This window comes from Sciurus vulgaris (assembly GCF_902686455.1).
Source record: "Sciurus vulgaris genome assembly, chromosome: 6".
NCBI classification, from domain to species: domain Eukaryota; kingdom Metazoa; phylum Chordata; class Mammalia; order Rodentia; family Sciuridae; genus Sciurus; species Sciurus vulgaris.
In genome coordinates, this window is record NC_136466.1 from 18,212,441 (window position 1) to 18,284,529 (window position 72,089).

The window sequence follows — 72,089 nt, forward strand, 5'->3', positions numbered from 1 at the left end:
ATCAATTGAAGGGCATCTAGGTTGGTTCCACAGTCTGGCTATTGTGAATTGAGCAGCTATGAACATTGATGTGGCTGTATTTCTGTAGTATGCAGATTTTAAGTCCTTTGGATATAGGCCAAGGAGTGGGATAGCTGGGTCAAATGGTGGTTCCATTCCAAGTTTTCTAAGGAATCTCCACACTGCTTTCCATAGTGGCTGCACTAATTTGCAGTCCCACCAGCAGTGTATGAGTGTACCTTTCTCCCCACATCCTCGCCAACACCTGTTGTTGCTCGTATTCTTGATAATCGCCATTCTAATTGGGGTGAGATGGAATCTTAGGGTGGTTTTGATTTGCATTTCTCTTATTACTAGAGATGTTGAACATTTTTCCATATGTTTGTTGATTGCTTGTAGATCTTCTTCTGTGAAGTGTCTATTCATTTCCTTAGCCCATTTGTTGACTGGACTGTTTGAATTCTTGGAGTAGAGTTTTTTGACTTCTTTATAGATTCTGGAGATTAGTGCTCTATCTGAAGTATGATTGGCAAAGATATTCTCCCACTCTGTAGGCTCTTTCTTCGCATTGCTGATAGTTTCCTTTGCTGAGAGAAAGCTTTTTAGTTTGAATCTATCCCAGTGGTTGATTCTAGCTTTTATTTCTTGTGCTATGGGAGTCCTGTTAAGGAAGTCTGGTCCTAGACCAACAAGGTGAAGATTTGGACCTACTTTTTCTTCTATAATCTGCAGGGTCTCTGGTCTGATTCCGAGGTCCTTAATCCATTTTGAGTTTAGTTTCGTGCATGGTGAGAGATATGGGTTTAGTTTCATTCTGTTGCATATGGATTTCCAATTCTCCCAGCACCATTTGTTGAAGAGGCTATCTTTTCTCCATTGCATATTTTTGGCCCCTTTGTCTAGTATGAGAAAATTGTATTTATTTGGGTTTGTGTCTGTGTCCTCTATTCTGTACCATTGATCTACCTTTCTATTTTGGTACCAATACCATGCCGTTTTTGTTACTATTGCTTTGTAGTAGAGTTGAAGATCTGGTATTGCAATACCCCCTGTTTCACTCTTCCTGCTAAGGATTGCTTTAGCTATTCTGGGTTTCTTATTCTTCCAGATGAATTTCATAATTGCCTGCTCTATTTCTGTAAGGTACGTCATTGGGATTTTAATTGGAATTGCATTGAATTTGTATAGCACTTTAGGTAGTATGGCCATTTTGACAATATTAATTCTTCCTATCCAAGAACATGGAAGATCTTTCCATCTTCTAAGGTGTTCTTTAATTTCTTTCTTTAGTGTTGTATAGTTCTCATTGTAGAGGTCTTTCACCTCTTTTGTGAGATTGATTCCCAAGTATTTTATTTTTTTCGAGGCTATTGTGAATGGGGTAGTTTTCCTAATTTCTCTTTCTGAAGATTCATCACTTATGTATAAAAATGCGTTGGATTTATGGGCATTGATCTTGTAACCTGCTACTTTACTGAAATCACTTATGAGTTCTAAGAGTTTTCTGGTGGAATTTCCAGGTTCCTCTAAATATATAATCATGTCATCAGCGAACAGGGATAGTTTGAGTTCTTCTTTTCCAATTCGTATCCCTTTAATTTCTTTGGTTTGTCTAATTGCTCTGGCCAGAGTCTCAAGAACGATGTTGAATAGAAGTGGTGAAAGAGGGCATCCCTGCCTTGTTCCAGTTTTTAGGGGGAATGCTTTCAGTTTTTCACCATTTAGAATGATATTAGCCATGGGCTTAGCATAAATGGCCTTTACAATATTAAGGAATGTTCCCACTATCCCTATTTTTTCTAGTGTTTTGAGCATGAAGGGGTGCTGTATTTTATCAAATGCTTTTTCTGCATCTATTGAAATAATCATGTGATTCTTGACTTTAAGTCTATTAATATGGTGAATTACGTTTATTGATTTCCTGATGTTGAACCAACCTTGCATCCCTGGGATGAAACCCACTTGATCATGGTGCACTATCTTTTTAATATGTTTTTGTATGCGATTTGCTAAAATTTTGTTGAGAATTTTTGCGTCGATGTTCATTAAGGATATTGGTCTGAAATTTTCTTTCCTTGATGAGTCTCTGTCTGGTTTAGGTATCAGTGTGATATTGGCTTCATAGAATGAGTTTGGGAGGGTTCCCTCCTCTTCTATTTTATGGAATACTTTGAGAAGTATTGGAATGAGCTCTTCCTTAAAGGTTTTGTAGAACTCGGCTGAGAACCCATCTGGTCCCGGACTTTTCTTTGTTGGTAGGCTTTTGATGACTTCTTCTATTTCAGTACTTGAAATTGGTCTATTTAAATTGTTTATGTCCTCCTCATTCAGTTTAGGCAATTCATATGTCTCTAGAAACCTGTTGATGTCTTCGAAATTTTCTATTTTGTTGGAGTATAGATTTTCAAAATAGCTTCTAATTATGTTTTGTATTTCCATCCTGTCTGTTGTGATATTTCCTTGTTCATTCCGAATTTTAGTGATTTGGGTTTTCTCTCGTCTTCTCTTTGTTAGTGTGGCTAAAGGTTTATCAATTTTGTTTATTTTTTCGAAGAACCAACTATTTATTTTGTCAATTTTTTGTATTGTTTCTTTTGTTTCAATTTCATTGATTTCAGCTCTGAGTTTAACTATTTCCTGTCTTCTACTACTTTTGGTGCTGTTCTGTTCTTCTTTTTCTAAGGCTTTGAGCTGTAGTGTTAGGTTGTTTATTTGTTGAGTTTTACTTCTTTTATTAAATGCGCTCCATGAAATAAATTTCCCTCTAAGTACTGCTTTCATAGTGTCCCAGAGATTTTGATATGATGTTTCTTTGTTCTCATTTACCTCTAAGAATTTTTTAATTTCCTTCCTAATATCTTCTGTTATCCATTCATCATATAATAGCATATTGTTTAATCTCCAGATGTTGGAATAGTTTCTGTGTTTTACTCTTTCATTTATTTCTAACTTCAATCCATTATGATCTGATGGAATACATGCTAGTGTCTCTATCTTCTTGTATTTGCTAACATTAGCTTTGTGGCATAATATATGGTCTATTTTAGAGAAGGATCCATGTGCTGCTGAGAAGAAAGTGTATTCACTCTTGGTTGGATGGAATATTCTATAAATGTCCGTTAAGTCTAAATTATTGATTGTGTTGTTGAGATCTATGGTTTCTTTGCTCAATTTTTGTCTGGAAGATCTGTCCAGTGGTGAGAGAGGCGTGTTAAAATCACCTAGTATTATTGTGTTATGGTCTATTTGGTTTCTGAAATTGAGAAGGATTTGTTTGACATACATAGATGAGCCACTGTTTGGGGCATAGATGTTTATGATTGTTATATCTTGCTGATTTATGCTTCCCTTAAGCAGTATGAAATGACCTTCTTTATCCCTTCTGACTAACTTTGGCTTGAAGTCCACATTATCGGAAATGAGGATGGATACTCCAGCTTTTTTGCTGAGTCCATGTGTGTGGTATGTTTTTCCCCATCCTTTCACCTTTAATCTATGGGTATCTTTTTCTATGAGGTGAGTCTCTTGCAGGCAACATTTTGTTGGATCTTTCTTTTTAATCCAGTCTGCCAGTCTATGTCTTTTGATTGATGAATTCAGGCCATTAACATTCAGGGTTATTATAGAGAAATGATTTGGTTTCACGGTCATTTGGTTCATTTTTAAAATTTTGTTTATTTATTTGTTTGACACAACTTGTTTCCTCCTTTATTTGACAATTCCTTTAGGATAATTCCTCCCTTTGCTGATTTGCTTCTTTGTTTTTCATCTCTTCCTCATGGAATATTTTGTTGAGAATGTTCTGTAATGCTGGCTTTCTTTTTGTAAATTCTTTTAGCTTTTGTTTATCATGGAAGGATTTTATTTCATCGTCAAATTTGAAGGTAAGTTTTGCTGGGTATAAGATTCTTGGTTGGCATCCATTTTCTTTCAGGGCTTGAAAAATGTTGTTCCAGGACCTTCTAGCTTTTAGGGTCTGGATTGAAAAATCTGCTGATATGCGTATTGGTTTCCCCCTGAATGTAATTTGGTTCTTTTCTCTCACAGCCTTTAAAATTCTGTCTTTATTTTGTATGTTAGGTATTTTCATTATAATGTGCCTTGGTGTGGGTCTGTTGTAATTTTGTGTATTTGGAGTCCTGTAAGCCTCTTGAACTTGATTTTCCATTTCATTCTTCAGATTTGGGAAATTTTCTGATATTATTTCATTGAATAGGTTGTTCATTCCTTTGGCTTGTTTCTCTAGGCCTTCCTCAATCCCAATAATTCTTAAATTTGGCCTTTTCATGATATCCCATAGTTCTTGTAGATTCTGTTCATGATTTCTTACCATCTTCTCTGTTTGTTCAGCTTTGTTTTCAAGGTTAAATATTTTGTCTTCAATGTCTGAGGTTCTGTCTTCCAGGTGTTCTATCCTATTGGATATGCTTTCTATGGAGTTCTTAATTTGGTTTATTGTTTCCTTCATGTCAAGGATTTCTGTTTGGTTTTTTTTCAATATCTCTAACTGTTTATTGAAATGATCTTTTGCTTCCTGTATTTGCTCTTTTAACTGTCGATTGGTGCGATCAATCAATGCTTGCATTTGCTCTTTCATCTCATCATTCAATGCTTGCATTTGCTCTTTCATCTCCTCGTTTGCTTCTCTGATCATTTTAATTATGTACATTCTGAACTCCTTTTCTGTCATTTCTTCTGCCATGCTGTCATTGGGTTTTATTGATGTAACATCTAGATTTGTTTGCAGCATTTTCTTTCCTTGTTTTCTCATGTTGTTCAGATATCAGTGGACCGCTGAGATATTGCAGATTTCCTCTGTTGATTTACAATGACCCTGAAGATTTCTATATATATCCCCTCTTAGCCTTCAGTAGGCTGAAGTCTTGGAGGAGGTTGATAATGCGGTGCTCCACAAGGAAGCTGCCTCTCTAGGAGTGGTGGCCTTCAGGTGGGGTATATTCCCTGCTAGTGGGCAGAGGTGCCTCCACTTGTTGACCAATGGTCATCCAAAGGGGACCTAGGCTGTGGGCTGAGGCAAGGCCTGTTTGGGCCTGAGTCTCTGGTTTTACCGTCCTTGTGGGAAACCTCACCCAGCAGGGAAGACTCACCCGGTGGGGAGGTCTCGCTGGTCAGTTTCCTCCTAGAGGTTCCCCTCAATTTACAGCTACTGCCTGGGCTGGGCTGCCTTCCTCTGCAAAGTTTCCAGGGGCCCGGCCCTACCTCCTGGGCCTGGGAGCCTCACCCTTCACAGATGAATCTCCTTAGGCTGCCCCTCCTCAGAGAATTTGCCCATAGGCCTGGAACCTTCGCTCTGCCCTAAGCCTGTCTCTGTGCGGCTCTTCCACCCAGAAGCCTCCTAGATCCTGGGACCCTGTTCTGCACCTAATCGCCTGGCTGCGTGGCCCCTCCTCTGAGCAGCCACCTGTGGCCCCGAACAACCGCTCTGAGTCCCAGAGACCCGCCACAGGCCTCTTCCTCCAGACAGCCGCCCAGTATGCCGGTGCGGTCACTAGGAGTCCAAGAAACTCACTTCGTGCCTCCTCCTCCCACCAACCACCCGTAGCCCGGGGCAATCAATCACTCCGAGTCGAAGTGACCCTGCCCGTTCCTCCTCCTTCTCCAGATAACCCCCCGGGTGTTCAGGAGCAGTCCCTCTGAGTGGCTCTGAATTCACGTGACCCGCTGCACGGGTCCTCTGGGCACCGCCCGGAGCTCTGGTGTGGTCCCTCAAGACCAAGCGTCCCACCACGCTTCTCCTCCAGGCAGCCCCCCTGTGTTCAGGAGCTGTCACTTTAAGACCAAACAACTCACCACTCGCCTTCTCCTCTGAGCAGCTGCCTGGAGCGCTAATGCAGTCACTGCGAGTCCAAAGGACCCGCCGCGCTCCTTCTCCTCCTTCTCCTACTCCTCCGGGCAGGCCCCGGGGTTCAGAAGTGGTCAGAGTCCAAACAGCTCGCCACGCAGCCCCTTCTCTGGCAACCGCCTGTAGTTCCCGTATAGTCACCCGAATCCAAGCGGCCGCTCCTCTTCCTCCTCGTCCTCAGGGCAGGCCCCGGGGTTCAGAAGCGTCGTTCTGATTCCAAACAGCTCGCCGCGCGGCTTCTCCTCTGGCAACCGCCTGCAGCTCTGGCGCAGTCTCTCCGAATCCAAGTGGCCACGCTCCTCTCCTCCTCCTCAGGGCAGGCCCCGGTGTCCTGAGTCCACACAGTTCTCCCCGCCACTCCTCCCCCGGGCAGCCGCCGGAGCCCCAGTGGCTGCTCCGAGTCCCAGCGCTGTGCCGAGCGGCCTCCTCTATGGCGCTCCAGCGGGGGGAGGGGCGTCTCGCCGGCAGTTCTACTTCACAAAGTTTCCTGCGTTCCGGGACCCCCGTCCCATCCGGGATGCCCCCCCAGGGGGTGAGAGTCACCCGGCTACTTTGAGTTGGTCCCAAGCGTCTCAATATCTCCTCTCTTGAATCCTGAGTTCTGGAGCAACACGTAATGCAGCCACCCTCTAGGCCGCCATCTTGAAAACCAAGAAGTCATTTTTTAACCAATGCTGCTGGAATAATTTTTTTAAATGAGGAAAAATAACCTTGATCCCCATTTCATACTACAAACAAAAGTAATCCAATTTGAACTGAAGAAATGCATGTGAAAACTCCTGTTATAAAAATTCTAGAACAAAGGGAAGAGAATATCTTTATTACTTTGAGAATACAATGATTGTTTTGTTACATAGCTTTACAAAAATAACTACACAAAGTAAGAGAACAAAATGGCAAACCACTTATTGCCAGGAAAGATTAAAACTTAAAACCAAAATCTAATTAATTTTTTGGAAAACATTATGTTTAAAAAGTCAGTGAAGATTCAAAGAGATTATCAACTCAAGATCCTCAACTGTCCAACAACAGCAACAACAATAACACCAAAAAATGTCAGCGACATTGTTATTGATCACCAGAAAAATACAAATCATTGACATAATGCCCTAGAACTCTACACCCAAAAGAACTGTGGTAGAGCAAAATGGAAATTTTAGCAGTTTAAGGGCTGACAGGCTGTGGTTTTGCATGCTAACATGCAGCCACTATGCTTAAGGACATTTAACCATAGACGCTTGCAGTAGGTACCTGAAACAAGGGCAGTAGCAGAAGCAGGAAACAAAGTAGCAGGAACAGAACCACCCACTTTAGGCTTAGTGCACTAAAAGTCTTGTCTGAGCCAAGAGTCCCAAGGCTGTAGACAAACTTGTATCCAAATAAGGAATATGGAACACATCCTCCAACAGAATTGCATCAAGTCTTTTGCCTTGATGTACCCAAAACTTGCTTGTGTATAAAAGCAAAAACCCAGGGCTCAGACTTTGGGAATTATCACCCTGGGCTCTGGTGCCAATAATTAAGTATTGCTTCTATGTCTTGGTGTCCTGACCTTCATTTCCTGCTACAGAATGACTAATATTAACGAGATGGACAATGCCTAGTGTTGCCAATGTGCTGCTGATTACACTGCTAGTAAATTAATATTACCACTTTGGGAAATAATTTGGCACTTTCTAAGAAAGCTGAACATGTGCAGACTCTATGTCCCAGCAGTACTAGTCAGTATAAATCCAACAGAAGTTGTTTGTAAATCCACTAAAACACATATACAACATTTTCAAGGACTGGACTGTAGCTCAATGATAGAGTGATTTCTTAGCATGTGTGAGGCACTGGGTTAGATCCTCAGCACTACATAAAAATAAATCAATAGAAATAAATGTATTGTGCCCATCTATAACTAAAAAAAATTAAACAAAACAAAAAAAAAACATTTTCAAGAAGGCATTATTTTCTACAGAAAATTAGATATCTATTAAATTGGAAATAGACCCAATACAATGACAGTAGAATGGGTATATACACTGTTTTTTATTTATTAAACAAGTTGAAAAAATCTTATTAGAAACATAAATTAGTTTAATAAACATTACCTATAGCAAAAGAAGCAAGACACAAAGGTGATCATACTACTCCATTCCATAAATACAGATTTATAAAGAGCTGAAACAAGCTATTTCAGTAGATATCAGAGCAATGTTTTCCCTTCAGCAGGGATACTGATTAAAAGAGGAATAATCCATTCTACTGGTGTCCTGAAAGGTGTTTGAAATCTCTATCAGTACGGTAATTAAGGGGTCTATTCATATGTGTCAATTCTAGAGCTAAATAGATCTAATTTGTATGTCCATTTTATGTTATACATTAATGTGAAGACAATAAAGAAAGCAGGTATAATATCTATTGCAATATAGGTAAGCAATGTAATAATGATAAATATTCAAATGGAAATAAATATATATGTGTGTGCATATATATATATGTATGTATATCAATATATGTAAGTGAGTTGGCAATGATTCTTTATGTAGATCTTTACTTTCTTTTCTGATAATTATTTTACTACAGACACCAAGAAGGAGAATTAGCAGGACAAATTATAAGCATGCAACTTCTTATTTTGAGCTCTGAAGTGAAAACATCAGAATTCTAACTCCAGTGCTGTTTAACCTTGGGTGAGTGCCTTTTCTAAGTTGAAATCTTCCACTGTGTGTTAAATGGAGACAACAGAGTTCTTTCTTCATAAGGACCATTGGAAAAATTCATTTAATTAAGGCATTTGAAGTATTTACCACATAAAAAAGTTCCAATGCACATTAGTTCAAATTATAACTTGCTAAATAAAGATCATAATTATCAAACTTCTGATGTGGTGAAAAAACTGTTAATTGAATGATTGTTCATTTCTTTGTACAAAGTTAATATAAAACTATGTGTCTGGGCTGGGGATATAGCTCAGCTGGTTGAGTGCTTGCCTTGCAAGGACAAGGCCCTGGGTTCAAATCCCCAGTACTGCAAAAAAAACTGAATAAGTTTTCTACATTTTTGGCTTATAGAATATGCAGAAAAGGGACATTTTTTTCCTAACACCAAATCCACCTTTCTTTGAAGAATTATTTTCTTTTTATTTGATGAATGTTGATAAAATTTTCATTATGAATTGTTGTTTTGCTAACTTATATGCTATTTTATTTCTTCATTTTTGGTAAAAAAAAATGGCAAATCTGCAATATCAAAATTGCATGTCTTGTATGACAGCAATCCCTCTTATAGCTAATCATCATGTAACTATTGGTTAATAGAGATTTAGGCAAATAATTACATACAAATCAAAATTGGAGGGAAATTTTATAACAGAAAGATAACATGCAATAGTATGGAATTAGTGAAGCATCATTCCTATGCAACAAAATAATGTGGCTGATATAACTCAGCGGATCAAACTATTTACTATTCTTTAAACCAACTTGACACATGTAAGTAAGAAGTACAAAAAGTTTCTGCAATTAGCATGTATGTCTTTTTAAAATTCGAAACATGCCTATGACCCACAAGATGCTCTTAAAAACAAACATCACCAGTGAAGTGAAGCTTTCCTCAGAAGATACTTGTGATCAGTTTTCAGACAATTTCAGGAAATATAAATGACAACCAGAAATTTCAAGCTTCACCTATTAACACAAACCTTTGCCATTTCACTTAGGGCAAAATAAAAGACTGGGAAGAGTTTTACTTCATGTTGTTCATCTCCTTGACGACAGTCTCAAACCTATTGAACCTTGAGGCATTGACATCAGGACATAGTCACCCTGTGTTAACTTAGACCCATTTCAATCGATGACTACTAAAATTAGACTTTTTCCTTTGGAAATGGCAAAACAATGACAGCCTAAATGACGTTTGATCCCTCTTGAGAATATTCTAGGCACAAGATGCCATCTGGTAGGTGTTTGTACACATTTTGGTGCATAAAAAAACATTATGTCCTTTGCAGAATTACAAGTTCAAGTTTTGCACAATGTGTTGCACCTGACTATTGAATTTGCATCAAATGCTCTTCCTAATATTTTCTGGAATAGAGGGCAGTAAGATACAGAATGTATTCTACAACATTCTAATCAATTATGTGGTAAATGTGAGTGAAGTTTGCATACAGCTAAATGGTAAATGGAGCCTCTTAGGAAGGGTGTCTGCTGCACAATCTCCCCAAATATGTTTAATTGACACTCTTTACAAGAATAATGATGAATAGTGAGTGGTGATTGACTTCTTAAAAAAAACACTTTTTTTACTTGTTCTAATTAGTTATACATGACAGTAGAATGCATTTGTGCATTTTGATAAATCAGACATAAATGGAGTATAATTTCTCATTTTTCTGGTTGTACATGTTTTAGGATCACGTTGATCATGCAGTCATATATGTACATGAGGTAATAATGTGGTGACTGACTTCATAAAACATTTTTGTATAGAAAAACAATTTTAACAATATTACCTTCTTTTTTTCCTTTTCCCCTGCTCTAATGGAGATTGAACTCAGGAGTGTTCTGTTGCTGAGTTACATCCCCAGTTCTTTTTATTATTTTTATAAGTTTTGAGACAGGGTTTTGCTAAATTGCCCAGCTGGCTTCAAACTTGCAATCCTCCTGCCTCAGTCCCTCAAATAACTGGGATTACAGCTGTGTACCACTGCAGCTGGCCACCTGCCTGTCTTCTTTGTACTTGGTCTCTAAAATACTCATTAAAAAATTGCTGTTATTATGCTTTTGCCTTTTAAAGCAGGATATCTGGGATTGCTCTTCAGAATTTCTTTTAGGAAGTATTTAGAAAAGATAAATGAAGGAGGATACAGCCTGCTTGATGCTTATGAAAAATTTTTAGAGTGAGGCCTCTAATTACTGAAACATGTCAAAAGTTTCCATAGACAATTCTGTAGAAAAGGCTATAGAATATCAGCTTGATAAAAAAAAATAAAAAAACAAATATAATTGAAAATTCATAAATGAATTGAAAATAATTATCTCCTGTCAAATTAAATTTTATTTTTTCTTATTCCTTCCTGTTATCATTATTATTATTATTAACATCTTAGATAAAATACATTATGTATATTAAGATATTGACAATAATATTTATCTATGTGTATATGTAAATATATATTATATACATATTTACTTGGAAAATTGATACTGCTAATAGAAAGGAAAAAAGTGAAATATTGCATAACATGTTTTTTTAAACTCTGGAGATCTGAAAATAATAGTAAAGTTTTATAATTCCTCATAGTCTGATGACACTTGCTTATCTTAATATTTGTTTTTCTTGGCTCCGCAGTTTTGAAAAAGAAACAATGGACTGACAGGCAGCCTCTAAGATGGCTCTGGTGTTTTGTCTCCTGGTAGGTACTCTCTTTCTCTCCTGGGTGGACTGGACTTTGGAATTCGCTTATAATAAATGACTATGGCAATAACAGTGGGTGTACTAACCAACACTGAGCTCTGAAGATACCTGTAGCTCACACAGTTGCTTAATGACAGACTTACCTCATTGTCATGGGCTAGAGCCAGTCTCCAGTCTGCCTCTCTTCTATATTTTCTTCTTCTTTTTTTTTTTTTTTAATGTTTTTAAAAAATTTTTACTTGTTCTAATTAGTTATGCATGAGAATGCTTTTCAACTCATTGTACAGAAATGGAGCACAACTTCTCTTTTCTCTGGCTGTACACCATGCAGAGTCTCACTTTGTACAATCATACACGTACATGGGGTAATAATGTCCGACTCATGCCACCATCCTTCCCACCTCCACACCCCTCTGCTCCCCTCCCCTCACCCCCCTCCACTCAATCCAAAGTTCTTCCATTCTTACCTACTCACCACCCCCATGATGAATCAGCATCCACATATCAGAAAATATTTAGCCTTTGGTTTTTGAGAACTGGCTTACTTCACTTAGCATGATATTCGCCAACTCCATCCATTTACCAACAAATGCCATAATTTCATTCTTCTTTAAAGTTGAGTAATACTCCATTGCTTATACATACCACATTTTCTTTATCCATTCATCTGTTGAAGGGCATCTAGGTTGGTTCCGTATTTTAGCTATGGTCAATTGAGCTGCTATAAACATTGATGTAGCTGCATCACTGTAGTATGCTGATTTTAAGTCCTTTGGGTATAATCCTAAGAGTGGGTTTGTTGGGTCAAATGGTGGTTCCATTCCAAGCTTTCTAAGGAATCTCCACACTGCTTTCCAGAGTAGTTGCAACAATTTGCAGGCCCACCCATAATGTTTGAGTGTACCTTTGCCCCCATATCCCCACCAACACTTATTGTTGCTTGTATTCTTGATAATTGTGATTCTAACTGGAGTGAGATAAAATCTTAGAGCAGTTTTGATTTGCATTTCTTTAATACCTAGAGATATTGAACATTTTTTCAAGTATTTGTTGATTGATTGTATATTTTCTTCTGTGAAGTATCTGTTCAGTTCCTTAGTCCATTTTATTGATTGGGATATATATACATATACATAGATAGTTGTTAAGTTTTTTGAGTTCTTTATATATACTGGAGAATAGTGCTCTATCTGAAGTGCCTGTGGAAAATTTTCTTCCATCTGTAGGCTCTTTCCACATTATTGATGGTTTTCTTGGCTGAGAAGAAGTTTTTTTAGTTTGAATTCATACCATTTATTGATTCTTGCTTTTATTCCTTTGGGAGTCTTGTTAAGGAAGTCAGGTTCTATGCCAACATGATGAAGATGTGGGCCTACTTTTTCTTCTATTAGGTGCAGGGTATCTGGTCTAATTCCTAGGATCTTGATCGATTTTGAGTTGATTTTTTGTGCAAGTTGAGAGATAGGGGTTGAATTTCATTTTGTTGCATGTTAATTTCCAATTTTCTCAGCACTATTTGTTGAAGAGGCTATCTTTCCTCCAATGTATGTTTTTGGCGCCTTTGTCTAGTATGAGATAACCATATTTATGCGGATTTGTCTCTGTCTTCCATTCTGTACCATTGATCTACATGTCTATTTTGGTGCCAATATCATGCTATTTTTTTTGTTACTATAGCTCTGTAGCTTTGTTTAAGATCTGATATTGTGATGTCTCCTGCTTTACTCTTCTTGCTAAGGATTGCTTTGGCTATTCGGGGTCTCATATTTTTCCAAATCAATTTCACGATTACTTTTTCTCTTTCCATGAAGAATGCCATTGGGATTTTAAGAGGAATTACAGTAAATCTGTATGATACTTTTGGTAGTATGACCATTTTTTACAATACTAATTCTGCCTATCCAGAAACATGAGAGATCTTTCTATCTTCTAAGGTCTTCTTCAATTTCTTTCTTTAGTGTCTTATAGTTTTCATTGTGGAGGTCTTTCACCTCTTTCATTAGGTTGATTCTCAAGTAATTTTTTTTTTTGAGGCTATTGCAAATGGGGTATTTTTCCTAATTTCTCTTTCAGTGGATTCATCACTGATGTCTAGAAATGCATTTGATTTATGGCTGTCAATTTTATATCCTGCTACTTTGCTGAATTCATTTATTAGATCTAGACGTTTTCTGGTAGAATTTTTTGGATCTTCTTAATATAGAATGATGTCATACACAAATAGTGACAGTTTGAGTTCTTTTTTCCTATTTGTGTCCCCTTAATTTCTTTTGTCTGTCTAATTGCTCTGACTAGAGTTTCCAGAACTATGTTGAACAGAAGTGGTGAAACAGGCATCCCTGTCTTGTTCCACTTTTTAAAGAAAATGCTTTCAATTTTTCTCCATTCAGAATGATGTTGACCTTGAGCTTAGCATAGATAGCTTTTTCAAATGTTGTGGTATGTTACTACTATCTGTAGTTTTTCTAGTGTTATGAATGTGAAGAGATGCTATATAGTGTCAAATGCTTTTTCTGCATCTATTTAGATAATCATATGATTCTTATCTATTGATAAGTCTATTGATGTGATGAATTATGTTTATTGATTACCATATGTTGAACAAACCTTGCATCCCTGGGATGAACCCCACTTGCTCATGATGCACTATATTTTTAATAAGTTTTTGTATATGATTTGCCAGAATTTTATTGAGAATCTTTGCATCTATGTTCATCAGAGATATTGGTTTCATGTTTTCCTTCCTTCATGTATTTTTATCTGGTTTTTATATCAGGGTGATACTAGTCTCAGAATGAGTTTGAAAGGGTTCCTTCATTTTCTATTTCATTGAATAATTTGAGGAGTATTGATGTTAGTTCTTCTTTGAAGGTCTTGTAGAACTTAGCTGAGAATCTGTCTGGTCCTTGGCTTTTCTTTGTTGGTAGGCTTCTGATGGTGTCTTCTATTTCATTGCTTGAAATTGTTTATGTTTTCCTGATTCAGTTTGGGAAGATCATATTTCTCTAGAAATTAAAGTTAGTCAGAAGAGAAAAATCAGGACATTTTATATTGCTTAAGGGAATCACAAATCAACAAGACATAACAATCATAAGTATTTATGCCCCAGACAATGGGGTGTGAAGAATCAAATAGACCACAACACAATAATTCTGGGTGACTTTAACATACCTCTCTCACCACTGGATAGATCTCCAAACAAACATTAAACAAAGAACCTATTGAACTCAATAAGGTAATCAGTAATTTAGACTTTATAGACATATATAGAATATTTCATCCATCAGCAAGTGAATACACTTTTTTCTCAGCAGCACATGCACCCTTCTCTAAATTAGACCATATCTTATGCACAATAACTCTAAACAAATACAAAAAAATAGAGATACTACTCTGCATTCTATCAGATCACAGTGCAATAAAATTAGAAATCATCAATATAATTGTAAAAAGAAGCTACTTCAACACCTGGAGACTAAATAATATGTTATTGAATGATGAGTGGACAGTAGACAAAATCAGGAAGGAAATAAAAAAGTCTTAGAGGTAAATAAGAACACTGACACAACATATCAAAATCTCTGAGATACTATGAAGGCAATGCCAATAGGAAAGTTTATTGCATTGAGTTCATTCATTAAAAGAATAAAAAGTCAACAAGTATATGACCTAAAACTACATCTCAAAACTCTAGAAAAAGAAAAAGGAATCAGTACTAAAAGTAGTAGAAGACAGGAAATAATTAAAATCAGAGTTGAAATCAATGAAATTGAAAAAAAGAAATAATTCAATAAAATGACAAAATGAAAAGTTGATTCTCGGAAAAAATAAATAAAATTGATTAATCCTTAGCTACACTAATGAAGAGAAAGAGAGAGAAAAGTTGAATTACTAAAATTTGTGATGAAGAGGGAAATATCACAAGGGACACTACTGAAATACAGAAGATAATTAGAAACTATTTTGAAAATTTATACTCCATTTCCTTTTGAAAATCTTCCTAGCACTTCTCCAACAGCTGGGCAAAATGTGTTTCCATAGGAAAGGGGTTGGCTTCTTCTTCAGGACACTGACTTGAATGCAGTTGAATGCAGCAAGGCTGGAGAGATCACAGTGTGGCTCACCTTCTCCTCGTGGGTCCACCTGGTTGTGTGGTCTCCTAGTTCTCTAACCACACATCCATCTTACCTTGCTGACTTACCACTCTGCAAATCTGAAGCTCCAGAGCAAGACACACAGACACCATCCATAGACTGTCTAACCCATTCACACCCTTACACATCAATCACACACACACACACACACACACACACACACACACACACACACAGCCAATAACTTCAAATAGATTATAAATAAGTTACAGGAATCTTAGGAAGGACATGGAGGTAGTTTAACCTTAGAATTTATCTATGTCTAAACTAGTTATTTTTAGTGTTCTGCTTCTGTGAATGAACTCTCATACAAATGGATTAAAAAATAATCTCTGGTTAATTTCATAATGTACATGAGAAAGAAAAGTGTGTGAGAAAAAATAGAAGCTCAAATAATAATGTGAATAAAAAATTAGGCAAAACTGAAGAAATCGTAACTATTAAATGTTAGTAATGATAGAATTATTACTAACATTTAATAAATTATAAATAATTTGATAGGCATAAATTTTGAACTTAAAAGATGGGCAAAATATTTTAAATACCAGTTAGCAAGCAAACTTTATTCAAGAAGAAATAGGTTGCCTAAATTGTTATGCAAACCCGACTAAATTGATAATGAAGTGTAACACCTTTCCAGAATGAAAATTATTGGCTCAAATAGCTTCACTGGTAACTTCCATGAAGTTTAAAAAAAGAAATATTTTCTGACTAAAGACAAACATTTCCAGATATATCACTGAATGAAATTCCTTTTGCACATTTTGAATCTAGTATATTCCTGTTATAAAACCCCAAAATAGGACAGCATGAAAAAGGAAAAATACTTATATGATAGATACACAAACATACATATGTATAACTATATATGTATATATAATCTTTTTTTTTTCTTTTTATGAGGTGTTATTTTGGGATTTTGTATCAACAACATGTATGTGTATATATTCATCCCTAGTTCCTTTATGATTTTGTTAGTTTTCCTTCACTGTGACAAAATACCTGAGAACATTAATTTATAATTAGAACAGGTTTATTTTGACTCATGGTTTCAAAGATCTTGATTAGAGTCACTTGCCCCATAGCTTTGAACTTATAGTAACACAATACACCTTGGCAGGAGCATGTAGGAGAGAAGACCTATTTACCACATGGTGGCCAGGAGGCAAAGAGAGAGTTATCCCAATGTCCCTTTCAAGGGTACATACCAGGTGACCTAACTTCCTTATTCTAGGCCTCCCCCTCTAAATACTCCACCCACTACAGAGAGCACCAGAGGCTGGCAATGGCAGCACATGAGTCTTTGGGAGATACTTCAGATCTAAATTATAACAACGTAACATAGTAATATTCTAACAAATAGACATCAAACAAAAGCTAGCTTAAAATAAATAATAAGGAAATTATAGTCATCACAGAAAGCAAGGGAAGTGATTTGACAGTAGAAAAGTAATTTGGGTAATCTACCAAATTAAGACATTAAAATAGATAATCTCCTTATGTCAATAGATTTAGAAAAGCAAGTTGACAAAATACAGTATATATCATAATTTAAAAATAACAAAAATCCCCCAAACTAGGAAAGTTCTGATATAACCTGTTTACAAAATTTCCATCAAATATTGCTTCCAAAGAGAATGTAGTTTCTACAGCATAAGCACTTGTTCTATCAAGAAGTAAAGCCAAATGCGTAATAAATATTACATATTTCAAGGTATTAGAGGACTCACGCAACTCAATAAGACTGGTAAGTCAATGAAGACACATGAATAATCAATTGTTAAAAACTAAAATTAAAACAAGTAATATGGGATATGGTAAAAATCATAAATATGACCAAATTCAAATAACTCAAACAATAATATCAGCTAACTTGTAAATAGCATAATATGATGGTCAAAATTTATGGAAATTCTTTGAATTTTATAAAAATAATTTCAAATTTTTCATTTTGTCATTTTGAAATATTCTGGTTGGCATTATTTTTCAAAATGACTTTCAAAGAAAATTACAAAAAGACTATTATAGTACCACTAACAATAAATATTAGGTAATCATCCTGAAGACCACTTTCTCATCTATACCAACACCATCATGCCCTGTATGAGCAGTCTAAGGTTACTAGCGTTTAGCAAGTGTATTTAGCATGTCAGGCTGCTACAACCAAATACCAAAGTTGGACATCTTAAATAACAGAAATTCATTTTCTCACAACTGGGAAGACTGGAAGCCCTAGGAAAGATAGTGGAAGGAATTGGACACAACTTTCCTATGTATATATATATGAATACACCACAATGAATCTCCACATTATGTATACCCATATCATGTTCTTAGAATAAGAAATTCTCCATGTTTGTATAAATATGGTAAGTCTGGCAAGTTTGATGTATGCTAAGGGTCATCTCCTTCACTTGAAGACTGCTGATTAGTTGTCATATGGTTAGAGAGTTCTCCAATGTCTTTATTTTAGGGATTCTAATTCTATCAGATTGGACTCCACTTTATAAAATTTGTGATTTTTAAATATACATGACAATAGAGTGTATTTTGACATATCTTGTATGACCTTATTATGCCCTGATTACTTTTTAAAGTCACATCTCCAAACACAGCCACAATAGAGGTCAGGTCCTTAACATATGAATGCCAGGCAGATATGAACTTTAGTCCAGAACAACAAGATTTGTTTTTCTTTTAAAAATTATTATACAAATAAGAGATGAATTAAATCCCTAAACCAAGTTATTGATCTACCTCTTATAAACAATTGTTATGTGCTTGGCCTGAGGAAAAGTGAGCAAGAGTTGTTCTTCTCTTGGTTATAGTTCCCTTATTTTTTGGTCTAAGATTATTCTTTTCTTGCTCTTTTGATAAGTACTACTCCATCAATATACTATAGAGAAACTGTCTTCATTATTAAATATATTTTTAAAAAGCCTATCTTTAACTGGACCTCACTATGAACCTGTGATTGAAACAATGGAATCACAAGATAGTAGAACGTGCCAGAATCATGGATGTGAGACTTGAATAATCCATTCTTCTCTTCCCTCAGGGAAGTGCAGTGCCAGCTGTGAAGTTTTAGACCCTCATGAAGATAAGAGATGTCCACATTCAAGTAGAGGTTTGAAAGTTATGACCAAGGCACAAACCGAAAGCAGACGTTACAACTGATAATGCCTAGGGCACGTGAAGCATTGAATCCACCTTCTGTCACAAGGAGTTCTGAAATTTCTGCTCCACAGTCATTACATGAACCAAAGTCTAACCTAGAGCAGAAAGGCTTCCTCACTATTGAAACACTCCAATACAAGTGTATATTCTGAATGATTGTCACTTTCTTTTTCTTAATTTCCTTTTTTTTTCATTGTTCAAGATGAATCACAAATATAAATTTTACACTTCAGTCATGTGGTTTTATTTCATATCCTGTGGTTTTGCTTGAAATGAAAGAAGAGTAAGAGGGGAAGACTGTGATTCCACCATACAGTGAAAAGTCAACTCAGTTTAAAAAAATTATTTTTCTTCCCAAATCTTAAACTATTTTGGAATTTTCAATTTTTAAACTATACAAAATGCCTTAGGTAATTTGGTTTGAGTCAACCAAAACACTGACATTTTCAAATGATGTTTAGAAGGTTCCATAGCTGGAAATTTTAAAAATGAACCCATCAATTTTAGTCTTGCTGTTGTTTCAGAGCTGCAATTAAACATGCCATATGTTGGCTAATCTGCAAATAATACATCTGTGATCTTTTGTGGAAATTCCCTCCTCCAGACTTCTATTCCAGGCTCCATGTAGTTAAGAAGCATCTTGTGAGTTATACTTCCCTTCCCTTCTATGGGCTGAAGATTTTGAAGGCTTCCACGTGACAACATGTGATTCACATTTTGCACAAGAGGAATTAGGTCATGCAGGAGAAGGAAGACCAGAGAAATTTTTATCACCTTTGCACCAAAAGGCAAGAAATAGTTTTGCTTATGTGTCTACAATTCACTAAATTGCTCTCAGAATGATCAGTGTAATACATTAATATTCATAAAGGTATTAAACAATTGAAGATAACAGAATAACCCCAGAAATTATTATATCAAAATTCCAGTCCATTATAAATTTAAATTGATTATTTCATGTACTATAAAAAGTATAATGTTCTATTGTTAAATGTTCAAGAAACTAGGATCACATTTCTATTAAGTATAGCCCATATAATTCAGTCTTTCAGGACTGTTGCTATTTTGCAACATGATTTAGAACTGAATAGTAATTAGAGGGGAATCTGTTCTTTCATGTGTTCTGGAAACCATTACAGATGGTCCAATTTTTGGCCATACTCACAGACTCCATACACATTCACAAATTGTATGACATAATAGATGGAAGAGGAAGGGGGTGTGTATCTCTATGCTAGGAAATGAAAGGCACGTTTTGGAAAATTTGCTGGGCCACAATCAGTTGGACCATCTGTATTGGCCTCCAGAACATGCAAAGAAAGAATATAATTCTGTTTTAATTACTATTCAGTTGTAAATCATGCTACAAAATAGCAACAGTCCTTAGAGACTGAATCATATGGATCATGGCTTCCTAAAAATGTGATCCCGGATTCATGGACAAAAAACATGTGGACATAATACTTTTCAGAATATACCAAAATAACGTATTTAAATTTATAGTGTGGCAGTACTTTGACACTCCTGAGAATATCTTTCCCTATCAGCTACCCTACTTTTTTTTACACAGCTATTCACATTAAAACAGATCAGAGTGATGAGTCACACGAACTGAACAAAAATTATAAACAAAAGCAAAACCGAAAAAAACCCTCTTGAAACAGTTTGGAGAGAGTTTTAACTATGAAAGCAAATCGGTTTGATTGGTATGAAGTTGCTAATTTAGAATTCAATAGGCTAAACCCTGAAAGGAGATGTTTATAGCATAAGATATATATTTGAAAGAAAATAAAGACAGAAGAGTCTGACTGCAGCCCCACAGCAAGGATCAGTACAAGATACGCCTAGAAAACGTCATAGGACGCTGATCACAGACAACATGAGCTCTCCAGGGGGATCAGCAGTGACTGATCTCCTCAAGGAGTCTATTGGAGCTTTAACATACCCACAGACACATCAGTGAGGGCTACCCATGTAGACGTTACTGTCTATCTCAGAATGACTGGCTGACATTAACAGGTCCTGCAGAAAAGATGGACTGTCCACCAAGAACATTGCTCAGCTTTATGGCAAACCAGTTCCCAACTCTTACCCAAAGTCCAGAGCACCAAAGTGTCCATGCAAACAAAGAAAGCACCAGCAAAAAAAAAAAAAAAAAAAAAAAAAAAAAGATACAACAACAAAAATCTTCCTGACCCAGGTAGAACTCCAGATGCCCAAGAAGACAGTCAGTGGTTTAAGAGTAGAAACCACAATTTGTGCACAAAATTGAGACTATAAATCTCTTCCTAGATGAGAAGTCCACAACCAGGAGCAATTTTTTCTGGTCCTCCTGGAGATATTTTGGGTTCTTACACCTTGCACAGAGGGATGCTGTTAACTTCCAGTGTGCAGACTCCAGCAATGCTGAGTGACAACTTAAAGAACTCTCCATTTACCTGCCCCCAAAACCTCCATAATGCTGAGATCAAAAGCCCAGGTCTAGAACATGGCTATAGTGAAATGGCTTTTGTCAGGTTTATTCTGTTCATTCATGATACTAGAGAATGAATAAGACATTTTATTTCTCCACATCTAGAAATTGATAAGTAGAAAGGGAAGAGTATGCAATTGGAAGGGAAACTTCAAAAAAACTCTCTAAATTCTTTAAAATAAAAATAACCATCAGACTATTTTTTAATCAAAAGAGAAATTATCTATGAGGAGATGCTCTTATCTCTATGTTTTACAATAACATTATTTTTGACAAATAACAAATAACACAAAAACATGATGCCTGAAAACAAGAAAGATTCATTTTATCACACTTTCTGCAGGTCAGGAAGCTGGGTCTCTGTGACTCGAGGTCTTTCATAAGATTGCAAATAAGCTGTCAGCAGAGTTGCAGACATATCAAGGCTTAACTGAGTGTAAAGGACCCACTTCCAAGTTCACTCCCATAATTATCAAGCTTATTTTTTTTTACTGACAGTTGAACTGACACCCTCAGATCTAACCACGCAATAAGGAACTCTCCACAGGGATACTCACAATAAGGCAGCTAGTTTTCTTAGCACAAGTAAACAGAGGGAGGAAGGCAGGAAAGAAGTGAGGGAATGGGAGAGGGAGAGGGAGAGAGAAAGAAAGAAACAAAGAAAGAAAGAGAGAGAGAGAGAAAGAGAGAGAGAGAGCAAGAGAGAGAAGGAAGCTGTGGTTTTTTATAAACGAGTATCTGAAGTTTCATTGTGTCAGTTCTGCAGAGCACTAATTAAAATAGAATGAAAATAATATTTCAGTCTCTATGGAAAGGGATACACAAGGGAATGGTGTCTAAGAAGGAAAGATCGCTGGAAAGATAGGGATGGTACACCCTCTTTTATTGATTAGGGTGCTGAGATTCAGTAACAAGTCAGAGCAGGAAGAGGTTCCACACTGATTCAGGATCCAGTCTCCCTTTGTTTTGCTCCCTCGTTCTAGAACATGGCTCCAATTTTCAGTTCGTTATGTGGTCCAAACTCTCTGTGGCAATTCCAGAAATCCATTGCACAACAGGAAGATGGAAGATGGAAAGAAGAGGGGTCTTTTTCTGGCTCAGTTGAGTTCCAAATGAGCCAACTTTCTGGAATATTTTCTCTGACATTTTGTTGGCGATAGCTAACTCACATGGCCATACCTAATTGTAAAGCAGATGGAAAATATAGTCCTTCATTCTGTGCAGCAACATGTTCAGATTTTAAGAAATTCTGATATGAAAATGGAAGAGAGGAGTGGATACGCCCAGTAAAAAAATGGTTGTCTTTGCTTCCCTGATTATAAAGGTGATGCTTTCTCATTCAGAGATGTGTGGACAGTAGAGGAAAGTAGAAAATGATACCAAATGACATCTGTCATTCAATTTCTCCCAAGATAAGCACGTCAACAGTATTATGTTCTTTCGTCCCTTGCTTTCCTCAATATATAGTTTGTGGGCTGTTTCTTTTTAAAGGTAATATGAGGGCATTCAAAAATTTGCAAAAATGAGAATAAGAAGAATGTTTTGAGAGTGGAGGCAGAAAAACTGACTAGCACTAAGAGTTTATGTGGAAAAGAAAATTGGTTAATGATACCCCACAATAAAAGGCCTTCACAGAAAATAGGATTGTTTGACACAGTCAGAAGGATTGTTTGATGCAGTTTTGGGGGGGCAGGGGGACTGGGGATTGAACCTAGGGGCATTTAACCTCTGAGCCACATCCCCAGTCCTTTTTTATAATTTATTTAGAGACAGAGTCTTGCTGAGTTGCTTAGGACCTTGCTAAGTTTGCTGAGGTTGGCTTTGAACTCGCAATCCTCCTGTCTCAGCCTCCTGAGCCACTGGGATTACAGGCAAGTGCTATTGTGTGCAGCCAGAAGAATCCTTTATGAACTTTCCCACAATGTACATTTGAGTATCTAGTTTAGGAATTTCAATTGAAAATTTGGAATAGTCTAAGGAATATAAAGACAAAACTAAAAAAATTTGATGAGAGCCAGTGGTAATAAACCAAACATGAGATGAGAGATCCTAGAGAATTATATGTAGGGTGATTTGGATCAGGGAAAGTCTCTTTTCAAAAGCAGGTAATGAATTTTACCCAAATATGTGTGTATGTGGTGTGTATGTATATATATATCACATATGTATATATATATCACTATTTCACCATTTTAAAAAAACCACTGAGAATAAGTAGAAGGAAGTCCAGTAGAGGAAAGGGAGGTGGGGCAGGAAAGGAGAAGTACTAGGGACTGAAGTGGAACAAATTATATTCCATGCTTGTGTGATTATGTTAAAATGAACCCCAATGGTATATATAGTTTTAATGCACTTATAAAATAAAAACAAAAGTAGGGAATAATGGGATGTTGCATCATCTGAATAAACTATTGATTTTAAGATTTCTTACCCTTATATTTGTGTGTGGACACGATAAGATAATAGGTAAAAAAAAAAAAAAGTGAGACCAAAAAAGAAGAGATAGATAAGCCATAAATACTATTTAAGGCGATTTAAGGGTCATAGGGTTGAAACAGATCTGAGGCAGGATCCTCATTGGAGGTACACATGCCAGGGTTAGAAGTCAGGGAGGAAGCTTGTTAGTAGCTATGGGATGATGTCACCAGAGACTGGCAGTTTCCCGAAAGTCACAGTGAGAGACAGGAAGAACCAGCAACCATGGCCACAGACATCCCAGGTATGCAGACCCCAAACCTGGGGTAGCTGTGAGTCAATGTGATTTGGAGAATGTGAAGAACCTTGTGGTGGTGAGGGGTCAGGCAAGGCACCAGTCATGTTTAGTTGACTCGGAGGATCTGCTTTTGCTTTTGCTTTGTGTTGCTTTAATATTCTCTGTGAAAGAGCTAGTGTCATGATGCAGATCGCTCTTGGAAGGTGAGAGCAACATTGTGGATAGAGAGACACTGGGTTTCATAACCTGATAGACTGAGCAAATAGAGTGAATCTAAATATTCTTTCATCTTCACAAAACATTGGCTTCATCTTTTGAAATGTTTTTTGAAGTCCCAGCATTTCCCAATAGTTATGAGAATAAACTTTTCTTTTGTCAAATGCCAGATGGCCAGGGTCTCATTCACGAAATTTAAAGTAACCAAGACCCTTGCACTGTGATTGTTTTGCCATCTCATCTTCTAGGCTTTCTATGTCTTTTTTCCAACAACAGATTTTTTTTTTAATTGCTCAAGTTTTGCATGTCCTTGTTTAAAATTTGGACCTCAATTCATTGTGAAATCAGAATTTGAGCCCAAGATTTCCAAGAAAGTCACTCAACAACTTTCATAATCCTGGCTTTTAAGCTTGTTGGGGAAGTAATGGGCAAGAATATGATTATTGCACACTCAGTGAGCAACTTCTTCTGAGTTTAATATACTGAACATCTTAAAACTAAATTTGGGTCCCAAGTATGAGTAATAAAAATATTTGTTATAACCTTCATAGATTTGGAGGGGCAGGGATTAAATGAAAAACGTGCATAAAAACTTATATCACAGGTAACTATACTTGCACATGGTTAAGGCTCAACTCAAGAGATCATAGTTACAGTACAAGTTAGGCATCTTTTATTTGTTTTATGTCAATCATAGAATAGTGCTTTAAAATAGGCTATGAAAACTCCAATCTGAAAATTAGAAACTAATGCATAGTGTAATGAAGTTCTCATAATAACATAACCAATGAAGGGAGAATTGAGATTCAAACTCACAACGGGAGAGTCTCAAAGTAAGTGCTCTTTTCAACATAAAAATTTTATTAGTTTCATCTTATAATCTTCCCTACTAATAGCATTAACTACTAATAGTGGTATAAATATAAAGTCTTAACTTCAAGTAATTGCTTAACTTCTCAGGAAAAAGATACCAATTACATAACACTTTATTTTTATATCTATTATTAGCAAACTAGCAAATAGGTAGGAGTTGTTAAGTATTTATTAAGAACTGAATATGTGTTAGGTGCTACACTAGTTTAGAAGTAGAGCAGTAATTAAGACAAAATTCCCAAATTTTCAAAGTTTCAAGGAATGATTTATTGTTAGAGTTAGAACACAAAGGGTAATCTAATTCAAAAGTGCTGGGATTATGAATTGGCAAATTAGCTTTGGACAGCAATTAGGTGTCACCTACTATAATGGAAAATAATGAATACTTGATTCTGAGTTGGCTCCTAATCCAGTTGTTCATTTGTACATAATTGTCCATGTGGTAGGAGATACCTGAAAGGATATTTATTGCAGTGTCATCTGCAATACAAAAAAATGGGAATACTTTGATGTTCAAAAAAATGTGGATAATAATTATGGTATATCTATGCTCTGGAATAGTTTGGAGCAGTTACAAAGAGGGACATTTATACAACTTCTGCAGGAAGAAGGCTAACTTGTTGAGAGAAGAAACTTTCAGAAAATTGTATTCACATTTATTTTAAAAACAGAATTTGCGAGAGAGATGCACACCCTTGATTTCAGATGGATACATCTGAAAACTACAGATCATGCTACACCAGGGAGAAACGGGGTTATTAGACATGGAAAGAATATCATAGATTCTTTCAATCCCTAGTTTGTCCCACCAACCTAAGGGACTGAGAGGGGGTAAGGCTTCTTAAGAGGGACTCCTGGCCTTCATTCTTCCCACTTTTGCCTTGTTCTACTTCTACTCTGGGAGTTGTAAATTTGTATTACTTTTTATTAAGAGTTGATGGGATTGTTTTAAAAATGTTTTTACTATTAACACCCATGAGACTCCATACACCTCAAATTAAAAAATAAGGATGCTGAAGTCCAGAGGGGGACACTTGGTTTCACAGAATCACAAAGCAAAGAACTAGACATTGGAACTCTTTCTTCCAAAGCCAGGGTGCCTTCCAGTATGCCAAGCTGCCTGTACACATTGTCAGATCATAACCTCACTCCTCCCTAGATGAGAAGTCGCTGCTGAAAAAGTGACAGGGGGATCATCTTAGGGAGACACCAAACACCAACATGGGCAAGCTGGGTCCCTGGGGGCAACCACTGAAAACCGCAGCTAGGAAGATAGACAGGCCGCACAGACTTGCCTCCGAATATTCTTGCTTTCAACATACATTTTCAGAGGTTCTGGTTTCTCTTGAAGCTGGGATACATTTTCAAAGGAAACTAATTACACTCTCTTAGGGGGAAAAAAAGTAATTGCTTTGCAGTTTAATTGAATGAGGATAGATTAGTTTCCGCCCTTGGTTTATTTGTCTTCTTTTAGTAATGGAGATGCGCTAAAAATGAGCAGCCACAGAGCAGAGGGAACCAGCTCTTAGGCCCAGACTGATGGGGGCCTGAAATGGAAACACGGGTCCGATTTTCCCTGCTGCAATTTCAAAGCATATCTGTCGTCTTTCAAGTACCCTTTCTCATTAGTTCCTGTGACCTTCGAAGGTCACCAGTAAGTCCCAGGTTCTGAAATACTTTTTATAATGGTGTATGAAAACACTGGATTAGGAAGTAGGATACCTGCTTTAAAACGACCTGGGGAAATCCCTTTGAAGCCCACCGTATCTCCACTGTGTCATCTAGGAGAGAGTGACTCTGTTCAAAGATGATGTATTGATTAATGTCTAGGGGTTATTGCTTCTTTTCACTCTAGTTTATCATTCCATATAAAAGGAGGTCAGTTAATGGACCTTTTGGCTTCTCTGTCTCTTTACATACAGATCCTCTGGAAGGGCAGGTTCACCTTATCTGAGCAGAATAATTGAGATAAATCAACAGACCAGTCTCAGAGTAGCAGTTTGTTTTTCCAGTGCGTGGAAGGAATTCTCACCTGAGGCTCCAAAGATATATATTTTTGTGCATTAGTCCTGATGACGTCTGGTATTTTCTGAGGCGGGGAGAAAGAACCACCCTAATTCTTGAATGGGGTAGTTAACCCATTTGGTTCTCACACTGTCATGTGGCCACTCAGGTAGGCAAGGGTTTGGTCTTTGTCTGCCACTCTTTTTCTGCCCCCTTTCTCTGTCTTTTTCTGGAACACTCATGGAGGTGTGAAGCTGTGGTCTCCAGAGACCTTGACACTTTTAAAATGTCAGGCAAGCTTTTGGATTTGGGGATGCAGTAGGGACATTGACAGAAAGGTCTCTTCAAATGGAACTTACCTTCTAGTAGAAGAGACAAACACAAAGAAACAATAGAATCTCTAAAATGACTGTTTCATAGGATAATGTTATGAGACAGATGAAATGACTGAAGGAGCTTATTTCAGATTGCATAGTAATGGACAAGGTCTTAATAGGTGGAAATAATCATACCTACAAAACAGTATAGAAGAACATTCCAAGTAGGAGGAAGAACAAATACAAACGATCTTGTCATGTGCGAAGAACACATGAACCAAAAAGTTAATAAGACCAAAGACAGTAATAGGTGGCAGAAAATGTAAGGACCTTTTAATAGAATGATAGTCAAAATCTACTTGATCAAATTGTAAAAAAAAAAAAAAAAAAAAGGAAAGACATTATTAATAAAATATTATAGGCATGCTACTTTTTTCTTACATGATCATAGGGATATAGACAGGTATTCAGATGAGATAATAAAGTACATTTTGAAAGTTTGGATGAATAAAAGTTTTAATTATTTATGAAAAATGGATATATTCGGGTTTTTTTCATTTATTTTCATGCCCAATATCCATTCTCCATTTTAATGTATTGATACGATCTCACAAAAAAATAGTTTATCTCTAATATTTTATCACCCCACTGTGTTATACACACAGAAAGAGAGAGAGAGAGAGAGAAAGCTTCGTTCAAATTAAAAAAGGATAACTGGAAGTCACAACCTCTAGGTAGATTTAGGCCCATTTCTATCATCAATCAAGGCTTTGAAAAAGTCATATCAATCTTAATTTTTTTCATAAGGTGAAACTCAAGAGTATACCAACTCTTCCTTTCTCTCGCTCCAAAGAATTTAGGCCTTTTTTTTTTTTTTTAGTTCATTCTCTGAAACATTTCTCAAGTCATTGTCCTCCTTTTATCTCCATTTTATCTTGAAGGAATCTCTGCTCTTTCCTCCTATTTTGCTCTACATTACCTTTTCCCCCCTCCCTTCACAAATTTTGGATAATTAATAACAATGCAAAAAAAAGTCAAGAGCAAAGAGAAATAACGAAGAGCCAGACGAAAGGATGCCACTCATGTATCTAACAAATGGCACGATGTTCCTGTGAATTTATTCATTCTAGGAACAGCAGGTTGAGAAAGGTGGCACCGTCATATTTAACTCTGCAGTGCTGACATGTGTGGGAGCCAGGGCACTGAGTGTTTAAAATAGCAGACCATGCACGCAGGGCGTGAGAAATACTTTGCCCCAAACAAGTCTGTTTTGTTTACTCAATAAATCAGATTTCAGTATTTAAGTCTGAGGAAATTTCACATGAAATTCATATAACCTTTTTTTAAAAAATTAAGCAATTTAGGTATACATGGCCTAGTTTTCTGGCATGGAAATAGTCATCTGAGTAGAAACTGTCCCCTTTGGAGAAGAGTCACACACTTGTGACTTCGTTCATCTCTACCCTGCTCACTCCATGAATTTATATTACTTCTCTCACTCTTATAGGCCATGGAATTTATGACTCGTGCCTTAAGCCAAGAGAATGCCGGACGTCCTTTAAAATATCAAGGTAATTTGATTAGGTAGACATGGCCTGATGTTCTTGTTCTTCACCTTACATCCCCTGTAACCTTGCCCAAATCATAAATGTGCTTGTTACCTTATGTGCAATATGAATATTATAATATGTACCTAAGTGATTTTGAGCACTTGAAAGCACAATGTAAAGCAATTTAGAGTTTCCTGATTAAATAGTTCTTGCTGAGGGAGATCTGACCAGAATTGTAGGCAGAGTGTTGAGAATTCTATCATAAAAAAAAATTGTCATCTCAAATCAATCCTGACTTTAGCAGTAAAATGGTCATTTCTTTTGGACAATTCCAGGCACCTACGAAACTGTTTTTTTTTTTTTTTTTTGTTCTTGTTGTTTTGTTTTTTGATTCTTTTTTTTTGTTAACAAATGGGATACATCTTGTTTCTCTGTCTGTAGATGAAGTAGAGTCATACCATTTGTGTAATCATACGTTTACCTAGGGTAATAGTTTTTTATTCATTCTGTTATTTTTTTCTCCCCCTCACTCCTCCCACCCCACTTATCCCTCTATAGTGTCCCTCCTTCTTCCATTCCTGCCCCCTTCCCACCCCCTATATGTGTCATCATCCGCTTATCAGTGAGATCATTTGTCCTTTGGTTTTTTCAGATTGGCTTACTTCACTTAGCATGATATTCTCCAACTGCATCCATTTGCCTGCAAATGCCATAATTTTACTATTCTTTATGGCTGTGTAATATTCCATGGTATATATATATATATATATATATATATATATATATATATATATACCAGAGTTTCTTTACCCATTCATCAATTGAGGGGCATCTAGGTTGGTTCCACAATCTGGCTATTGTGAATTGAGCATCTATGAACATTGATGTGGCTGTATCTCTGTAGTATGCTGATTTTAAGTCCCTTGGGTATAGGCCAAGGAGTGCAATAGCTGGGTCAAATGGTGGTTCCATTCCAAGTTTTCTAAGGAATCTCCACACTGCTTTCCAGAGTGGCTGCACTAATTTGCAGACCAACTAGCAATGTATGAGTGTACCTTTTTCTCCACAACCTCTCCAACACCTATTGTTGCTTATATTCTTGTTAATCATCATTCTAATTGGGGTGAGATGGAATCTTAGTGTAGTTTTGATTTGCATTTCTCTTATTACTAAAGATATTGAACATTTTTTCATATGTTTCTTGATTGCTTGTAGATCTTCTTCTGTGAATGTCTGTTCATATCCTTAGCCCATTTATTGATTGGGTTACTAGTATTCTTGGTGTAGAGTTTTTTGAGTTCTTTATATATTCTGGAAATTAGTGCTCTATCTGAAGTAAGAGTGGCAAAGATATTTTCCCACTCTGTAGGCTTTCTCTTCACATTGCTGATAGTTTCCATTGCTGAGAGAAAGCTATTTAGTTTGAATCTGTCCCAGTTATTGATTCTTCCTTTTATTTCTTGAGCTATGGGAGTCCTCTTAAGGAAGTCTGATCCTAAGCCAATAAGTTGAAGATTTGGACCTACTTTTTCTTCTATAAGATGCAGGGTCTTTGGCCTGATTTCAAGGTACTTGATCCATTGTGAGTTGATTTTTGTGCAGGGTGAGAGACAGGGGTTTAGTTTCATTCTGTTGCATATGGATTTCCAGTTTTCTCAGCACCATTTGTTGAAGAGCTATCTTTTCTCCATTGCAAATTTTTGGCACCTATGTCTAGGATGAGAAAATTGTATTTATTTGGGTTTGTGTCCATGTCCTCTATTCTGTACCATTGATCTACTGTCTATTTTGGTGCCAATACCATGCCGTTTTTGTTACTATTGCTTTTTTGAAGGTCTCATATTGCAATACCCACTGCTTCACTCTTCCTGCTAAGGATTGCTTTAGCTATTCTGGGTTTCTCATTCTTCCAGATGAATTTCATGATTGCTTGCTCTATTTCTGTAAGGTACACCATTGGGATTTTAATTGGAATTGCATTGAATCTGTATAGCACTTTTGATAGTATAACCATTTTGACAATATTAATTCTGCCTATCCAAGAACATGGGAGATCTTTCCACCTTCTAAGGTTTTCTTTAATTTCTTTCTGTGGTGTTCTGCAGTTCTCATTGTAGAGGTCTTTCACCTCTTTTGTTAGATTGATTCCTAAGTATATTATTTTTTTCGAAGCTGTTGTGAATGGGGTAGTTTTTCCTAACTTCTCTTTCTGAAGATTCATCACTTATGTATAAAAATGCATTGGATTGATGAGCATTAATCTTATATCCTGCTACTTTACTGAATTCACTTATGAGTTCTAAACTTTTCTGGTGGAATTTTCTGGTTCCTCTAATATATAATCATGTCATCAGGAAATAGGGATAGTTCAAGTTCTTCTTTTCCTATTCGTATCCCTTTAATTTCCTTGGTCTGTCTAATTGCTCTGGCTAGAGTTTCAAGGACAATGTTGAATAGAAGTGGTGAAAGAGGGCATCCCTGTCTTGTTCCAGATTTTAGGGGGAATGCTTTCAGTTTTTCACCATTTAGAATAATATTGGCCATGGTCTTAGCATAGATGGCCTTTACAATGTTAAGGAATGTTCCCATTATCTCTATTTTTTCTAGTGTTTTGAGCATGAAGGGATGCTGTATTTTATCAAATGCTCTTTCTGCATCTATCGCAATAATCATGTGATTCTTGACTTTAAGTCCATTGATATGGTGAATTACATTTATTGATTTCTGGATGTTGAAACAACCTTGCATCCCTGGGATAAAACCCACTTGATCATGGTGCACTATCTTTTTAATATATTTTTGTATGCGATTTGCTAAGATTTTGTTGAGAATTTTTGCGTCGATGTTCATTACACATATTGGTCTGAAATTTTTTTCCTCAATGTGTTTCTGTCTGGTTTAGGTATCAGGGTGATATTGGCTTCATAGAATGAGTTTGGGAGGGTTTCCTCCTTTTCTATTTCATGAAATACTTTGAGAAGTATTGGAATGAGCTCTTCTTTAAAGGTTTTGTTGAACTCGGCTGAGAACCCATCTGATCCTGGACTTTTCTTTGTTGGTAGGCTTTTGATGACTTCTTCTATTGCATTAGTTGAAATTGATTTATTTAAATTGTGTATGTCCTCCTGGTTCAGTTTAGGTAATTCATATGTCTCTAGAAACCTGTTGATGTCTTCAAGATTTTCTATTTTGTTGGAGTATAGATTTTCAAAATAACTTCTAATTATATTTTGTATTTCTATCATGTCTGTTGTGATATTTCCTTGTTCATTCCTAATTTTTATAATTTGGGTTTTTTTTCTATTCTTCTCTTTGTTAGTGTGGCTAAGGGTTTATCAATTTTGTTTATTTTTTCAAAGAACCAACTATTTATTTTGTCAATTTTTTCTATTGTTTCTTTTGTTTCCATTTCATTGCTTTCAGCTCTGATTTTAACTATTTCCAGTCTTATACTACTTTTGATGTTGCTCTGTTCTTCTTTTTCTAGGGCTTTGAGCTGTAGTGTTAGGTCGTTTATTTGTTGATTTTTTTCTTCTTTTATTGAATGCGCTCCATGAAATAAATTTTCCTCTAAGAACTGCTTTCATAGTGTCCCAAAGATTTTGATATGTTGTTTCTTAGTTCTTATTTATCTCTAAGAATTTTTTAATTTCCTTCCTGATATCTTCTATTATCCATTCATCATACAATAGTGTATTATTTACTCTCCAGGTGTTGGAGTAGTTTCTGTTTTTTACTCTGTCATTTATTTCTAATTCCAATTCTTTATGATCTGATAGAATACAAGGTAATATATCTTCTTGTATTTGCTAACAGTAGCTTTGTGGCATAATATGTTGTCTGTTTTAGAGAAGGATCCACATGCTGCTGAGAAGAAAGTGTATTCACTCTTTGTTGGATGGCGTATTCTATAAATGTCCGTTAAGTCTAAATTATTGATTGTGTTTTTGAGATCTATGGTTTCTTTCTGCAATTTTTGTTTGGAGGATCTGTCCAGTGGTAAGAGAGGCATGTTAAAATCACCTAGTATTATTGTGTCGTGGTCTATTTGATTTCTGGAATTGAGAAGGATTTGTTTGACATACATGGATGAGCCACTGTTTAGGGCATAGATATTTATGATTGTTATATCTTGCTGATTTATGCTTCCCTTAAGCAGTATGAAATGTCCTTCTTTATCCCTTCTGGTTACCTTTGGCTTGAAGTCCACATTATCTAATATGTGGATGGATACTCTGGCTTTTTTGCTGTGTCTATGTGCATGGTATGTTTTTCCCCATCCTTTCACCTTTAGTCTGTGGGAATCTCTTTCTATGAAATGAGTCCCTTGCAGGCAGCAAATTGTTGGATCTTTCTTCTTAATCCAATATACCAGCCTGTGTCTTTTGACTGATGAGTTGATGAGTTCAGGCCATCAACATTCAGGGTTATTATTGAGATATGATTTGTATTCCCGGTCATTTGGCTCACTTTTGTTATTTTATTTATTTATTTATTTTTTGACACGACTTAATTTCTCCTTTATTTGGTTGTTCCTTTAGGGTACTTCCTCCCTTTGCTGATTTATATCGTTGTTTTTCATCTCTTCCTCATGGAATATTTTGCTGAGAATGTTCTGTAATGCTGGCTTTCTTTTTGTAAATTCTTTTAGATTTTGTTTATCATGGACGGATTTTATTTCATTGTCAAATCTGAAAGTAAGTTTTGCTGGGTATAAGATTCTTCGTTGGCATTCATTTTCTTTCAGAGCTTGAAAAATGTTGTTCCAGGCCCTTCTAGCTTTTAGGGTCTGGATTGAAAAATCTGCTGATATCCATATTGGCTTCCCCCTGAATGTAATTTGATTCTTTTCTCTCGCAGCCTTTAAAATTCTGTCTTTATTTTGTATGTTAGGTATTTTCATTATAATGTGCCTTGGTGTGGGTCTGTTGTAATTTTGCACATTTGGAGTCCTATAAACCTCTTGTACTTGATTTTCCATTTCACTCTTCATATGTGGGAAATTTTCTGATATTATTTCATTGAATAGATTGTTCATTCCTTTGGTTTGTTTCTCTAAGCCTTCCTCAATTCTGGTAATTCTTAAATTTGGTCTTTTCATGATACTCCATAGTTCTTGTAGATTCTGTTCATGATTTCTTATCATCTTCTCTGTTTGGTTAACTTTGTTTTCAAGATTAAATATTTTGTCTTCAATATCTGAGGTTCTGTCTTCCAGGTGTTCTATCCTATTGATTATGCTTTCTATGGAGTTTTTAGCTTGGTTTATTGTTTCCTTCATTTCAAGGATTTCTGTTTGTTTTTTTCTCAATATCTCTAACTCTTTATTGAAATAATCTTTTGCTTCCAGTATTTGCTCTTTTAACTGTTGATTGGTGCTATCATTCAATGCCTGCATTTGCTCTTTCATCTCCTCGTTTGCTTCCCTGATCATTTTGATTATGTACATTCTGAACTCCCTTTCTGACATTTCTTCTGCCATGCTGTCATTGTCTATTATTGCTATACCATCTAGGTTTGTTTGGGACATTTTCTTCCCTTGTTTTCTCATATTGTTCAGGTATCTACCCCTCTAGTAGTGAAACTTTGGGATATTGCAGATTTCCTCTATTGACTAATATTGTCTCTGTAGATTTGCAATAACTCACCTCTTAGCCTTCAGTAGCCTGAAGTCTTAGAGGAACTTGACAATGTGGTGCTCCACTAGGAAGCTGGCCTTCTTGCGTTGGTGGCCTTCAGGTGGGGTATATTTCCTGGTGGCTCTGAGTTCGTCCCGAGTCTCTCAGTACCTCCGCTTCTTGGCTCCTGGGTCTTGTCAAAGGTCCTCTAGCCTCCTGTAAGTGTCTCAGGAAGGGAGTTGCCCTTCCAATGATGATGGTCACACCCTCAGGAGTAATTCAAAATGCCTGCACCTATAAAGAAGCCTCTGGCTAACTCCGTGATGGCAAAAAACCTCAGCGTGGTGGTTGGGGGGGGTTGTTCAGTGGTGGCACCTGTATTTGGCCTGGTGGTTGGGCGGGTTGGCTACCTGCCGCTCCACTCCGCAAGGCAGATGGGTTGGGTGCCCACCTGCTACCTCTGCGATGCAAGCGGCCTGACTCGCCCTTCAGCTCGCTCTGCAACTACAACCAACCAGTGATGGCACTGACCTAGGTGCAGCCGAAACTGTGTTTTGATAACATCTCGATTTTAGATGAACAAACTCTTCCATAACAGCAATCAATTTGGTTTGGTTTTGGTGGTGTTGAATTCACCTCTAGCTTTAGAAACCATTGAAAGACTCAGATCTAGCTGGTTTAAAGCATGGCTACCCTCTTCCTTATACACACTCCGCGTCCATCCAGGAGTGGCTGTGTTACCAAACCAGAACTCACAGTGTAGGTGATGTAGTCATCTGAGATGGTTAAAAAACAGCCTTTCTATCTTGTTCTCCTTTGTTGTTGAATTAGTGAGAATGTAACTGAGGACTGCTAGGAGCCACTTAAGAGAGGAAGAGCAGGAGCCACTTAAGGGAGGAAGACGTGAGAGATCGTACATCTAGCACAAGTCAGGCAGAACCAGCTGAGAGACACATGAGTAAGGAGATATAGAACAGGCCTCATGGTGTTCTTGAACATGAATCTGGTATTTCTAAATCTAGCCCTTCCCTGCACATTCTAGTATTGACTCTTCTCTCAGTCTGTACTTTGATAAAGATATTTGAAATTTGGTTCTTATAGTTGTAAAATATAGACTGATGATTATGTTGACATCTAGCTATCTATCGTCTGCTTCTTCCTGGATGAGTTATTTCAGCATCATTGTCTGTTAAACTGGCTCACCTGGAAAGAATCCCCATTTCATTTACTGTGTTTCTCCAAAATAAATTATAAAAATTTTTATGTAATTTCAGTATTCATCTGAACATCTAGGGGAGGGAGCCAGCCAGAAATAAATAGTTCAGGTCCTTTCTGGGATTTTCAGTGCTTATGATTCAGAAAACAGCATAAAAAATCCTCAAGGACATCTCTATTTGGTCACCTCAACCTCAGTGAGGATTTTTTATGCTGTTTGCTGAATCATAAGCACTGTTTCTTAGGTAGTACCTATTTCTTAGGTAGTACATGTTGAAGCATTTAGATAAGTAGTAATGATGTATATAAATTAAGTTCAGGTTTATTTGAAGTGCTTATGTATTTACTGTGTGATGAAAGTGATTCCTCAGGAATAAGTCAAAATGCCTACACCTATAAAGAAGCCTCTGGCTAACTCCGTGATGGCAAAAAACCTCGGCGTGGTGATCCAACCATGGCTAATATCTGATTCAAATATTTTTAAATAAATCAATAAATTCACAGTTTGTTTCATTTCATTTGAGCTGGTTGTCATCACTTGCAGCCAAAGATCTCTTACCAACACGTCAGAACATAAACACTTCCTGTGATGGTATTTAGTCTTTGATTTGATAATCCACTATATATTTCCCAAATGACCCATGTCAATGAGTTCATGGTCTTGAAACCAGTCAAAATATAAAAATTTTAAGAGCATACACCATTCATGCGTTATATTTCTAAAATGTCTCCCAGTGAAGGTTGATATATCTTTAAATAGTTGACACTGATTAAAAGATATATTACAATATAAGTATGTGTTCATTATTGGGGAACAACTGTTAATGATTGCTCTTTGTCAAATTACATTTACTGGGTTACCGTGTGACCCAATGGAAGCAATTGCCACACCATGAAAGAAAAATACCTTCCATCTATTCTAATCCATTTATATATCTTTTGGGAAATCAACAAACAATAACATTCAAAGCACTTGCCTGAGAGTACTAATAATACCAATCTTAGCTAACTCATGTTAACACTTTCCATCTACCAAGCATTCTCCTGGGACTGTGTTTTGAATAAAGTCCATGAACATTTTTATAATAGAACATAAATTCAACCACCAATGATTTCAGATTCTGTCAATGAAGGAATGTATGCCTTTAAGTCAGACCACTTCAAATATCCTTCCATGTTTGGCAAAAGTCCATCCAGAATATTTTGCAAAATATAGTAAAAAGAAATCTAACCCAATATTATTGATTTGCTTAGAATAAAAAAAATTATGAAAATGCACTAAAAGGCTATGTATTCTGTTTTTTTGAAGAATTGAAAAGACTGTTTTCATAAAGCAGTGTCTTGATTGAATTATTCAAAGACTAATGTCTCTTCATTTCTTTAGAAGACCATGTTGACCTTATATCCCTCCTAGGACATGAAATTTGCATGGAGTGAGAGTTCATTAATTTTCTGATGAATTAGAAACATCTGTGAGACTGATAGACTGCTCATCCAAAAATAACCAAGTAAAATACTCTTAATTATTTATTATGAGAAAGGAAGTAGCAACATTCCCAGAAAAACTGATACATGGTTGGTCTTCAGTGTCTTCAAGAGACTGATTCCAATACAACCCACTCCCTACCTCTCACCTTGCACTCTATACACACCAAACCCAGAAACCTAAGCCACTCATGCAAAATGGTACAGTATTTGCATGTGGCCCAGGTACATTCTCCCATGCACTTTAAATCATCTCTAGATGACTTACAATATCTGACACAAAATAAATACCATATAAATAGTTGTTATATTCTAGTTAAGGAATATTGACAAAAGATCTGTTTATGTTCAGTAAGGTGGTTCCCCGCCCCCAAAATTTTTTTGTGATCCACAGTTGGTTGACTCTGCAAATTCAGAACTCATGAATACAGAGGAATACTGCATTTATCCCACTAAAGTTTATATTCACTGAGTAAAATGTTATTTCTTGCATGAGACTTAATTTATACCTCTTTGGTTTGCTTTTTTCAGAAACAAAGTAAACATTTGTCTGATTCACTAACATCCAAGTATACATTCTTTTCTGGAGAAATCTAGTTAATTTTTTACTATGACATTTATCAGCTACTCATCCTTGAAAAAAATGAATATATGATACACTGATTATACATAAATAAAAAATATTTTGAAACAACTCAGCTGGTGTTTTAGTCAACATTTGAATGGTTGTGAACAAAAAGACCTGGCGAGAAAAAGTTAGAAAGAAAGGTTTATTGTGGCTCATGTTATCAGAGGTCTCCATCCATGGATGACTGATTCCACTCTTCTGGGCAACACATTATGGGGGAAGGGCCCAACAGAGGTAAGCTGCACCCCTCAAGGCAGCAAGGAAGCAGGAAGCAGGAAGCAGAGAGGGGAAGGCACCCACAGAAAGAACAGCCCTTCCAGGGTTCACCCCACGTCACACACATCCTATAGCACCCCTCGACCCTCCACCCCAGCTACAGTTACCGCCCAGTCAGTCCCTTCACATTCCAACTAGGATGGACTGGCTAGGTCACAGCTGTCATAATCAAGTCATTTCACCTTTGAGTATTCCTGCATTAACAGAAGCTGTGTGGGGGGACACCGTATCCAAATCATCACAGCTGGGAAAATCAAAAGTCAAGTAAAATGAATGGACTCCTGAGCTTAGGAAATACTAGAAGAGTTAAGTTTTATTTTCCTTCAACTTCTTCAAAGAATGGCTGATTCCTGAAACAGAGAAATAAAAAGATGCCCTAAAACCACTTTGAATTTCAAAAGGGCAAACTTGATCTTATGGAGTTATTTTTAGCCTACTTTGAAATGTCTTTAACAATCAAGAAGACGGGATATTTATGCTCTACTTTCTTATCAGATGACAAAAAGAACAAAACCTGCCACTAAACTTTTATTTTTAATTATAGAGTAATAAGTATTTGTAAAGTGTCTTCTCTAACAAGTATTCTTAGTGAATATTTGTATCTTTAAGTGAGACCAATCATATATTATTAAGAAGACTTCAATTGTCACAAAAACGTATGTACAACTTTTCAAAACCAAGACTGCTATTTAATGGTGAGTTGCTATATGAATTGCTATATGAATTGAGCGATTCATATCCTAAAGACACTGCTATGAAAAATAAGAATTAAATGTGAAGAATGTTAGAAGAAAATCAACTATAATCTATTTAGTTTGTTATCATAAAGTAACTTTCCTATTGTAACACCAGAACAAATAGTATTTTAACAAATCTTAAAATATAGATCCTTTAACCATGTAACTAAACCTATTTCATAGACTAAGATTTCAGTGACAAAGTTGGACTCTTACAATGTAGGGCAGTGAACATTTTAGTAAGGATAAAGGGCATAGGAAATCTGATTAAAGGAGGCTTTTAGAACATCATTTTTAAAACTTCATAGAACATGCTGCAAATGCCAAAAGAAAATTAGTCCTGTGAGTTTAAGCCTTGGATAAAATGATTATGACTTAAATATCATCTGTATTTCTGATTTGGGTAGGTGTTTATGAATATAAAAGAATATTTCTTTGCAAAGAATGTGCATAACAAAAAGATCTGCATTCTTTCAAAAGACCTTGTGACTATCTTCATGGGATGACTAGGATCCAGATTCAACTTCTCTATTGTGAATATAATCCAGAGGCGGGCAAAGGGGGGCAGGAACAGAAATCCAGGCTGAGAATATGTACATGAGAGCAGTTGTAGGAATCCTCCAGAACCAAGCTGGACAAGCCAATCAAGCCCAGCAGCAAAGCATTTGAATTCTGCAAGTTTGAAATTATTTAATTCTCTAGGTGCACATATTCTTTTAATTAAAATTGGTGATCAAAGCCAAAAAAATTCAAAATCAAAATAGATTTTAAAAAATACACCCCATTTCTTCATTTTTAAAAAATTAGGGAGATATGTAAATTTTGATTTTAATTAATAAAAATATTCTTAAATTAAGAAGTAACATTAACAAATAAATATACAGTACTTTTGTGGAATTTTTTTTAAAACTTTATAACCGTGAAAGAACATTATTTCTTTGTGAAGAGCATGCATTACAAAGAGATCTGCATTTTATCAGTGAAATTCTCTAATTTTATGAAATAGACTCCAATTTTCACAAAAATGAATTTTCAAATTTTCAAAACCAAGTCTATTATCTAATCAACAATTGCTGTTATTGAGCAATTCATATCGAAAATCACTGCTAGAAGCATGTTACATGGACTAAGTCATAAATCCATCACTTTTAAGGTGAGTCCTATTGTGTTCCCAGTTACAGATGTAGTCCCAGTGGAATTAAGTAGCAAGACTAAATATTCAACTCATAAATGGGAGGACTGTGGTTTACACTCAAGTGTGCTCCAGAGCCTATGCTCTTGATCAGGACACTATACTGCCTCATTCATAAATAAGACATGGTTTAAAATATTAAAAAATAAACCTCTGTTATGTAGAATAAAGGTATATATGATGTATGTATATGTTTGTGTCTCAGTTGCTTCTACATAACTGGCATTTTCAAGAGGAAAATTTTGTCATAGTGACCCTTACATAATTTCAAGGAATCTAGCATCTTCCAAAGATGACCAAAAAAGAATATGACATTAGAAGATTCACCACTAAAATAACAATTTAGGTAGGAAAAATAAAAATAAAAGAATGTGGACAAACCAAAACACTTCTGAAAAATCAGAATTGATTTCGTCTTTTGACAAAAAAATTTATTATAGCTCTTTATTTATTTTAGTAAAAGCTTTATTTCAAAAGAATATGATGTAAGTTGCCTATATAAATAATATGATGTATTGTAGGACTTCAATAACTACTGAGCATGTGATGGTCAATGAAGTATATTTTGGGAAGTAGTAGGTATTTTAGAACATAATGGGTTTACAAATACATTTTATTTCAAATGTTACTAACTTCTGACAATGGAAAAGAAAATACTTTTTGAGAATTTCAGTTCAAATGTTATCAACTGATGAATGGGTACAGAAATATGGTTTATCCATTCATTGGAATACTCAGAAAAAGGAATGAACTATGATATAGCTAACAGTATGGATGAATATCAAAAGTATCATATTAAGTTAAAGAAACTGGACATGAAAGACTACATGCTATATGACTCCATTTACAAAGAAGTAAAATAAAGTCAAGGCTATAGTAATGAATGTGACCCATGATTGCCCATATACCCAGGTGTATGTACTGAAATTCTCAAAAGGTATTTTCTTCTCCAATGTCAGAAGTTAGTAACATTTTAAATAAAATGCACTGTGAAATATTCATTTGCTTCAGTGAATTTTACTTTATATAAACTATACTACAATAAAACACTTTTTAAAATCCAAACTTCAACTCAATTAACATCTTATTCATGGAAGTGACTAAATATCAGGCACAAAAATTGGGACTGATACCTCAAATATTTTAATTTAATATGAACCTTTTTGTATTTCAATAAACATGTAAGAAGTCTCTGATTGATTTTATAAGAAAATTTCCGGAATTTTAGACAACATATGCAGTAAAACATTTTCCCTCAAATTTTATTGGCAGTCATTATATTTTCTTATTTGAATGACTATATATTGTGCAGAGTGATGAATATCTACAGCAAATGCTAGAGGCCAAATAATATTCAATTCTATTTTTATTACTCTTTTTCAATGAATAATTTGCAGAAAATACCTATTCTATACTTCTTTTAAAATTTTTTTTTAGATATTGATGGACCTTTTATTTTTTATTCATTTATTTATATGTGGTGTTGAAAATGGACCCCAGTGCCTCACACATGTTAGGAAAGTGCTCTACTACTGAGACAAAATCCCAGCCCTATTCTATGCTTCTTGTAAGTGAAACTAGGCAACAATTTTATTAGACATAGGTTATTAATAAATTTTAATGAGCATAATGTCTTAATAAATCTAATGTCTCTTCTGAAGTATTCACTAAAAGTAGTCACTTTAGCCAGTTGGCTGCATACATGTTGATGCAAAGTATTTAATTAAATATTTAGATTTAACATTTGTATTCTATTTAGATTACTTATTTCATAAGTGCTAAGTACACAGGGATTGAAATTATTTTACTGTTTTCTTGATACTTCTGTTTGTTTTCAATAGTAATTGAAAGTTTTTCAGTTTGGAAAACGAAGATAGCCATTGAAATAGTAGATTGCCTTACCTCTAAAGTTAAATGAATTTCAGTATGTTTAATTTGGTTTGCTAAAATTAAATGGCTTTGTATTTTTGCACTTATCTCTGTGGTCATTTATATGATTATTATTCTCAAATGAAGACTTTATCTGTATTACCCAGGAAGGTTAAAAGACAGCCCATGAAGAGGCAAACCGTTGGTGGCTTCCACGATTTAGAGATGGTAGAGAGGTGTTGGATGCAACTGCATCATGGTAGTGCCAGCAACATCCTCGTAGTGAGACGCAGTCTTCAGATTGTTTAAATGTATCTTTCTTTTTTTCATTTGATTCGTTTTAGTTCTACATAACATTAGAATTTATTTTTACACAATTATAAAAGCATGGCATATAATTTGCTCTAACTCATTCCCAAATACTTTCTCATTTCTTCCCCTCCTCCTTCCTCCTTTTCCCTTCCCTCTGCTGATCTTTCTGCTCTTTGTTTATAGGTTTTGTTGTTGTTGTTGTTGTTGTTTTAGTGGATGGACATGGAGGTGAGATTCACTGTGGCATATTCATATATGTGCACAGATTCCTTCCACCGTTCTTGTCTTATCCTGTCCCTTCTCCTTCCTGCTCCCTCCCCTTTCTCAACTCCACTGATCTTTCTTCAGTGTCTTTCGGGGTCCTCTTTGTCATGTCGCGTGGAGGAAAGGGCTAACTGCCGGAGGAGGATGTTGGCGATTTTTCTATTCTCAAAAAACTTATCTACTCAATAAACACACGAGAGCCAATATTCCTTTTATGAGAGAGAGGGTATGAAGGGTCAGGCCTGTTTACAAGAACTGAGTGGCCCAATTCTCCTTTATTTATAATATGCAGGTGAAAGGAGGCAAGGACTGGGAGGAGCTTCTTCTGTGATGGACAGGATAGGGTGGAGTTAGAGGAACCATCCTCCTAGGGGGAAAATTCCAGAAAGAGACAGGGACCCACTTCCAGCAGTGCACATACTTCCTGGCCATTCTTAGAAGCCAGACCTCTGCATCCCACAGCTCAACCTGGTCTGATTCTGCTAAATAAGGACGGCTTCCCCCAAGTTTGTATTTTGACAGGGGTGGTAGTCACACAAATCACACACGTGATAAAACGACACAACTGGATGAGCACACTGCACCAATATCATATTCCAGGCTTTAATCCTACATTGTAGTGTTGTAAGATGGATCCCCTGAGAAAATACGCATTAATGATATACAGGATTTTGCCAGGATACAGTTCGATTTTTGGTGAATCTACAGCTATTTCAAGTTTTAAAATTTTTAAAACAAAAAAACCAAAAGGTGATATTTTCCAAAATTGTGCATGTAGCCCCACATGTACAGGTAAGAGAACAGAGGCATTGGGTTCTAATGCAGCTTCTTTGATGTGTGCACATCTTTTAAATAAGTTCAAAAGATCTACGTTTTTCTCCCAGATGTTTGGTTTTATAATACATCTCCACTTAACCCCTTAAAGTTACTTAATTGTTTAGTAACATAACCTTGTAAAATTCAAAATTAACATCACAGGATAGTTTTTGAGTTATTGATGACTATGTTATGATTAATAGGAAACATGGAATTTTGGTGTTTAAACAAAATAGGGTAATAGAAGAGAATAAATTAGGTTATTATCAGATGAAAAGAAAATCTAATTAAAATCTATTGTACCAGAAAGTAGTTTAATTAATATTAAATGATCTATTATGATGTTTAGTTTATAGTAAATTCACAATGATGTGGAGCAAATCTTTTAATACATAATTTTTCAAGTTCAGCAACTTTTACACCTGTGTTTAAATTCATCATATATTTTTGATCAAATGTTCCCTGGAAATGCAAAGCATGCATTTCCTAGTACTTGATATTCATTAATCAGTCTTTAAACTCTACTAACTCAGTATATCATTAGTTTTTTAAAAAAATAATGTTTAGTGTTCCTACTAGGTACCGGGGACAAAATAACTAAATGAGAAAGTTAGCCCTGTGCTCAAGGCACTCAGGAGGAAAGGTAAAGAGAGAAAAAGACCATTGTAACATGCAGGTTCTGGAACGAGGATGGGGAACACAGGTACCACCAAAGCACAGAAAACGTCAGTAGTAAAATCTGTGCGGGCGCAGGGAGAAGTGGTACCTGGACTGGTATGACAGATAAGGACAGTTTCCTCCTGGACACAAGTGGAGACTGTGTTTCAGACTGATAGATACTGAGGTCAGGTTGGAGTGTTCTACAGAGATGGGGAGATACCCTGGTTTTGAGTTTAGGACTTTGCCTAGAGAAGGCAAGTTCCGCATCTTGGAGCTCAGTCAGAATGGGGTCATGGCAATCTGGGGTAGAGAGGATGGTGCTGTAGAAAGGGAAAGAACTCAATGATTGTGTGAGATGGTTGAGGGGTAATGAGCAGGACTTTCTGAATGATCTGACATGTTTCAAGAATAATATCCAGATTTTTGTTATGACATCTTTTATACTCACTGGTTTGATAATCAGACTAAGGTTCTTCATGAAAGAAGATGTAACATTAATCCAGAAACAAACAAAAAATAATGGTGTGGGGTGTGTGTGTGTGTGTGTGTGTGTGTGTGTGTGTGTGTGTGTGTGTGTATACACATAAGAATGGACATATACAGAGGTACGGAGGATCTGAGAGGATCTTGTCATTACACTGATAGAAAATGGAAACTATGAAGTGCAAAATAGGGTTGCAAGAAGTTCTGCAAAAGAACAACTTTGTTCTTATTGCTAGCTGATGCTGCCTCTTTTTAAACACACTAGTCTCCTTAATCAAAACTGAAGAGAAATCTACCAAATTATGCTATGTCCTTGTAAGAATACACTATATGATTCCTGTTTTTATATATAATGATAATGCACTAGTTAAAATAGTAATAATAATAATAGAAGGGAGATTAGTAGAGAAGAGGATTAAATGCAGAAAGGGAGGGAAAAGAATATTTAGCAAATTATATTATGTGCCTGTATGAATATGGTGTAGTGAATCTTGTTATATATAAGGAACCAGTAAAAATGGCAGCAATCCTGAATTTTTCCTTCCAAGCATTTTCACTCACTCTATTAATGTGCAGGGTCTGCACACAAAGCAGACCTAAATTGCTAGGGATTTAATGACCTGGGTGTGACACTAAATCAAAGACAAAGGTGATGGGAAAATAAACCAACTCCCACATCTTTCCCATAGGATAATTCCAAAATGTGTTAAGCACTGTCCTTCAGAAAATGCCCATTGCCCACCAGAGGAACCCACTCTATACACTCTTTATTGACTTCTCTCTCCTTCTGGTCTCATTTTTTCTTGGATCCCATTCCAAATACATTGCTTGCAACTGCTTCCTTGTCTTAGGGTCTATTTTTCTTTTTACTGTAACTTTGAATAATATGCTATCTGATATTTTCTGTTAATTTTGAAATTATATATTTTCTTGGATTAGAAAAGCAAGTAAATATACTTAGATAAGAAGCAAAAATTAGGATATTTCACTAGTTTTGCTTCCAGAAGCACCTGAATCAGCTGTATGTTGAAGTCATTGTCTTTACTAGGTGATATCTCAGTGGATTTGCTTTGTGTGGTTCTCTTATGTTCTACAGGCACGCTAATTCTCACTGCCTGTTTTATTCATTCCCTGTACCCCCAAGGTTTCTAGATGTATCAGGTCCTCTTGCAGAAGCAGTGCTTTTCCAAGATTGTCACTTCTTATTCTGAACAATGTCATACTTCCTGTGGATTCCCTTGCAACTGTATAGTATGTTCACCAAGTCCTGGACCTGTTCTTATTATTTCCTTATTCAGGCAAGAATGTTTTCAATCCCCAGTGGACCCCATTCAATGTGGACACTAGAACAGACTGGGTGGAGTTTGGACACATCTTCCTAATTACATGTCAATCAAGAGGAGTTTTACCCTGTGTCCTTTAATTATACTGCATGCAAGGTCTTATTTTTTGTTGTTGTTTGGATGCTTTTTTATGGAACTCTGTGGTTATTGGTAAATAGATTTTTTTAAATTTTGTTTTAGTTGTAGGTGGACATAATATCTTTATTTTATTTTTAGGCGGTGCTAGGGATTGAAACCCAGGGCCTCACACATGCTAGGCGAGAGCTCTTCCACTGAGCCACAACTCCAGACAGGTAAATAGATTTTAATTGACATAGCTGTCACTAGTGTGTGAAATTGGAACCCCTCTTTCAGAAAATATGACTTCACTTACGGAAACTAAAATTCTGCTTACTGGCAATCTGTGAGATCAGCTGGTGAAACAATACCACTGAATAAAGTAAAACCAGACAACTCTTACTATCAAAACTGAAGGCGGCGATTATAAGCTAATTTCTCATGTTTCTCCTTTCATTTGATTATAAGAGTAGGGAAAAAATGGCATGGTCAGATAGGTTTTGAAAGAAGCTTTGTCAACACTTTCAAATAATAAACATTGCCATTTGATAAAAGTCAGCTTTACTAGCTGTTTGATCTGGGCAAGTTATTTAATTTTCCAATTTGTAGTTATATCACAAATTATTTCAAAAGAAATAAATTACAATAAATTCTTAGAACAGTCACACTTCATGGGACAAAGTTGAAAATGCAGTATTATTGAATTCTATAAAGATAGGAAAAATTATGAAATTATATTGGGGTAAGAATTTGAGTAAATTGATAACCTCTGCTTAACTGACTTTTTTTATTGCTATCACTTTTTTGTTTAATTGTGATTCTTCCAGCATCATCTCAAGAGCTCTAGAACATACTTAGTTCCTTGTTTATTGAGGTAAGTTGCTTGAAGAAGCCCTCTCAGTGCGTTTCAGTAGAGCCAAAGTAGCGTGTGGGCTGAGAGATACATACCAAAAAAAAAAAAAAAAAAAAAAAAGCAGTGATGTTTCACGGAGAGAGAAATGACAGAAAGTGTGTGTGTGTTCTAGTTTTTACAGTTCAATATGTTCTGTATCACTGTGAAAATGACTGGCTTCTAGGGCTGCCAAGTTAAACCCAGCTACTGTTAGAGCTCCCCCTAATGGTGGTTACTCATGAAGGCCTGCTGTGTGCCTAATTTTTTTTTTTTTTTTTTTTTTTTTCTCCTAATGTGAGTGAGCCCTGAAGGTTAAAAACTTACCATTCTTTCCCTTTGTGGTTAGCACAATAGTTAAGTGCAAAAAGATCATTTACTTTGTAACGTTATAGGAAAGATTTGCAATTCTCGGGATGATAAAAATTGCCCCGCTCTTTCTCTGGATGTGGACACACAACTGCTTTTAATAGAAAGAAAGCTGACATACTTGAATGCTATCTTAAGATAATCATGGGCATTTTGCTCAAATAAGGCATCCCATAGCAATTGGTGCATTAAGTACGTCTTTGAAAAATAAAACAAGAAAAAGGGAAAATATCGTATTCAGAAAGGTTTCAAATTCTATTTACACCATGAAAGAGTCTCCTTTTAGATTCCATGTGGGTTTATAATAAATTGTCAGGGATTCCTATTCTATTTGAGGTCTAAGGCAGCATGCATGTCTTTACTTGCTGTTCCTGTAAGAGGGGCAAGCACAGTGTTAAACTGATGGATATTTCCTTTCCAGACAAATACCAGCAATATTATTTACTCTGAGTGAATGGCATTATCAAGATTTGAACCTTTGCACATAATGACTATATAGTCCCCTAATTCATTCAAGTGCTTTTGTGGTTCTCCTTTAAACAGGAAAGTATAATCCTGAAATATTTTCTAAAACAAATCGTTTTGAGGAAATAAAAACAGAGCTGTTCCAATTTTCTGAAATATTTTTAAATGGCTACCCCGTTCAAAATAGTACAAAGATACATGAAAAAAGAGATGGCCATCATTCACACTGTACATGATGACAAAAAAAAAAAAAAAAAAAAAACACAGCATTTTATCCCAAATGTCATGTAATTGCTATTTTCTTTTTTATGCATAAGAAAAAAAAATGCTGACCTCAGTGCAGAAACCAAAGAAAGACTGTATTTAGGAGAAGGGACTTTGTCTGAGAACTATTAAATGATAGAGTGCCAACAGAGTTTACTGTGCTTCACCTTGGAGAGGACTTACCTGATTGTTTCTGAGCATGAGGGTTTGCTTCTAAGAAATCATCTACCCATACAAAAGATGAGCAAATCCATTTCCTCATTAGCCAAGAATTGCATCAACAAAAGGGAATAGTAATTAATTCTAGATCCAAGGAAGAAAGGATTCTACTGAGATCTACTTTTTGAATACCTTTTTGTTAACTTGAAAAATAAGTAATATCCATGACAAAATTTTCAATGGATTTATCTAAGCATGTTCTTCTGTACTATTAAAAGAGAATAAATATTAATTAGAAATTGACTGATATTAACAAGTAAATATTTTGAACATGGTTTGAATGAAGTATATTATGCAGTGTGATGGTTTAAAATTTTAAATTATAGAATAGCAGTAATATAAATGTTCTTCCAAGGCAGGGTCCATTTCTTATTATTCTGTGTATCATTGGTGTATATTTTATACCTGAAATATAACAAACATTATATAAAGACTTATTAAATAGGTGGATGGATTCAAGTTAGATGTACTCTATTTCCACTCTTTTTGATTTTTGGAGATTAGACCATTGAGAAGTTCTATCATCATATTCTTTCCTGATTACTCAAATAATGTGTTATTTTTCTAGTATTTCTTGAATTATCTTTCCTTTTCCCAGGAAACTGAGACTGAGAATGATCTTTTGCCCAATGCATATGGGGATGCTTTGTATAGGTGTCAGGCACTTGGTGAGGCAGCAGTGATAATATTTTATAAAGTTTAGATATACGTGAGCTATGCTTGTCTTGATAGTTCTAAGTGTTTAAAACAACATATAACATAGTTCCTCTAGCTTCTCTCAGATTTAAAAGGAAACCCCAAGTTTTGATAATTTCTGAATTAAACTTTAGAAAAAAAGCCCACGAAGTAATAAATCCTTGAGTCATTAGGCCCTGAAGAATGGTGTGTTCTAATTGATTCAGCAGCTGTTTAGAAATGCCAGATGCCCAATAGGCATTCAAGAAGTACTTTTTTATGTATTATTTTTTAAAATTTCGGTTCATTGTACACAAACGGGGTACAGCTTTCATTTCTCTGGTTGTGCACGAAGTAGAACCGCACAGTGTGTGTAATCATATATGTACATAGGGTGATGATGTTTGTTTCATTCTATTATCTTTCTGTCCCCCCTGCCACCCCACCCCTCATTTTCCTTTATACAATCCATCCTTCCTCCATTCTTGCCTCTCCCTCCTCCCCACCCTGCCCTGGTTATGTATCATCATCCACTTATCAGAGAAATCATTCGGCCTTTGGTTTTTGGGGAAGAAGTACTTCTGAACACAAATGTTATGAAAGACAGGGTTATGAGTTTATGGATTATTTTAGAAAGTTTCCGTCATAATGATAACGTAAAATTTGTCCATGTTTCCAGTTCATCTTCATTGTAAGGGATTCACCTGTCTTTTCTTATTAAATTTTAATCAACTTTCCTATTCTATCTAATTATTTAAGGAGTGTTAAAAACAAAAACCAGACAACAAAATCAGCTGTGGTGTCTAATAAATCAGCAAAAAATTCATAGATTCATTCATTTGACTGACACTGTTCTGACTGGAAATACTGTTTTTGTTTTTTTTCTGAAAAGAAAACCACTGCTCTAAAAGACTTAGCAAAAAAAAAAAAAAAAAAAGTAAATGAAAAATAAACAAATAGATAAAAGGTTTAACAACCAAGACAAGGGATCTATTTAATCTTCCCTTAGGCTACAACAAATTTCTCACAGTACCAGATCTAAACTTCTAATAATAAGAATAACAAAATATATGAACATTTGATGAATAACACAACGTTAAAATTGTTAATATTGTAATTGCTGTCTAGACATTGCATGACCAGTTAGCTCATTCAGCCTGTTCAGGTGTGGTTTCATAAAACAAACAGAACATATTTTCCTTTGATCCTAAATCCATGAAATTCTATGTAGTCATGATGCATAATTGCAGTCAGCTGTTACTCAGGAAGTGGTGCAAAATAACATTGTGATGGATCACTCTCATTGAACCTTCCTAGAAACAACCATGCATGGCAAGCATTTTGCTATTGATATTCTTACCCATAAAGAAAATGATTCGTAAGAAGGTGAAATCACCTTTACATTGCTACAGTTAATATGTAGTAGAAGTGAGATGTGGATACTGACAATCAGACTTCAGAAAGTTCCAGGTTCTACAAACAAGGGAAGTTGAGGTCTGTGGACTCAAGTCCTGTTCCTAGGAATCTTGAACTTGTAACTGAGTCCCTCTGTTTCAAAATGGATGTGCTAATGCATTTCTTAGGACTTACCATCCTGCTTGGAACCTTGGGGATCAGGATGATAGCCCTCACACAACACCCCAAGCCCACCCCACAGCAACACTTTCCAGCAGTGTGTGTTACAACTGATCTCCCTTTGCCTGTCTCTTGCTTCCCCTCAGCTAAGCACATCTTAGGAAACCCTCTTAACCTATGGCATCCCCCAGTTCCTGACAAAGCATTTTTTCTATATGTGTTTTGAATAATGGAATCTTTATTTCTCAGTTCATAGGCAAGAAAGTCTAGATCAGTGATTAGCCAAACATATTATACAGAAATATTTTCTCGCATCGGTGAAAAAAATGTTTTCATCAGGGTTAATGTGTATAATATTTTTAAAAATTTTAATGAAAATATTTCTTTCATTAAGCAAAAGAGATTATAAATGAGTTGATTGTGTTCTCTTAGAAAATAAAACATGGCAATTATTAGTATTGGGGTGAAATTTTTTATTGTAGCTAGTCCATGAGATTTACAATTTTGATGTAAAGGAAATAAGACCAAGCTACAAACCTATGTGGATGATCAGAAGAATACAGGGTATGTTAAAAAAATTTTACTTAGAATTAGTTAAAATTTTATTGTAACAATCGTGGATATAAAAATATAAACTATAGTCTAAATGCATAAACTATTTATTGTACCTGTTCTAAAATACCAATTTCACACTTTGCAAGTCACAGAGCATCTGCACATGACAGAGCTCCAGGAATTGTTATTGGACCAGGTATAGAAACATTTCATAAGTAATATCAGAAATGTGTGGAACAACAACGGGCACTTGATGGATGAATGTCAATGTCAAAATCAGCTGGAAATGCCATGACTTTTCTTTGACACTAGCATATTTGAATGTTTCATTAATGACTCAGGTGATGATACTTAGAGTTTGCCTTATAACTTTGAGGTTATGGTTATTATAAATAAACAAATTACAACCTTAAATACAAAAACACCTTTAGAAGTTTGAAATAATTTTACCTTTAAGAAATCAGATTACACAAACTATTATGTTTGCTTGCCAGAAGGAAGTTCACAACAATAAATTAGTTATCCATAAAGACAAAGGTAAAAACAAAAGAGTATTTTTTAAATCAATACAAGTCAATTTTGAATGTGATTGTGGTCTCATTTTGTATTAATAAATGATAATTTAAAATCAGCACAAAGGAGAAACAATTCTTTGCTTTTGAGCAGTACATACTGTATACCAAGATAATTTGGTAAAAGAGCTGTCTTACGAATGAGCCATTTTGTCTAAAAAAAGAGAATTTGCAGAAGAAATTTGTCTGTATTTCAAATATTTATTGGATTTAACTGTTTTAATCTGAATAGTATGTGTACATATATGTGCATGTGTGTATGTTTTACCTAAACGTAGAGATTCTATAAAGGTATCCATAAAGAAAAACTACTTTTGATTTATTTGTAAAAATGTTTCAGATTACATAATGTCAAAGTAAATGATTATAGAAACAGTCTATTACAAAGGAAAATAATAATGAAGTCATTTCTCCTGCAGTTGAAGGTCACAAAGACATTTTATTTCCTCGAAATGACTGATGAAAATTATAATTACTATTCAAAACATTTAAATATGGTGTGCTATGAAATATGCATCTATTTTAGTAAGCTTGAATTTGATTTTTGCAGATAAATACTGTCATGAGAAGGTATGAGCCATATTTAGAGGACAATAACTCAGTCTTGAATACCTTTTTTGCATTTTCACCTTTAAAATGTATTTTATTCATGATAAATAAAGCAAGCAAACAATGAGCTGAGCAAGTATGTCTTTATAAAGTATGCTTGCATTTGGTTAGAATTGATCAGAAATTCATCTGTGGAGCAAAATAGGGTGGAGTCAGACACTAAAGTTCATCTGCCACTCCACATGCTCTCTAAACCCAAATATTGTTCTCCCTTCTGGTTATACTTACATGGCCCTTGGGATGAAAGAGGTCTACTGGTAAATTTGAAGGTGTTGTGGAAGAGTTAGGCTCTTTAACTTGAATAAATGGATTCCCTTTTCTTGTGTTTTTAGGTACTTTTCTTCAGTAGGGATATCACACTTCAGTGGTCCAGTCTAAGGAGAATGTGTCACCATGATGAATGCCATCTACTTCTCTCAGACAAAGTAAAAAGAGGGCTCCATTATGAACTGTAGTTCATTTCTGGTTTTAACGCAGATTGGTTGAGTGACCTTGAGTAAATTGGGTCATGTCAGCATATTGGAGTTTCTTGGCTACATCCTCGCCTGCCTTGGGTAAAATGAATGTATTGCATATGACTGAATTTCAATACCAATAATCAAAGTTTCAATAAGACAGTTGCAATTTTGCACTGTTATATATCTGTCATTTGTAATTTCCAAACTTCACCTCAAGAACTCATTCCTTTAGCAATGTTAAGGGAATACTTCTCTTTTCATCTGAATGTTATAGAGACATCTGTACATTGATTTTAGTTGAATTTACTCAGCTTAGAAAATTGTTCTCAATGTTTTCACCAGATAAATTTGCTCCATAGATATTGTAGATTTCCCAAAAATCTTAAGTAAAAATGTTAATTTGTACTCCAAAAGATGTTTATTTCTTTTCATATAGATACAATATTGTTACAAAAATCTTTAAAGTGAAAAATAAGTCCCTCCACTGTCATCAATTCTTAGAGAAATTATTTTATTCTCTACAATATCTCTATTATAAGTGTGTGTAAATTTTTAAGTAATCTTAACACTATTTGACTTAGATGTAATAGTATTTGCTTATTACTTAAAAATATACATTTGAGAATATTTTTCCTCACAATCATGTGCAGATTCCTTATTACTTTAATGACCATGTAGTCCTATTTTAACAGGGTGTCATGACTTAGTGACTCAATTTTGTGTTAGCTGACATTTGGATTTTTTCCAATATTTGGGATTTGCAAACTATTCTGCAGGAATATGCTTAGATATATATCATTTTGGGAAAAAAAAATCTTGGAAGTGAGACTGCTAGGTCAATATGTGAATATTAGACTGTGAAAGATATTGCAAATAAGACTCCAGAGTTTTATAAATTCACCTTCAGCCAATAATGTTGAAATATGTTCATTGTTTTCACTCTCACCACTAGGTTTTAAAGATGCCATCTCAAAACATATGAATGTTTGTCACAATGGTGCACACCAGTAATCCCTGTGACTCAAAGGCTGAAACAGGAGGACTACAAACCAGAGGCCAGCCTCAGCATTTTAGCAGGATCGTGAACAACTTAGCAAGACCCTTTCTCAAAGTAAAAAGAATGAGAACTGAGGACATAGCTCAGTTGTAAAGCATCCCTGGGTTAAATCTCTAGTTTAAAAAAAAAATCAAAACATTAGATTTTTTAGTCTTATTTATCATCTCTTCTTCTTACATAAAAATTTTTATTTGAAAAAATACAGAAAATATCAAATTATAAATAATCTATAACTTTATTCATGGAATTTTTCAATTTTATCAAAATAGTCAAAAGAGAATAAAGAAATAAAAATCATACCAGGTCTTTTATTCTTTTATATTTTAATTTTTTATTTATTCTAATTAGTTATATATGACAGTAGGATGCATTTATGCATTTTGATAAATCAAACATAAATGGAGCATATTTCTCCATTTTTCTGATTATACATATTGCAGGATCACATCAGTCATGCAGTCACATATGTACATGAGGTAATAATGTGTTTCACTCTACTATCCTTCCTATACCCATGCCCCTTCCCCTCCCTTCACTCCCCTTTACCTAATCTAAAGTAACTCTAGCACCCCCCACCCCATTGTGAATTGATATTTGATGCTGAATACATTACATCAAATGAAAAACCTAGGGATAATGGTCACTTTTTCAGTGTTTTACAAAGAATACCACCAGTTTTTGATACTGTGACTGTAAAGGTACAAACAGAGAAACAAGATGTATCCCATTTGTTTACAATAAAAATGAATTTAAAAAAAAGAATAAAAAAAGGGTGGCAACACCACTGTTAACCGAAATTGACCATTTTTAGATTATTGAGGCCTGGTTACATGTAGGAAAACAATTCAGGGAGAAAAGGCTATATCCTCTGAGTCCAACTACTTTTCAGAATGACAATTACAGACACTCCTGCAACTTCATCTTCAGGTGAGTCTTTGTACAACTGGTGGTGCTGACATTGTGCCCTATGAGGATGGAAAGAGGGGACAGGTATTGCTCAGTCCATTTCCCACAGTCTCTTATTTATTTATTTATTTATTTATTTAACTCACTCACTTGCTCATTCACTTTGTTCGTTTGCTTGCTTTTTCCTATCTCATTTCAACAGGCGGTACTAAGGTACCAACTATCTTTTTGAAATACCCTCTTACTGTCTTTGAGAAATGTTAAATAACTATGATTTTACCTTTATAGAAATAGTACTTCAGAGTTCCAAAACAAGAGTTTGACAGTTACCACTCAAATTTGACACGAACCTCTCACCTCACGTGTAAGTGCTGCCATTCGTGTAGCCCTCAGAATTGTACAAATGGTACAAATTCTCATTTGTACAATTGCCTTGTAGAGAAATAATAAACATAAAGTATCTAGCACAGTTCTTTAAATGCTATTCCTGACCCATTTTACAGATGAGGAAATGAAGACTCAGAGATATAAAATCAAATTTATTGACAGTTCAAGTAGTCTAAAGTCAACAGGAAAGTCCTGTTATAGAGGGGTGGGATGGTGCACACCTGTAATTCCAACTGCTCTGGAGGTTAGGGCAGGAGGATCATAAGTTCAAAGCCAGCCTCAACAACTTAGTGAGGCTCTAAGCAACTCAGCAAGACCCTGTCTCAAAGAGAAAGGACTGGGGATGTGGCTCAGAGGTTAAGTGCCTCTGGGTTCAATCCCTGGTACCAAAAAGAAAAAAGAAAAAAAAAAAAAAGAAATATCCAGTTATAAATTCATGGAAAAATAGAATAAAAATAATATTTGAATCTAATGAAAGAAATCACCTAAATTTGAATAAAATTACTATTTGAAACTAATGTAAGAAATAATTTAAAATTGGGTTTTATTCATAAAACAACCTTAACTTTTATTTTATGATGTTCATTTAGACACAAGCTAGGAACTTTAAATAATATCTGACTGAGCCCATGAAATTGGTCATTATATAATCTAGTGTAAAATATGGGAATGGACACAAGGAGAAATTCTTTTATAATACAATTGCCATTCTTCTTCAAGAACTCTCACTAAACTAAATATGTTATGAAATGAATGAATTTGTAACTTTCTACAGAAGAAGAAGAATGTGAGAGATATTAAAAACCTAAAACCCCAGCATTAGATTTAGCATTAGCTGCAACAGAGCCATATACAATAGTGTGCTTCCCATGAATGGGCGTGCTTCAGACCAGAGAGGATACCCAAGCAACACCAAGCACAAAGCAAGATAAATGTCAGGCAGCAAACAATAGTACCTTTAGTCCAAGATATGACTGTAGTGGTAACAACTTACTTAGCAACAACGTCTGGTATAATCTGTAAAAGGCTGATAATTTTAATATGCCAGTATATTCTGTAAACTTTGAAAACAAGTGCTAAGCCTCAGACCATTACACATAAGCCTGTACATATTGAGTATTGCCTTGCATTTGTTTCCAATCAGCACTCTGTTTCCCTTCTATTGGGGAAAAGTTTAGGTAGGTCTGGTCCCACCCCTGTCTTTAAATTTATCTTGTAACTCAGTCTTGGGCCACTAGACAGAATGTCTTCTGAGCATAGTTAACAATCTCTAGACAAACACATGGTCCAGTAACAGCTAATTCTTGTGCGTGTTGGCGAGGGTTAATCAGGAGGGAGACAGTCTTTCTCCTATAATCTTCAACTGGTAAGTGTGGGCACAGGCAAGCTCACATGATGGTGTAGGTCTACAATCCCAGGAATTCAGAGGCTAAGGCAGGAGGATCGCAAGTTTGAGGTCAGCCTCGGCAAATTAGTGATACCCAGTCTCAAAATAAAAGAGCGACCTTGGGTTGAATCCCTAGTTCCACTCACCCAAAAAAATGTGGGCACAAGCTGACACCTATCTCACTTCTATGGGGAACCTGCTGGGGATGAAGTCAACCCAACTGAGCACCTGAATGCAAACTAAATAAATAATTCCTCCTTGTTTTATTTACTTAGGCTATCTTCATCTTGTCTGCTTTCCTTAGTCTTAGAGTTGCTTGTTATTCAATGTCTAGTTCAGATCTTAACAACTTCTCACCCAACTTCTTCCTTGAATTCCTGGTGCACTTAGAGCTAAGTTACAGCACATGCTGGACACTCTCTCAGTCTACAGGGGATCACTGCAGATGAACTTTTCTTGGGTCCCTATCTCACTATTACCCCAGTCCCAGCAAACAACACACACACACACACACACACCCTGATGAAAAACTCTCCCAGGGAAGGGAATGTGCTTGCACATATTCTATTCCCGATAGGGCCTACACACGTTGCTTATTGCTTTCACCTACAGAATGCCTAGATGATGCTTGCTGATGCAAAATTATTTCTCAGAATTTCTTTACAATATAAAATACAGCCAGTGAATTTGATCCCTCTGTGACTTTCGATATGCTCAAAAGCCTACATATTTTTGTGTTAGGGAATATCTTGTTATATTAAAGTTAACTAGATCTGAAGAAATTAAAAAAAAGTGTTTAGATCTCACAGTAAACATGATTTATATATATTCAGAAAGAACACCCTGGACAAAATGCACATGTACAGCACCAACTATAACTAGGAAATATTCTTCAAAATATGTCTAGAAGCAGAAGACTTTGGAATAAAAATGCAATAGTAAACACAATAGCAATAATATTACCCAACTATATATAATACTTGGAAGCATTAAGTTATTTTTAGACTGAGATGTTTGGAATCAAGGATGCTGTAAAAGGAAGAGGTTGAGATGCTGTGCTAACATTTGTATCAACTAGTATATGCATTGGGCTTCCGTGAAAATAAAATTAAATATAAAAACATTGTCAATCTTAAAAATATTTAGGCTTACATATACTACATCTGCTACCTCTTTGTAAAGACACAGCTAGAAAAAAATAATGCTACTACCTGTTACTTTTATTTCCCACTTCTTTGACCTTCCATCTAGCAAGAGATAAGCATTGATCAGTAGAGCTGATTGTAGCTGTTCTTTGATGTTAAAGATGTTTGTGATGACATCTGTGCATATCACTGATATCATCTGCAACTACCCAATTTTAAAGGTTACCTTTGAAGATAACCCTGAAAATTAAGCATGACTTTTTAAATGATAACTTTTTTCTATGGACAAGTCTAAAAACAAACCAATTGAAAGCTTAACAGTAATTTGTTACTTCAAATTTTCACAGAAAATATGTGTGCTTTTAATATAAACTGCAGACAAAGTACAGTTTAACCTTATCTCTTTCCAAGTTCAATTACTTCAGAAAATATTTTTGGCCATATTTAGTTAACACTATTTGGGTTCTGCTACCATTTTTCACTTACTTCTGAACATAGTTTATTCCAGGTTACATAATAATAATCTCTGAATTACATATTCATGTTTATGAATTCATATTCTAAATTACTTATTTCATAATAGTAATTTCTGAATAATAATAGTTGAATTAGGTATTCTGCATTTGGAAATCTTTAAAATGTCATTTTTCAGTGTTCCAAATTTAAGACAATTCATGATATTCTTTATTAAGCTTCTTCTTTAATGTGAATCTGAGTCAACATGGTATATGTAGATTTACCAAAGAGAGAGAATGTGTAAAAACAAGTAATATACAGCACTTCAAACAGGTGTACACAATAATATTTATAATACATCATTCATTCTTCATGCATGTGGCCATAGTACTAAGTAATTTATATATATAAACAATTTCTCTTCAATCATCTTGCGTGTTATGGAGGCAATGTTGATACTGACGGTTGTATTTTATTCCATTAGGTAAGCATTGCTTTTTAAAAGACTTTTTTTTTCTGTACTTTCATAAATGAAGTCAATTTAGGTGCATTTTCAACAAGTTACAAAATATATTATGAACTTTAATTACCATTATATAAATATTTCAATCTTTGCATGGCCCATTTATGTTTCTTTTATAAAAATGTGACTTTTGAAAAGTTTTGTATTTGTTCCTAAATCCTCAAGTATTTGATTCTTGAGTCCCTACTTGAAAGCCATCCCAAAGGAGGAGCATTGTATGGATTTAGCATTAATCCGGACTTTATTAAAAAGTATCATAATAATAATAACTCGAAACTCAGTACACATGCACCGTGTACCTTCCATCGCACCAGTAGTTCTATGAGCTTTTGCATTGGTCTACACTGCAGAACAAAGGAAATACTAATATCATTTCTCCAAACTTTGAGCTATGAGGATTAAGTAGCTTACAAAAAAGATCCTGCTACTAATAAATAGCAGAGCCAGGATTAAGTGAAGTTCTGTGTGGAGTGTTGCATGGATACAAAAGGCATAAATAACTATCAAGAACACGATGGAGCTTTGGTTTACAGCACGCTCTGAGACTGTGATCAGGGAAGGACACACAGACCTCCAGCTGCATTCGTCACGGTCTCTTCCCTAAGCTATAAAGCGTTCTTATATTTTAAGATGCAGAATACGGTGGCATTTTAATAAAACCTCTGTTTAGAATAAATATGAGCAGAGGCGAATGTATTAGATGCATAATTTCATTTAATGATTTTTAAGTATTTTTAATATTTAATTAAAAAATTGGAAGGTAAATGGAATGTTCAGCATGAAGCTTTCAACCCAGTGTGAATAGGGAACAGGGACATATGTTATTTTGACACCATTTATTTTTATGTTTTTAACCTAGAACTTAACCTCTAGTTCATTACGGAATATTTTAACTGAATCATATCAAAACTGGAGAAATTTTTATCAAAAAATCATTTTCTTAACCCAATTAAGCAAATATGTTTTTTTAGACAAATATTATGATTGGGGCAGTTCAAGTATTATTTTCAACAGGAAGAGTTATTTTCTGATACGTTTAATAAGAAATAAATTTGCCAAAATTACTGGATTTTTATTTATTTTGAATTTTTTTGGTAGTAGTTTTAGTGATTTTTTTTTTCAGTGCATTGTAATATAAATTCCAAGGGTGAAATGATAAGGAAATAATATCTTAAGGAAACAAAGCACAGAAAAATAATTTTTCTGATATATTTTGTCAATAATAATAGATTTTTATGTCATTTTGTGGCAATTATAATTTTACCAAGTAGTTTTAGAAACAGTCTTTGTTAATTATTTCTACAAAGTCAATATTGCTGTGGCAATTCATATAATTTTTAAATGGCATAAATATTAATTTTCTTGTTTGTACTCAATTTTATTGCTGTGCTTACAGGTACTGTCTGTTGTGTTTTAGGTTGATGTTCTTAAGTAGTGGCATGGCTTATGCATTTAATAGAAGATTTATGGTTTGGAATTTATTTCTTGGTTAATTTATACATCATTTAAGCAAACTGTCATAGTAATGACCTGTTTCAAGAAGGGCAGATGTTATCATTGTAATGGGTTTTTCATATACTTCTAATCCCTATAAATTCAGAAGTTGAAACTTACATGCTGATTTCAAAACCAAAAGCAAATGGTTGATCAGATCAAAATGCCCTCAAGGTTAAACAGGTCTTTATGATCAAATTACTCTGCCTGTTGAAAGGCAATGTCAAAACTTGACTCTATGGATAAGGTGCCTACCAAAGTGTCCCAAGTGATTCACCTGGGGCTGAATGGGGCTTTCATTTCAGGTAATTTTATTTTTTTGATAAGCTGTCTTTCTACATTTTGCTGTAATGAATATGTATTCCTTTTGAAATTAGGAAAACAAAGGAAGCAGGAAAGCAAAAATCTAGCCGAGACACATGATGCAGGAACTTAGGTCACCTGGGTCAATTAGTAATTGACAACCTGTACAATTGTAGATTCGTGGTCGATTTTAAATGAATCAGTAGCTGCATTATGTAAAGTCCTTAGAAAGGAACCTCTCTGGTGTCACAAATCCCAGTTGAAGAAACTATCATAGCATTGTAGTGAGGAATGACATCAGAGTCACAAAGACAGCAGTGATGATAGAAGAAAAACCAGTTATCAAGAATGAAAAGCCATACATAAGCAAATGGAATGAATTTCGGCTTGAGGCTCTCTGTTGTTCTCAGCATCAAGAAATAAACACCCAAACAAAAGTACAATAAAGGGAAATCAATGTCCAAGTGTTTAAAATACTATAGAAAAATAATTTTAGTGTCTCCAGATATTTTTGTTGGAGCAATTAGGTTTTTTTTGTTTGTTTGTTTGTTTTTTTTTTTTGAGAACAGTTGCCAATCCACTATCAGGGGAGCCTGGGAGTCAAGGTTGAGAGATCTGCTACATACCCTGGGTGCCAGGTTTGGAAAATGAGAAGAAAGAGGTTGGAGGTGTCCCACGATTCAGAATTGTTGCATCTGTATAATCAGCAGTGTTGTTGGATGGATTTCCCTGGAAAGTAGAATTTGGGGCTTCTCTCTTCACCCCTCATCTCTTTTGTTCTCTGATGACTGGGTCTGGGTATCCTCAGAACCATTCCTTCCTTTCCATCCTCTTAGGAGTCACTGACCACATGCAATCTCCTGTTCCTCCTGCCATAATTTTGTGGTGGCAATGTCTACAGGGCAAGCCCTAAGTCTCACAGATCTCACTTTGACAAAGTAGGTGACTCAGTGACATTCTTAGGAAAAGGATTAGCAAGACATTTTTGTTTCCACTCTAAAGACACATCTTACCCATTAGTCCATGTTCATTATAAAGATTTCATTTTGATTCCCACCAGCCTACAGTTCCGCAGATTCTAAACTTGGATCTGAAAATGGGTTGTTACTCATTAAGACTTCTTGAATCCCAAAACCACTGTCATTAGAATGCCACCACACCTGTTCCTTGGTACCACAGGATGAAGCGTATCAGATTTAAATTATTTAGAGAATAAAATTGCTAACTTCTGTTTGGTTGGTGAGTGACTTCCACCAACCAAAGGCTGAGGGGGAGTGAGGATAGATAATGGTATCTGTGAGGTCCTAATGCTTCTTAAATAGATTTTCCTGCAATTCTATTTTTTGGTCTGATTCCTCAAGTCCTATTGTCATGAACATTGTTATGTTCAATTCATGGACATGAATCTGTGCACATTGGTTCCTTTTCTGGAAAGTCAGGATATGCATGTTAAGCTTTCTCTGCTCAATTGTGTTTGTTATAACTTAACCATCTCTTCTCTCTCTTCTATAATTCCGTTACACTCTTAGTCAATAGTTATCTTCTCCCTGTTCAATTTTTCTTGTGGATGTCATGGGTCTATATTATTTGTTTACTGACAATTTAATAGGATTATGGAAAGGGAGCAGTGTTGAATCTGCCTTACTTTCCTGGAAGTTCCAAAAGTGTGATTGTCAGTTGATTAGCTAGCCAGAACTGAGGTCACCAAAATTTCCTATAAATAAGTATTAATTAGTAATAAGCCACAGAAATCATTTGAATAATTTCATAGTTATGGAAATAGAGCTGTAATGGCTTATATATGAGGGGTCTCCAAAAATTCATTGTGTGAGACAATGCATGAATATTCAAAGGCAAAATGATTAAGTTTTGAGGTGTAACCTGATCAATGGCTTAATCCACTGATATAGATTAGTTGCTTACTGTAGGCAGGTGGGAAGTTTGAAAGCAGACAGAACTGGGGGTGTGCCTTTGGTATTTCTATTTTGTCCTTAGTGAGCAGAGCTCTTTGCTTCCTGTTGCCAGGTCCTGAGCTGCTCCCCTCGGACAAGTCCTTTGATGTTCTGCCTCACCGCACCTCCAACCCAGAGCTATGGGGTCTGCTGTGCATAGACTGAGACCTCTGAAACCCACATTCCAGATAAACTTTCCCTCTCTAATTGTTCTTGGTAGGTCTTAAGGTTACGGGAATGAAAAAGCTGTCTAAAACAAGGGCTCCTATGAATTATTACTTTTAAAAGTTATTTTATTTTTTTAATTTGTTCTAATTGGTTATACACGTCAGTAGAATGCATTTTATACAAATGGAACATAACTTCTGAATTATTACTTTTTATCCATCACTCTGAACTACATTTCAGAAGGGTGTTATGATCTATGACTCATTAGAAAAGTTATTTAAAGAAATAAGAGAAATTTCATGAAAAGCCCTGGGAATAAGAAACCCTGTTTTTATCCTGGTCCTACTTGCTGACTATTTCTGTAACTGTGAAATGCTGGACTATTATTATGCAGTAAATTGTTGACTACAGTAATTTGATTCCAGGTTTTTAGTTTTAAATTTCTGGGTTTCCGCCTCTTTAATCATGTTAGTGAATGTGCTTAAATAAAAAAGTTTGAATGCAAATTGCATGCTTATCACTAAAAAATTAAATAATAGAATCTGATATTTAGCAACTACTTATGATGCACTAGTTTGCTATGTACTTTTTGTGGATTTATTTATTCTTATATCAAACTATAGAAATAAGAACTTCTAAAGTCTCCCTTTTGAAAATGAAGAAAGTGAGGAATAGAGAAATGTAATGCATTCTAGATTATGCAGCTAGGAAAGCTGGCAACCAGGAAGGCAAATTACAAAATCCGTATTCTTAACGGATGTGACTGCCACCTGTGGTACCCAGGGTTTTCTATGATACACTGTAGAGAGAATAACCCTTGCTATTTTATTCACTTTAAATTTCCCTTCAGGAACTAGAATGATCCTAGCTGTTGAGTACACCATGATACTACAATTGAATGTTGTGTCTGAATTTTGTGCCTTTAAAAAAATGTTAAATTTTTAAAAGTAAAAATTTCCAAAATAACTGTGGAACCTAAATAGTTGAACATGGAGTTGAAAAGCTATAAACATCAACTCCAGGGCCACTACTCAGGAGAAAAATATTGTAAACAGAGGTGAAAAAGTACTTTAAAAGAATAATTTCCCGGTAGCTAAAAAACAGTTTCATCTCATTTTGTATTTTAGGAAATATCAATAAGACATATTTTCATTATTTCTACATTCAACAAATTATTTGATTTTATTTCCTGCTATATTCATTGCACATTTTGGTGATGAATTTAAATGTTCAAAAGTTCATCTTCATGAAAGAGGCCTTACTATAAAACCATTTTTTCTGAGCAAATATTTTATTAGTTCTATCCTTCTTGTTCTCTCTCTCTGAGCAACTTTCAATTTTATTCTATTAATTCCCAGATCATACAGTCTGACAAGTCTATTTGCCTTCAAGGAAAATATTGAAATTACATGGTTTTAGCCATTGATTTCTGGAAAGTGTTTCAGAAATGATTTATGATACAATGATAAAATGCTTTTTCAAAGCATTATAACTAATAATGGAAACTAGGGCACCAGCAATAGAATGGAAATTTGACAAGAATATAAATAATGAGCAAAATCAACATTTAAAGACATAAAAATACAACTTGTCAACAGATTCTTGATTCTAGGCTACCCATTATTAATCCTGGCTAAGATAGAGAGTAATTAAGCAAAACAAATCTGCAAAATATAATGAAGGCAAAGTCCTATAAAAGAACTGATGTTAAATATGATAAAAAACTAATCATTTTGTATTCATGTTTAAGTAATGCAAATTCAGTTTTGATATTCATATCTGATAAAACTGCAAGAATATATGCACATGTATGCAAAGTGAATCTGTTAGTGTAAAATATGCTTTAAACCTATGCTGAAAATATCTCATATTTCAGGAATCGGACAATAGAAATAAGCAGGATCAGGGCTAGCAGAGAAGTAAATGAATTTGCACTACAATAAGAAAAAATACAAGGTTTATTTGCCTGTCCTTTGATTTACTACTCTTTTTTAATGTGGACATGTTATAAAAAAATGTGATTTTTAGGAGACAGTGCTATTATAAACCATTCAAATGAAATAACAAATATTTGTAATGCAACATGTGCTTTACAGAATTTATATTCTATTTGCTTTGGATATTAAGGAAACAAAGCAAAAATAAATATCCTGTATACACTTACCAGACCATCCAAGCATTGTTCTTAGTGTTTTAGACATGTTACATAGGCTAACTAATCTAATGCTCATAGCAATGTTATGGTTTTAATTATTTTTTCTTAGTTTAAAAATAAAGAAGTTAAAGGTAGAGCTTATAATAAGTAGCTGAGCAGGACTCAAATTGAGGCAATGTGACTACAAGTTTTCTTGTTCATATGGCTCGTCAGAGTAAGCACATTCAAACCTGGTTGCCCACAATCATTTTACCAATAAACTAAGTATGAGATCTCATGGTTATACATGTCCTTGTCTACAGTTGGTATCTTCAGACATTTTAATTTTTAAAAATTTGATTATGGTGTATTATTGCATTTCCCTAAATCTTATTAAATTTGAGCATCATTCCTTATGCTGAGTAGCTATATAATGTTTCTCTAGAATTTTAATTATTATATTTTCAAAAACAATATGAAGGTATAATTTGCAAACAACAAAATTCCTAGAATTTAAGCATAGAGTTTTAATGAATTATGACAAATGACTCTGGTAAGGAAGAGCAGACAACTCTGAACAGGGTTCTCTTTAGCCCCCAGTCAAACTGGTTTTCTCAATTAAGCACATGTTTGGACCCAAGTGAACACTAATTTGTTTTCAGATTTTCATTTTCTAGTATCTTATGTAAATGAAATCATAGAGTATCCAGTCCATTTCTACCTACCTAACTTTTTTACTCAGCATATTTTTAGTTTCATTTATGACAACCAAGTGGGATTTATTCCAAGACTGGTTCAACTTTCAAAGACCAAGTAATGTAATAAATCAGCAAACTAGGGATAAGGAAAGCATATGATTGTATCAATACACGTAGAGAAAGCATTAACAAAATCTAATACCAATTCACAATAAAAGATGTATACAATCTAAGAAGAGAGGGAACTTACTCAACTTTATAAAAAACATTTGCAAAAAGTCTTGGTTGACATACATCAGTGTCAGAAACAGGATCTCCCCTTATAATCAGAAATAAGGTAAGGGTGTACCTTCCCATTTCTCCTGCTTGCATTATCCTGGAAGTTTTAAGTATTGAAATGTGTTATAAATACAAGTTAGCCTGCCTGGTTTTTTTTTTTTTATATTGTTCTTGTTATGGTACCAAAATGGTTAATAAACTAACAAAGTCAGAGAATGGATACCACCTAACTTTAGAAATTGTCATTTAGCTAACCAAGACCATGTAGTATTGGAGAAAGAATAGACAGGTAAGTCAGTAGACCATGAAACAGAGAATTTAGAAATATAGTCCATTAATCTTTGATAAAAGAGCAAAGGATATTTATTGGAGAAAGAATAGTAATTTTTTAAAAAAATTTATATGTTCTTTATAGTTAAACTTGACAGTGGAATGTATTTTGACATATTATACATAAGGAGTATAACTTTCCATTTTTGTAGTTGTACATGATGTGGGAATTACATGGTTGTGTCTTCATATATAAACATAGGAAAGTTATGTCCCATTCATTCTACTATATTTACCATTCATACCCCCTACCTTCCCCCAACTCCCCCCCAAATCCAGTGAACCTCCACTACCCTCCTCCCCCTGTTGTTAGTCAGCCTCTGCATATCAGAGAGAGCATTGAACCTCTGGTTTTTTGGAATTGACTTATTTCGCATAGCATGATAGCCTCCGGTTCCATTCATTTACTGGCAAATACCATAATTTTGTACTTCTTTATGACCAATATTCCTTTGGGTATATATACCATATTTTCTTTAAGGGATAGTATTATTAACAAATGTTTAAATGAAGAACTGCAAATTCCAGGTTCCTTTCCCCCCACAAAAATTTAGACTCTAGTCTTACTTCTTTCAAAGCAATTAACTCAAAATGAATCCTGGACCTAAACTTGAAATGAAAGACTGATAGGAAAAAAAAAAAAAAAAAAGAAAAGATATCATTGGAGAAAATCCAGGTAATCTTGATTGGGCAATGAATTTTAAGTATGAAATAAGAAGAATAATTGATAGAAGAAAAATACGTTTGACTCCATTAAAATTTTAAATCTTCCTTTCTAAGATACAGCTAAGACAATGAAAGTCAAGCCATGGACTTGGAGAAAATCTTTTCAAAGCTTCATACGGATAAAAACTGGGGTCAAAAACATACAAAAAACTCTTAGAACTCAACCATAAAAAGCAATCAATTTAAAAAATGGGCAAAAACCTAAGAGGTATTTACCTGGGAAGACAGACAGATGCCAAGTAAGCATGTAAAACGTGTTTATGAGCCATGTAACCTACAATATGTATACTCAAAAAATTGAGAAATTACACTCCATTTATGTATGATCTATCAAAATGTATTAATCCATTCTACTGTCATGTACAACTAATTAGAACAAATTAAAAGAAAAAAAAAAGAAATGCAGAATCTTAGGTCTCAAACCTACTGAAATGAAGTGTGTATTTTAAAAAAGCCCCAGGTAATTTGTATGCATATTAAAGAAATGCATGTTGAGAAGCACTGATCTGGTTAATCCAAATATCATCAGAAGCAATCAAATGATTCAGATGGTTTTTGATGGGCTTTTATGAGTCAGAGGACTAATGAAATTATAATCATTAAATTCTTATTATAGCATCAAAAATATACATGATCCTAAAATATTTTACAAATTTGTGTTTAAATAATTAGTAGAATGAATCTGAAATAACTTTCCTATTACATGTATGAATACACCACAGTGAATCTCAATATCATGTAGATCCACAAGACTGGGATCCTAATTATACTAAGATATATTCCATGAAAATATAAATAATATACCAAAATAGATTGTACTGTCATGTAAAACTAAAGAGAACAAATAAAAATTAAAAAATAAAAATAAAAATAAAAAAAATGTTCAACATAAATATCTCCTATGGAATTGCAAATGAAAACAACAAGATACCACTATAAACATATCAGAATCGTTGAAAATGAAACCACTGACTACCCCAAAAGCTGGAGAGGGTATGGGGCCTCAGGCTTCAGCGTCTGGGTACCTCTCTAAGCCATTTCTGTAGCCATTTCTGACTTCCACGGATTTCCTGATCATGTGCCTATACACCTAAAATATTTCACCTGCCTTACGTAATCCCCTATAGGGAAGTTTCTCCACCCAAAATACCATATTTCTGGAAAATAAGTCAATAAATGAATACTTGCTTCTTAAATACATCATCAACTAAATAAATGAGTGACTTCTGTGTGCTATGGTTGAAAATGAGATATTCCATGTCCCAGACATGACCAGAACGTGAGCACTCAACAAACATGCTGAAGTGAACTAGGAGTATCAGTGGATCACTCAGGCCTCCTCTATCTTGAGGAGAAACAGTGGTACCATCCACACAGGTGTTGTCTGCCGTCTCACTTAGTTTCAACATCGCCACCTTCTTCATCCACCAGTCCACAGGTGAATGGTGAATAACCAGTTTTATGCAAGCATATGTATATATTTTTTTGCTTTATTAGGAATAACATTTTTTCTGATTGACCTTTTCTTAGTTGGAATATTCCTGATGTGGCTATACAAACTACACAAAATTATTTATTAAGCGAAGAGTCCATAAATTCATCTCGTTATTGACTCTGATGTCTTTTCGAATATATTATATTATAATATCCCTTTTTATTGTGGGCATTTAAGTATACTATGTGATATTTTTGTATACAAATATATAATGAAATAATTACTACTGTCAAGCCAAATAATATATCTAGCATCAAACATAGCTGTTTTCTCTCTCTCTCTCTCTGTCTTTTTCTATCACAATTTATTTTTTCTGTTCACCCATCAATGTTTGATTAGGGAGGTTACATATCTTGACTATTGTGCAGAATCTTGCAATGAACCTGGGAACACAGATAGCTTTACAACCTGCTCATTCCATTTCCTTTGAGTATATGCCCAGCAGAGGGATTGTTGGGTCATGAATATTCTAGAATACACTGACATTCTTAGAGCAAACTGTTGTGTGGCTTAGTTTGGTCTTTAGCGACTGGCATCCAATTGCTGTGGTATTTGCTGCTTCTAAATTTTTCTTATTTCTTATTCTTTACTAGGAACTTTTGTTTCTAGATAGTTTCAGTCTGTCTAACTATAATAATGTTCCACCTCATCTAAATTATATTATTTCTAAGAAGGGATAAACATTTTGCAAGGGCTATTAAAATTCAGATCTTTAACTGAATGAGTGTCAAGCTGCGAATTGGGACCTTTACTATCTAAATTCCTCCTCTAATTCCTTTGAGGTCTTTGGATTCCATTTTGATTCTTTATTGCATTATTGAAATAGAATTTAACATATTTAGCTGAATAAATTGATACCACATCTCATGTTAAATATGACTATCTTTATTCCCATTGGATAAATAAATATAAATATATACATAATTTTTCCCAAAAAATATTACCAAAAAGTAAGACTAAGGGGAAAATTATTTTTCTCCTTTCTTTCAATATATATATTTTGATGACTACCTATTTCATTTCCTGTTATTAGGTTACTTTTTAATAACTTTGTTCCGTTTTTGTTGGAATTTAAACTGCTTAATGTACTTGGTCTAACCTGTTTCTTGTATTTATTTTTCTCCTGTATAGATAACTAGGATTTGGAGAGCAACAGGAACATTCATTTACCTAATAAGTACTTATGAGAAACTTAAATCTTTAAAATGTCACACTTATATCTTGAACCACAGTAGACCTGATCAGATAATTTGGGACATCCACTGTTACCTTTCAGATAATGTATATAATTGGCATTTCTATTACTGAGGCTTAGAATTATAGAGTGGTGTAAGTACATGTTTATTGAATGAAAAAAAAAAAGAAAAAACAAAACAAAACAACAAAGCACAACGAACTTCCCTAGAACGAATACAGCTCCATTTATTCTTAAGTCTAAGTGAAGTGACGGACGATAGTTTTCCAGTTATATTTTGCATGGAAAAAGGATTCCTCAGAATGGGATTGGATGAAGAGTGATTGGGATCTTATGGAATTGCAGCTGAGACCATCAATATTCCTTCATACTTATGCAAAGCATCATCATGACCTCTGTAATCTACTTTTGTGTTGGTATTCTTGACTTTTCTGGAATTTGCTAGAAAACATAGTCATTGTTTCTTAAAACAAATGAAGAAGCATGTACAGTGCCTTCTCTAGAAGAAAGAAGAAAGTTTCAAGATTTGGTCAGTCTGTTCAGATTCAGATTTAAAATCCTGGCTTCCTACTTAATGGCTACAAGAATAGGGAAGTCATAACCTCTACTTACCTCAGGTTTTTTTTTTTTCTTTAAACTGAAAATATTAATAACACCTACCTCCCAGAGTTGTCAAAATGAAATTAATGAATGAATGCAAAAAAGAGTTTCTGGTTCACAAAAGCATTCACAAATAATAATAAAATAACCATTATAATATCCAATATGGAAAGCTGAAGAAGTTTCCATAGCAGGCATTTACTACATCGTAGTTTGTCAAATATGTCTGTGAAGCATGGAGACATCATTACTTTGGTTTTCTGGCCCTGGATGTTCACCAGGTACAACCTCCCTGAGTATCCAAAGAACGTGAGCTTATGCTGGAAGCTATTTAGGTGATGTAATTGGAGAATCATCCTTTCTTCGTCTGAATAATTGCAATTACGTTTTGGAGCATAGCACGAGATTATATACACTGTACTGAAATTCATACAGGGAGAACTTGTTTCTAGTCAATTATGAGTCTTTTCCTTCTTAATGATTTGCTTCTCAAAACTGCAGCTTTGCATCTTATTTTTCCATTGTTCAAAAACAGAAAAGGGGAGGAGAGGCAAGAAGAGTAAGAGAAGGAGAAGGTGCTGGAGACGGATTGAGGGTGTTCTTTCAGACTTGAGGAGTTCATTTGAATGGCAGCACTGTGCCCTTCGTGCCCTTACAGTCATATTCCCTTACTCAAGTGTCAGCTTCAGTGATGAAAATAGATCATTTCATTTTCTCTTTTGAGGTCAACTTCTTAGAGATGGAACAGCCCGTCACTGTGTTTATACTGAAATGGGCTTTTGAGTTGCACAGGAACATAGGTGGTAATACACTGCGTGATTACATTTAATTTGTATTTCAATTCTAACTCTCTGGAGCTCTGGTTCTGCTTTCTCATTTTCCCTTTTTATGACAGTGTTGCATGGGGTGATAACTATAGATTTTCATCAGTAACTCCCAAATCCCTTTTCGGGTTGGTAAGCTACAGCAACCTTTTCTCTACAATGTTTTTCCTTTATGTTTTGCTTTGAAATTTGGGCTGAATTTCCTTCTCCCTTGCACATCTTACTTTTGTTCAAAACCATAACGTTTTATGAAATCTGGGTGTCCAGCATCTAAGCTTAACAAATAAGATAATTTAATTCACTTAGGTCCAATTTTATCAAACCTTGTTATCATCCATATCTTCCACTTAATTACCGTGGAATTCCATGTGCTTTGAAAATAATTCTTGTTTTCTCAAAATGAGTATCAAAACATTACAGTTGTGGAGGAGAGAAACTGAAATCTGAGCCTTGCAAAAAGCTATTGTTCTTAACAAACCCAAAGTTTTAGAATTTTGTCATTATTTCTTTTATGTGTTCATTTAATAATGTTCTCCACCTTCTCCCATGTTAAGCAACACTGGCAAGTTTGAGACACTTTTTCTGTGTTCCTTTTACTTCTCAGAGGAAGGTCTCCCTCCAAATGAAACAATTGCTGTTTCCCTACAAATGAGTGTGCACTTCAAATCCGGGCAACGGAACTATGAAATAGGGCATTAAAGGGAATTATAAATTACCATGTAAAAGGTGAAGAATAAGTTGAATAAAACGCAGGTGATGTGATGTCTACGAATGTTTGTGAATGTTGATAAATGTCAAATTTTCCAAATACCTTCTCAGCCATGGAGTTCTGAATGTAAATCATATCCATAGATATCTGCTGGGTTGCTGCTATTTCCCCCCTGGAAATATACTAGTGACTTGGGTACTTCCCCCTTGCCGTTTGCATTCTACTAGATTACTATCACTATCAGTTTCCTTCTCTCTGCCCCTCCCCCCACTAAACCCCTGCAGACATCCCCTGATCATCTCTCTGCTTTATGCCTGCAGGTGTCCAGGGTGGTCCCTTCCACCCACTCCATAGCACTTCTTGTGTTTCTCTTTGATGCTGAACTGTTTGTATCATTCTCCTCGTGAACTCTGCCAACTGTGCCCTGTTCCACTGCTGAGGTCAGTTTAGCATCCAAATTTCTCACCATGATGCCATAGCCTCTGTTGTTGTTTGGTGTTGATGGTGATGGCGGTGGTGGTGGTTTGTTTTGCAACAGCCCTCCTCCCACACATTTTTATTTTAGGAGACCTTACCGCTCCCATTTCATAGTGTTCTGTTAGGATTGTCAGCTATGCAGCCTGTCCAGGGAGTGAGTTCATGAATTAAACTTGACAAACTCTTCCAAGTATTGAAACCCTAATAGATCACCGTGAAGGACCAAAGGTGTTTGGAGCCAAGTCAATGCAATAATTGTGCCCCAAAGAAAATGGAGTGGATCCCTATGAAATGGAGAATCCTGGGACTCTTTGTTCCTGTTTCTATTGTGAATTGGTTACAAAGCTTCTCCTTTGATTATGTAATTTAGCCAGTTCAAATAATTTCCTTGAATTCCAAAAGTATGTCTATAGTTGAATTTTTTATTTTTGTTGCTTTATTAATGCATTCAGTTTCACCACTTTACCTTCTTACAATTTCCCACCACACATCT